The sequence below is a fragment of the Papilio machaon genome, chromosome W, assembly GCF_912999745.1.
Source record: "Papilio machaon chromosome W, ilPapMach1.1, whole genome shotgun sequence".
Lineage (NCBI taxonomy): Eukaryota > Metazoa > Arthropoda > Insecta > Lepidoptera > Papilionidae > Papilio > Papilio machaon.
This window is the reverse complement of record NC_060015.1, coordinates 2296202-2368290: the sequence shown is the minus strand read 5'-3', so window position 1 is coordinate 2368290 and position 72089 is coordinate 2296202. Positions and strand designations below refer to the sequence as shown.

Genomic DNA, 72089 nt, shown 5'->3' with positions numbered 1-72089 from the left:
AGACCGCGGTCAATCTCGAAACCTAAAAATGACGTACAGTTTATTTGTTTGATACTAGTACTACCGATTGAGACCGAAAGTTCCTGGCATGTACTTCCTGATGATGTATTCCAAAGTGTACGAAGATGTTTTTTTAAGATTCAATACGAGGCCGTTCCACTCGACCCACTGCGCGACCTCACGCGCCGTCGCGTTAAGCCGCTGCTCGAGCTCGGCCGGCGTTGACGCGCACACGACGACGGCCACGTCATCCGCATACATAAATGTTTCGCCCGAAGTTACATTTTCCGGCAAATCGTTTAGTAGCAAAGAGAAGAGTATGTTAGAAACCGACGAACCCTGCGCTACTCCCGTGCTCGTGCAGAGAGGGTCCGATCTAACTTTTTTTTATTTTTTATTTATTTATTTATTTATGCAGTACATCAAATTTGATTACAATACAATAATTTCGCCAAACTGCAAGAGCAGTTTATTGGCGAAAAACTGCACCCAAAATCCTTACAATACACTAATACTTATTACTAAAAATGAGACACTAAAATTTAAAATAAAAATATAAATTAAGCTACAAATGAAACAATTACTTACTCGGTAGCGTAGGTATCTAGTAACAGCGCTTTGAATTTTTTTCTTATCGCTGCCTTCTTCTTGAAGTTTATATGCATTAAATATTCGCGGCACCAGATATCTACGCGTCCGTTCTCCATAATAGTTTTGCGCACATGGTTCATCAAACACATTACGGGCTGACTTTCTTAGACTACCATACACATACTTTTTATCGAGAAAGTAATTTTTACTACATTGCTCAGTTGCCAACAAATATTTGATTTTTTCTATAACTGGTAGAATACCACTGAGCTTAAACAATACCTTGTAATCACCTCTTTGTTTACATTTCTTTTTAGTTTCTTTATCAACTAATAGTTTAATAAATCTTAGTTGTAGATGTTCTATTCTATCTATGTAGGTTCGGAATGTGCGTCCATAAGCAGATAGACCGTAGCTAATTACTGCGTCGGCAAGAGCATGGTACAACATACGTAAAAAGCATTTATCAACTAGATTTTTAAGATATATGAATTTATATAAAATACATCTTAATTTATTACACACTAATTCTGTATGCAACTTCCAATTAAATGTAGTATCGATAGTTAACCCTAAATATTTATATTTATCAACAAATTCAATTGGTTTGCAGTTATAGTTACATATTATGTTTTTTGTTTTGTGCAAACACTCGTACGAATGACCTATAATATTTATGGACGCCCTCGGCTTATTTAAATATGGCGATTGGAGCAACATACATTTTGTTTTTTGTATATTTATTATAATTCCGTTATCGTGAGACCATTTAATGACATTAACCAAGTCCGATTGCATTTTACTCTCAATAACTGTAATATCCCGTTCTGCGTACATCATGCACGTATCATCAGCATACATATAGGTCTTGCAGTGTTTAATTACATTCACCATGCTGTTTACGTGCATAATGTAGCCTATGGGGGCAAACACCGATCCAGTAGGAACTCCAGAGCTTATAATTTCCTCCTCCCCGATAGTATCTTTTATCTTTGTACATAATGTTCTATTGCTCAGATACTGTTTGAACCATTGACTAACTGGCCCTCGAATTCCGCACTCGTCCATAGCAGTGAGCAGCTGCTCATGATCCAGAGTGTCGAAAGCTTTCTTAAAATCCTTACTAATCCTTACTAATATTATAAATGCGAAAGTAACTCTGTCTGTCTGTCTGTCTGTCTGTCTCGCTTTCACGCAAAAACTACTGAAGCGATTTAAATGAAATTTTGTACACAGATAGTCTAGAGCCTGAGGATGGACATAGGCTACATTTTAACGCGAAAAAGGGGTTGTAAGGGGTTGAAAGTGGGGGTGAAAGTTTGTATGGAATTATCGTCATTTTTACAGGTAGAAGGTTGAAACTTATTTTCAAGGCTGCTAATTTGATAAAAATAAATATGAAATAAATAACAATAGGGGATGAAATTTTGATTGGCAATATGTTCGGTTTTGGTGAATGTTTTGTTTAATATGCTGTGCTGTAACGCTTACCAATATTTAGTCTAGAGCCTGTGGAATGACGTAGGCTACATTTTAACGCGAAAAAGGGTTTGAAAGTGGGGGTGAAATTTTGTATGGAATTATCGTTATTTTTACAGATAGAACCTTGAAACTTTTTTCAAGGCTGCTAATTTGATATAGATAAATACGAAATTAAATTTTTGTAATAATTTTACCCCTAAGGGTGCAAAATATTAATAGGGGATGAAATTTTGTTTGGCAATATATTCGGTTTTGGTGAATGTTTTGTTTTGATATGCTTTGCTGTAACTCTTACCAATATTTAGTCTAGAGCCTGAGTAAGGACATAGGCTACATTTTAATACGAAAAAAGGGATGTAAGGGGTTGAAAGTGGGGGTGAAAGTTTGTATGGAATTATCGTCATTTTTACAGTTAGAAGCTTGAAACTTATGTTTAAGGCTGCTAATTTGATATAAAAATATTAAATTAATTTTTGTAAAAATTTTACCCCCAAGGGTGCTAAATAACAATAGGGGATGAAATTTTGTTTATCAATATGTGAGGTTTTGGTGAATGTCAAAACACATTTAATATGTTTTGCTGTTACCTTTACCAATATTTAGTCTAGAGCCTGAGAAAGGACAAAGGCTACTTTTTAACGCGAAAAGGGGGTTGTAAGGGGTTGAAAGTGGGGGTGAAATTTTGTATGGAATTATCGTTATTCTTACAGATATAACCTTGAAACTTTTTTTCAAGGCTGCTAATTTGATATAAATAAATTGACATTTGAAGTTTGTAAAAGTTTTACCCTCAAGGATGCAATATTACAAAAGGGAATAGGGGATGAAAGTTTGTATGGGAATATACGATTTTATGTGAATATTTTGTAAGTTGAATATGTTTTGTTGTAATTTTTTATAAGTTTAAGTAAAATACCACAACAACAACAAAATTCATGCCAGTAACCTAGAAGGGTAGGTAGAGACCCAGGGCCAGACATTTGGCGTGGTCCTGGCACACCTCTCACTATGATCTTCTACATCCATACATCAAATCATAGCACGTCGGTTAAGTAAAATAATTAGCCTAAAAAAAATCTATCCGAAGACAGAATTTCACGCGGACGAAGTCGCGGGCACAGCTAGTTTACATATAAATATGGTCGAATATCACTAGAATGTGGTTCAAACAAAACCGGGGCGACGTTATTAGTTTTAAAATATTTAACCACTAATTTCTGCCAATGTCTCCAATCCTCAGAATCGACCTTTTCTGGGGTGGTTTCGCCCTGGTTTAAGTAAATTAGTTTTTTGGCTGTGTCGATTTACAATTGGGGCACGACCTAACAGTGTACCCTAGCTCACCGCAGTTAAAACATTTAATACGCTTGTCTTGTGCAGAACACTGATTTCTGTTATGAGTATTTACCTTACATCTATTACAAAAGGTGTCCACCTTTGACCTGAACTGCCTACTGTGGTCATTTGGGTGGCTGTTCGCAAATTTCCTACCCTGAGGCCTATATTGTTCCACAGCATCAACTGATGCTTTGCACTTTCCCTTATAAACTAAATCTGGGTTCAAGTCAGAAGTAGAAGGTGGTTCGGTGAACAAACTTTTCTTAAACCGTGCTGATTCTAACTTACGACACACTTCCTTTAATTCGCTAACTGTTTGGAAACTATGTAACGCTAATTTTTCAGCAAAAAATGGTCTGATATTGTGCAATAGAATTTCCAACTTCTCTTCTTCGGACAATTGTTTTTTCAAACGAGAAAAAAGACAACTCATTACCGCAAAGTATATATGAATAGGTTCATCACGACCCTGTGTGCGAGCCCTAATTTCATCAATCAATCGGTAGTCGTAGTCAACTATATTGAATTCGTCGAGTAAAAGATCACAAAGCTCTTTCCATGACGATAGTTGACTTTGCACGCCACGATACCATGTTAAAGCTTGACCTGTAAAGAGACTGAAAGCAGACGTAAAAAGTCGTGCTTCAGTAATATTATAAGCTAGTGCGTGTTCTTTGATAGATTCTAGAAAGGACCGAGGACTACCACTACCATCAAATTTAACGTTCCACTTATCCACGTTTGTATTTGCTGCACAAGCGATAGTAGGCGACTCCAATAACGTTGGCGACTTCGCCTTGTCAAGATGTTCAACGCAATCTATAGAGCCTGACAAGTGTACCAACAGGCGCTGACGCAACGAGTCAACTGAGTCTTTCAAACTTGCTTTCAACGTTACATCAGCGTCCGTTTTAGTGTTAGCTCGTTCGATTCTAAACCAGGTATGGTTGAACAATGCTTTACAACGAACTAAAACACTGCGGTCGCTATTTCGTTCAAATTCCTCTAAACGCTTACGAAGGTCCCTAATTTTTTCCGAAATGGACGGCAACTCCTTTGAGGGGATCATGTCCTCATCGTTCAAAATCTCTTCTGGAGTGAAATCCTGAATCAGATATTTCAACTGCTTTCGCAGTTTACAAACCGTATCTTCCGGTGTTTCGCCCCGTATGTGCACTTCATAGATAAGCTCGTCTCGCAAAAGTGAATAAATGAAAACCTTATTTAATTCCATTATGAAACAAGAAATTAATAAAATTGTCAAAAAAAAATCTATGTTATAAAAAATTTGTAAGCCGTTGAACTGTTAATAATTTAAACAAAAAAATCTCCAACAAGAATTGTACACTTCAAGAAAAAAAATACATGGCCTCAGACTTGTGCAATGCAACCTCCAAACCCAGACGGCGGATTCTGGTCACCATAATGGCCAAGCCAGCCGTAGGCCATGTATTTCCACGGGCCTCGACGAGCACCTCCAACCCAGTCCGCGGTCATGGTGGGCGGAATTTCCATCGGCGTCGGGGGTACTATGAAATACCTCGGACTCGTCCTCGATAGCCGATGGAAATTCGAAGAGCACTTCCGGCGCCTCGTCCCGAAGCTCATGGGGGCGGCTGGGGCCCTTAGCCGGCTCCTGCCGAACTTGGGCGGCCCGGGCTCGCGATGTCGCCGCCTGTACACAGGCGTGGTGCGATCGATGGCGCTTTACGGCGCACCTATCTGGGCGGATACTCTGACCGCCCGGACTCAAGCCCTGCTGCGAAAGCCGCAGAGGGTCATGGCGGTCAGAGTAACCCGTGGCTATCGCACCGTGTCGTGCGACGCGGCCTGTGTGCTGGCGGGGACGCCGCCATGGGACCTAGACGCGGAGGTGCTCTCTGGCGCATACTGGTGGAGGGTGGAAGCCCGATCCCGGGGGGAAATCCCCCCAGCGCGTGCGGTGCGGCCCAGCGCGCCGCACTCGTGGCAGAAATTGGGACGGACCTCTCGCTGTCCGCTGTCGTCAACGCGAGGGTGGGTAGCGAGAGCTCTTGGAACGCTATCGCCTCCTTCTGCGAAGAGGTGATGGCGCTGAAGGAGGCAGCGGAACGACGGCGGGAGGAGGACGCAGCCGCGGATCCTCTTCGCCGTCGTCGCGATAGGCGCAGGCGGCAGGCGCATACCCGCCGACTGCCTCCCTAATGGAAGAGCTCCGGGCGATGGACGGCCTATTGCCCTATCGCCCGCCAAACCTTCAGGTGCAAGGCGCTCCCTGGTATTGGGTGCGCCTTAAGACGTGTGTTGTGGGGACTCCCTTTCCCTGTCCCCACAAGAGGAGAGTCCGAGCGGACAACGCCGGCTGGGTCGCGGAAGATTGCTCAAGTGTTCCCGGCGACCCAGCCACAAGGCGTCATGGAGGGCCCGAGGGGTTTTAGTGGGTATGGCCGAACGACTTTAGGCGAGTCCCACACTCCCTGCGCCACTGCACATACAGGCCCGGCGCAGGGGTGCGTAACTGCATTTCCCCTCGTACAAAAAAAAAAAAAAAGGTGGCACCCTGCTCCGCAGCGCCCGGCTGCAGCGTAATAACAACTGCCGACGACCGAGACACATACAGCTTTGCAGCACCACTCTTCACCTGAGGCCGCCTTTTAGGGCCCACCTTTGTCCACTCGCCAACCGCGGGCTGCGACGGCTGCTGCCCGGTGGTGGGTCTTTCTTCTTCTTCTTCTTCCTTTTTCTCCTCCTCTTTCTTTTCTCTTTTTCCCCGCTAGCGGATAAGGAGGTCTGGGCAGGACCCGACGGGCGCTGGTGTGGTGCCGATGGGGCTTTCCTTTGAGTGCCGCTGGGGCCGGGTTGAGCCGCCACTTTGGGTGCCTTCTGTTGCCGCGCAAGTTCATGAAGTGTCATGAAGCTGAGCGGCGCATCTCTCTCCCGTTCCTTCCGCAGGTCGAGAAAACAGCGCAGACCTTGTCTCGCGCCGGAAACGAGCGATCTTAGCTTCCTTCTCGAGGTCTTCCTCCTTATTCTTGGCCCGAGCTTTGGCCGCAGCCCTCTTTTCTTGCTGGCGCCACCTTGCCATCGCTAGGGACACCGCCCGGTGTCCTTCGTCCTCGGATCCCTCGCTGAGGCGGGGCCGCTTCGCGCCGAACATCGCTGCGGCCGCCTCCGAAATCGAGGAATCGATCCCACGACCGAAGTCCTCTGCAGTTAAATGTGCTGCCGCACACCGACGTATTTGCCTGACAGGGTGGCCGAGTTGACCATACCTGCCGCGCCGAGGGCCTTGAAGGCCCCCCATCCTACGACCCCTAAGGGTCCACTGATGTTATCCGCGGGCCTGTCCGGTATGGGAGGCCCTGTCCGGCATAGCCCCGCGGAAAAACACCCCAACACGCCGCACGGCAGCACCTCGGTGCTCGCCGTACCCAGCACCGCCCAATGAGAGTGCTTGAGCCCCATCCTTCATCCTGTGATGATCACAGGAGGTGGAGAGGCTCCTCCTCCTTAAGGATTTTTTTATAGAGGTTCCCTTCCTCGCGGCCCCACGCTCAGTGCGCAGGGCCCCCGGTCCGCTCAGTGCGGATTACGGTTTGCTTGGCGTCCACCGATCATAAAGACCAGCGGACGGCAAAGTGTGGTGTTGCCACCGGGTAATTTTTTAGAGAGGTTTTCTTCCTCGCAGCCCCACGCTCAGTGCACAGGGCCCCCGGTTCCGCTCAGTGCGGATTACGGGTTGTCCGACGGTGGCCGAAGCCATCGCCCACCGGCCAAAGACCGGCAGGCCCGCCGCACGGTGGGTCGCCACCCGAACTGTCCCAGAACCAGAACAGTCCGAGCAACAACCCATCGGGATAACGCATCGCTGCGCTCCACCCGTCTAGTGTTTGGTTCACGGGGCTTTCACCCTACCCCGACAAAAATGCCGGGGCGTTCCCCTATCCATCACCCGGGGACGCGCCACGTCGGAGTTCACCTCTTTTGCTACTATTTCTGAGATGTTTAACACCCGAGTGTCAGAATTTCAACTTGAACTGCAGAAGTCTAGTCCTGTCCCAGTTACAGCCTCATCACTTGCTGAAGAATTTTCTTCTTTCAAGAAATTCATTGCATCGGTGCTGGAAACAATGCAAAAACAAATAGAATTTTTGAGCAGAGACATTGACCGAATGGAATTACAGCGAAGGCGTAAGATAATATTACTTCATGGCATCTCTGAAGACAAGACGGAGGATACTGCTGAAGTTGTGTCAAAATTGATATCCAACAAATTGAAAGTTCCTGGTTTCTCAACTTCTTGCATCAGTCGTTGTCATAGGCTAGGACGTACTGCAGGTAAAAAACCAAGGCCAATCATAGTAAAATTCCGTGAGGTCTCCATGCGTGATAAAACTTGGTTTTCCAAAACCAAACTAAAGGGCTCAGGTATAACGCAATCAGAGTTTCTGACTAGAAATCGCCATAATATATTCTTGGAGGCTCGGAAGCGACATGGCATTACGAACTGTTGGACAAAAGACGGCATAATTCATGAGCTGGCATCGGATGGCTCAATCCACCAAGTTGAGAGCTTGTCAGAACTTGATGCTGTCCCGATTGAAGCCAGCCCTGCTTCATCTGCGCAGTCAACTGCCACAGATGGCAAGCCCTCTGTGAAATCGTTTGCTAATCAGTTTCGCACAAAGCGAACCACAAGAAAATAGTGCATCTCTTTTTTTTTTTCTCTTTCTATTTTATTATTTCCTGTATTCTAGTACATAGTTTCTTAAATGTTTAGCCACACACTTGGATAAGGGATTTTAGAATTGTGTACTGTGGTTTACTTATGTAACTGTAATTTTACACCTTTCTGTCGTCCTAATTTATAGATATTGTTTGTACAAATCCGTGTTGGTAAACAAACACTTCTAGGAATGACAGCTGTCACGCTGCATTTTATGATTGTACTCATTGACGCATACTTGTCAATCATGTCAAACTTCAAATTCACTGTGACGTGCAACGCCATAGATTATAATTAAACTACCATAGATGTCATTTAGAAATAATTTGTTTCTATAGAGGTTCTTGTTTGAACTTTATGGTTTTTAGGTACATTTAGTAATTATAATAGTATACGAGTACACTTTATATTTTTCTTTTTTTCTTTTTTCATTTAGTTTTTTTCATGTGAATAGTTTGTGTGACATATCGACAAGAGTGTCAGTAAATATTACAGTACTGTACGATTTACTTTACAACAGTCGACACCTGTGCTATGTTATAATAATGTTTTAATTAATGTTTCCTTTTTATTATTATCTTTATTTTTAATTTTCTGTTATAAATTGTTCGAACTTGACAGAAGCTGGCGGGTAGCAACAGCACCACATCGAAGCACTTTTGCAATTAGGTTTACATTTTATATTTTTTGTTTATATTATTATTTAATTATCCCTTTATTTATTGTTTTTTTATATATATTTTATATTATATTTCAAAATTAAATGAACGATAGTGATAGTGACAATGTTACTGATTCTTCATTGTATAAATCAGCGTCTAGTGGATTGAATAGTAGTTATGAAAGTATTCCTCCAAATGATGTGGCCCTAAACTCTCATTTTACAGATGTCTCGAAAAACTTTAATATTGTCCATATAAATGCGCAGAGTATACCGGCACATTACCCCGACTTTTTAGCCACCTTTGATAGCAAAAACATACATGCCATTCTTGTATCAGAATCCTGGCTTAAACCCTGCCTGGCCTCGACTTCTTACTCTCTACCAGGGTTTACTCTCATTCGCAACGACCGCACACAACGGGGAGGTGGCGGCGTTGCTATATGTCTTCGTTCTCACATTCCGTTTTCAATTATTAATAATTCAGATCAAAATCAAGACGTGAACGCAGCAGAATACTTATTTATCGAAATACTCTTTTGCCATACAAAACTACTTCTAGGAGTCCTATACAGTCCTTCTTCAACAGTTGACTACTTTTCGGCATTTGAACACCTCTGAACGCCTGCGTCTATCGCGCACACAGTGGTGACCAGGAGACGAATCGGCTATTTCAACAACTCAGTGAGGCCGCTGATAAAGTCCAACACCGGTATCCTACAGCGCAACTTGTCTTTTTGGGGGACTTCAACGCTTGTCACCAAGACTGGCTGTTCCCATACCAGAAAACCGACCACGCTGGGAAAGAAGCGCGAAATTTTGCGTCGTCGTTCAACCTGACCCAGCTCGTAAAAGAAGCGACTAGGGTACCTGACGTAGTTGGTCACACAGCTAATTGCCTTGACCTTCTGCTGACTACCGATCCAGACAGATACGTTGTAGCGGTAACTTCACCCTTAGGAACCTCTGACCACTGTCTGGTGAAATCTGTGTCGTCTTATTCTCCCCCAGACCGTGATATACGCGGAGTTCGGCGAATATGGCAATACAAGGCAGCAGATTGGGACGAGATGCGTCATTTCTTTGCATCTTATCCTTGGCGGCAGGTTTGCTTCTCTTCTGAAGATCCGTCGGAATGCGCAGATGTCATAACCGATGTGGTGCGTCAAGCTATGGAATATTTCATACCCTATAAAGACGTCCCCATTGGTGGCAAAGCTCGGCCATGGTTCAACGCCGAATGCGCGGCAGCTGAAAAGCGCAAACATTCGGCGTATCTTGCATGGTCTGAGGCTCGACAGCGTAAATTACCGGATTTAGCTGATAGGAAGAGAGCCTTAAACCAAGCCGCCAAGTCTTACAAAAGGATTTTGCAGAAGGCTCGCCTGAGTCACATCAATCGCATTGGCGCAAAGCTCTCCAGGCAACCCTGCGGTAGTAGAGCTTTTTGGTCCCTAGCTAAAGCGGTAGAGGCGAACTTCTGTAGGCCCTCACTACCACCGCTGGTAAAACCCGATGGTACACTAGCTCACACGGCAAAAGAGAAAGCGGACCTATTTGCAACCCTCTTTGCCAATAATTCGCGGCTTGACATCGGCAATGCTCAAACACCCTCAATCCCCTGCTGCGAGACGATTATGTCGGAAATCCGCATTAGGCAGAAAGAGGTCTTAAAAGTATTGCGTAGTCTAGACGTGAACAAAGCCAGTGGACCGGATGGAATACCAGCTATTGTTCTTAAGACGTGCGCGGCCGAGTTGTCTCCAATTCTGACACGTTTGTATCGCCTCTCGTTCAAAGCTGGAAAAGTGCCTAAATCCTGGAAGCTGGCTAATGTGCAGCCCGTGCCTAAAAAAGGCAGTCGTGCCGACCCTGCAAATTATCGACCCATCTCAATCACTTCTATACTCTGTAAGGTTATAGAACGTGTATTGAACTCCCGCCTCATCGCGTACCTAGAACAGAATGATCTCCTCAGCGACCGACAATACGGATTTCGCCGAAATCGGTCGACAGGAGACCTTCTAGTGTATGCAACTCACCTAATTGGCGAGGCCCTAGAAAAGAACGGGGAGGCCATTGCTGTCTCTCTCGACATCTCAAAGGCTTTTGACAGGGTTTGGCATGCCAGCCTTATAAGCAAGCTTCCAGCCTACGGTATATCCCCTGGTCTGATAGAGTGGGTCAAGGACTTCCTGAGTGAGCGATCGCTCCGCGTCGTTGTCGACGGTTCTTCGTCTGACACTATGGCGACTAATGCTGGTGTTCCTCAGGGTTCCGTTCTCTCTGCAACTCTTTTTCTGCTGCATATTAACGACCTGCTCATTACCGGTATCTTTGGGTATGCAGATGACAGCACAGTTATAGAGAGATATCTACCGGTAGGTCGGACCAGTCGAGATCAAGTACAGTCTGAACGTGAGGCCATGGTAGAGCGTACTAATCGCACACTCGAGGCAGTCTCATCTTGGGGACAGGCCAATCTTGTGCGATTCAACGCCGCCAAAACACAAGCGTGTGTATTCACCACCAAAAAGAGCGAGTTCACCCTAGCTCCCACTTTCCAGAATGTGTCCCTTGAATTCACCAACTGTCTGCAGTTACTGGGCGTCGAAATTTCGTCGAATCTTAACTTCGGACAGTTCATAGAGTCTAAGGCGAAGGTAGCTGCAAGGAAACTTGGAGTCCTTTCAAAGGTACGGCGGTACTTTACACCGGGACAGCTTTTGACCCTGTACAAAGCACAGATCCGGCCATGTGTGGAGTACTGCTGTCATATCTGGGCAGGCGCAGCAAAGTACCAACTCGCGGTACTAGATTCGGTGGAGAGGCGAGCCAAAAAGTTGTTCGGTGACCAAGACCTAAATTTAATCAGTCTTGAGCACAGGCGTAGAGTGGCTAGTCTCTCGGTATTTTACAGGCTGCATTTTGGGGAGTGTGCGCAGGAATTACACGACATAATTCCACCAGCACCTTTCTACCATCGGACGTTCAGACATACGGCTGGAATCCATCCTTATGTAGTAGACGTGCCACGCGTTCGAACGAAAAAGTTTGAATCATCGTTCCTTGTGCGTACTGCTAAGGATTGGAATAAGTTGCCGGCGTCAGTTTTTCCGTCCAAGTACGATGTGGGGGCCTTCAAGAGTAGAGTGAATAGGCATCTACAAAGCTAGCGCGTACCATCTTTAGACCACATCTTCACCTCATCGGGTGAGATCGTGGTCAAGCGCTAACTTTTTAAATATAAAAAAAAAAAAAAAAAAACCTCCTGGAAGAATTCGTATCCATATACGATCATATCATTATTATGGGAGACTTTAATACGTGTCTTTTAAAACAAGACGTAAGATCTGCAAGATTAAATAATATTATTGAGGCAGCCAATATGCACATTCTTCCTCTTTCAGCCACACATTTCTTTCCGAATTGCGTCCCATCACTTCTAGACCTAATAATTGTCTCTTCTCCTGATCATGTTGCTAAGCATGGTCAATATGCTGCCGATGCTTTTTCATATCATGACCTTATTTATATGTCATATAAAATTCGACCTCCTAAGGCAAAGTCAAAATTTCTACTTCAGCGCAACTTTGCGAATATGAATCTTGATAAATTGAGAAAGGATGCCCTGAACACCGACTGGAACGTAATTTTCAGTGCCAAGACAGTTGATGAACAGGTGGACACATTTAATTCAATATTAGTCAAATTATTCGATATCCATGCTCCTATTCGTCCCGTGAGAATTCGCCACGCACCTGCACCTTGGCTAACTGAAGATATTAGAAATCTAATAAACAAAAAAAACAAAGCCAAGGCTAAATACAAGGCCAATCCCAGCGATGAAAATCGTGAAAAGCTTCGACAAGCTCGAAATCGCTGCAATATGGCGTGTAGAGATTCACAACGACGCCATATCCATAAATCTGTTCAAGATGAAGATCCTGCCAAGGTCTGGAAATTTCTTAGAAAACTTGGAGTTGGTAAGCAACAGAACTCTCCAACAGATAATACTGACTTAAATGGTCTCAATCTCCATTTTTCCTCTTCATCGTTCATAAGTAACATAGATAAATCGAACACCTTAAAATATCTTTCTAGTATACCCAACTCCAGTAACTGCTCTTTCAATTTTAGTCAATTCACGGATCGTGATGTCGAGAAGAGTATTCTATCCATTTCCTCTGACTCTGTTGGCGGTGACTGCATTAGCCGTAAGATGGTCATTCCTTTACTTGATATTCTTATTCCCATCATCAAACGCATCCTAAATTATTCAATTACCACCAGGTCATTTCCCAATCAATGGAAAGAGGCACAAATAATTCCTCTACCCAAAAAGTCCAAACCATCCTCTCCGTCGGACTATCGACCAATATCCATACTTCCGTTTTTGTCCAAAGTCCTAGAGCGCCTTGTCCATCAACAACTTAACTCCTTCCTCTCCTGCAACAATCTTTTAAATCCATATCAATCTGGCTTCCGTCCTGGCCATAGTACGGCTACTGCACTCTTGAAAATCACTGACGACATAAGGTTAGGAATGGATGATCAAAAGCTCACGGTGCTGACATTGTTGGATTTCAGCAATGCTTTCTGCACTGTGGATTTTGATATTTTACTTGCAATTATGCGCTCTCTTAACATATCTCCGGCTGTGATTGACTGGTTTCATAGTTACTTGTATGGGCGTCGGCAACGTGTGCGAGTTCAAGATAATTATTCCTCTTGGTGTAGCATAAATGCCGGCGTACCGCAAGGTGGCGTGTTGTTCCCACTTCTATTTGCAATTTTCATTAATTCTATAAGCTCTCAAATATCTTCTCTCTACCACCTATATGCAGACGATCTCCAAATATATAACCAGTCGACTTTAGCTGAGTTACCAAGTGCTATAAATATAGCTAACATGGATTTGGCCAGTATTTCGCGTTGGGCTAAATCTTATGGTTTGCAAGTCAATCTTGCTAAGACGCAAGCTATCATTGTTGGCAGCTCGCGTCTTATTAGTAAAATTGACTGGCATCAACTACCACCTATTATATTTGATGGCATAATAGTCCCGTACAGTGACACTGTGAAAAATCTTGGCGTGCTGATTGACCGTAATTTATCTTGGGTACCGCAGATACGGGAATTGAGTCGAAAATTGTTTGGAGCCCTTGGTTCTTTTCGACGCTTGTGTAATTTTCTTCCGATTCCTACCAAAGTTGCGCTTGTTCAGTCCTTACTTCTGCCTATACTTGACTATGCCGACATTTGCTATCCTGATCTCACAGAGGAGCAATTAAATAAACTTGACCGCCTTCAAAATGTTGGTATACGGTTTATATTTGGGGTACGCAAATATGACCACATATCCGAATATCGTGTAAAGCTCAAGTGGCTCCCAATCCGTCTTCGCCGGAATGCTCACATTCTTTCTACTTTATATAATATACTGTTCAATCCACTTGCTCCACATTATTTGAAAGAACGTTTTAAGTTTACATATCTCACTCATGACCACACCTTGCGTTCTAGTACAAACTTTTCTCTTCTTACTCCTTCACACACCTCTTCTTTCTACTCAAAATCGTTCACGGTTTACGCTGTGAAACTATGGAACTCCTTACCTCTCTCTATTAGATGCAGTAAAAGTATTGAATCGTTTAAAAAACATGTCAAAGATCACTATCTGCAGCTCTAATTTGGCTATATATATATTGCTGAAATATTGTATTATTTTATTTTCTCTTATTAATATTTCTATTGTTTTTATTTTTATTTCTTATCACTGTTCGTGTGCACCCTACCGATTTGGTTTACTTAGCTTAATTTCTACCCAAAGGTTGTCTGGCAGAGATCGCTGCTTAGCGATAAGACCGCCTTTTGTGAAAATCCTGTTGTACTTTCTTTTTTTGTAACTCCATGATAGTGCACAATAAAGTTTATTTGTATTTGTATTTGTTCATCAACGGCAGAACTAATCAACGTAAGAGGCCGAGAGTTAACATAAGCCTCGACCTGTGTGATCAGAGTGCAAAACTCTTCGAATGTTAAGCGGGATTCGCCTACGACGCGTTTCAGATGTCCTTTTACGGACTTAACTCCTGCTTCCCACAGTCCTCCGAAGTGAGGGGCACCAGGAGGAATAAAATGCCATGTTGTGCTGTCGTTAGCTAACAGTTGGGAAATTTCGTCAACGACAGTTGATTTGCTGTTTTTGAACGCGAGGTCTAATTCTTTGGACGCGCCTATGAAATTAGTCCCACAATCACTCCAGATGTCTTTACAATGCCCACGTCGGGAAGTAAAACGTTTGAAAGCTGCTAAAAACGCATCACTGGATAGTGAACTAACCAGCTCAAGGTGAATGGTCTTTGTAACCATACACAAAAACACACCTATGTAAGCTTTACAAGTTTTGGTGCATCTACCAGAGTACAGTTTCAGAGTAAATGCACCACAAAAGTCTACGCCGCTGGTCAAAAACGGGCGTGACGGATTGACTCTGCACTGTGGTAAATAACCCATTAACGGAGTCATAGGTCGTGCAGTTTGGGTAAAACAAGGTTTACATAATCTTAAAATCTTTTTTACCAAGTTTTTTGCTCGGAGAATCCAATATTTTTGGTGAATAACATTTAATGTGAGCGAATTTCCGCCATGTAGAGTTCTTAAATGAGCATCAATTACAATTAACTTTGCTAAGTTACATTTGTGATGTAAGATTATAGGAGACTTCATATCAGGTGGTATTTGAGCATTTACAAGTCGTCCACCGACTCTAATAATTTTCTCATTGTCTAGGATCGGATTCAAAGGTAAAAGTTTACTATTTTTTGGGATAGGTTTGCTTTGTGATAACAATCCTATTTCACTTTCAAAGTAAACAGAGTGTGACATTCGAATGCAAGTTTTTAATGCATTTTTTATTTCGTCAGTAGTGAGGTATGTCAGTTTTATATTATCAATCCTTTTGAGAACCTTATCTTTACATAGCCGCAAAAATCGAAAGCAATAGGCTGTCACACGTATAAGTCTAAGTATATTTGAGTATCTATTGAGGTACATGGTACATGCATTGGGTTCAGAGGTGCATAAGTAACTGACTTTTGCTCTCGGTTTTGCTTCGACTGTGGTTTCAGGTATAGTGAAATTAGGGTAACAAATCTCAACAGACTCGCGAAGAATGGCTGGACCTTCCCACCATAGTTTTGACTGCATTAACTCGTCAAGACTGATACCGCGTGAGGCGCAGTCCGCGGGGTTATCCGCAGACTTAATATGATGCCATTGACTACTATTAGTAACATTCAAGATTTCGGTAGTGCGATTACCAACAAATGGCTTCCAAGTATTTGGAGTTTTACGCTACCAAGCCAAAACTATTGTGGAATCTGTCCAAGCAAATACACAATTATTATCAATATTTAGACTGGATTTAACATATAGTATCAATTTAGACAACAGGACTGCCCCACAAAGTTCAAGACGTGGCAAGGAGATCTGTTTAACGGGAACGACCTTTGTTTTGGCTGCGAACAGACTTACTTTTATCTTATTGTCCGTGATAACTCTGATGTAAATAACCGCAGCGTAAGCGGCGCAAGAGGCGTAACAATAGCCGTGCAATTCAATTTTTACATTATTTGCAATCCCTAACCAACGTGGAAGCTGAATGGCCTGCATGTGTTCAAAATTAGTCTGGTACTTCTGCCATTCAGTTTTCAGGTCTTCAGGAAGTTCAGAGTCCCAGTCCAGGCCGGCTAGCCACAACTTCTGCATAAATATTTTTAAAACAACCACGCAAGGTGCTAGCCAACCCAGAGGGTCAAACGTTTTAGCTATTGGAGATAGCACACTTCGTTTTGTAACAACGTCGTTGTCACGAGGTAAGTTAACTACCAGTTCTAATATATAACTTTGTGGTTTCCAGGCTATGCCCAGAGCTTTCACCGAATCATCCATTTTAATATTCACTGAACCTTTTAACGCTTTTTTCGAATCAGGAATCTCATTTAAAACCGTTTCACTATTAGACGACCACTTATGAAGAAGAAAACCACCACGTTTAAACAGTTCAGTTAAGCGACGTTGAAGCCGTTGAGTGTCTTCTTCTGTAGATGAGCCCGTCATCAAATCGTCCATATAGAGATCAGTTTTTCGAAGTTCAGCTTCAGGACACTCTCCACGTTCGTCCTCTGCAAGTTGATGAAGTGTCCTTATGGCAAGATATGGAGCACATGAACTGCCATATGTGACGGTAAGTAACCGATACTCTCTGATCGGGTCTTCCGATGACTCGCGCCACAAGATTCTCTGGTAATCAGTGTCTTGCTTTGAGATACGTATCTGTTGGTACATTTGTTATATATCAGCTACTAGGCAGTACTTATGTTGTCTCCACCGTGTTACTAAAGCTCGTATATCTTGTTGCAGCGGGGGGCCGATGAGTAACTCATCGTTAAGTGAGTTTCCGTCTACAGGTTTAGCGCTTCCGTCAAAAACTACGCGCAACTTTGTAGTGAGGCTCGAGGCACGAAGAATAGCATGATGTGGTAAGTAATAAGCTCTATTCTTCTTCTCTATTTCAGGGACAATCTCCATGTGACCGAGTGACTCATATTGCCTCATGAACTTGCAGTATTCTTCGTGAAATTCGGGTCTTCGCTTAAACTTATTCTCCATCTGATGTAAGCGCTTTAAAGCAAGTTGTCTGGAGTTGCCTAAATTTGGGGCGTCTTCGTCCTTGAAGGGTAGGCGAACCTCATATCGACCGTCAGTGTTTCGAGTGTGAGTTTTCTTAAAATGCTCTTCACACTGCCTTTTAGCTTTTGACAGAGGCTTCACGTTTGGTGAATTTTCATTGATCTCCCAAAACTGACGTAGTAACTGATCAACTTCGACTTGTGTGTGCATAACAACTACTTTGTGTGACTGATGGCCAGACTGCGCCACTTCGCCGCTTACCAGCCATCCCAATCTTGAGTTCAATGCGACCAGAGATTCATTGCGTTTAATTATTCCATCAAGAATAATGTGCGCATATACAACTGCACCTAAAAGCACATCGATAGATCCTGGCTTGTGAAAGTGTGGATCTGCAAGATCTGAAATCTCAGAAGAAGGCCAGCGGGGTTAGGCAGTAAAAAACTAAAAACGAAACGTTCGATCGTTTCGTCTAAGCGATAGCGTCTCTCGTTTTTCCGTGTAAGGCTAGGCAGTAACAGACGACAGTCGCTTTCGTGCAGACGAAGGTGAATCGTCAAAAAAACAAATTATATACATAATAATTAATGAACAATATTTTAAAGATCGGTTACCGTAGGAAACTGCATCTAGCTTGTCTTCTTTTTGATATAATTAATTTACAGTCACCTAGTTACCTATTTTGTAAGCTTGAGTGGTCTAAAGGTAACCGTCCCAAACAAAGACAGGGGTCTTTGCAACTATGCACAAAGCGACATAAGTCTGCCGCATTTCGAGGTAGTGTTCGATACGCTGCCACGAGATGTTGGAATAATATCCCGCCACCTATTAAGAATGCGCTAACTAAATTAACTTTTAAAAGAAAGCTAAAAGTATTTATATTAGAAGTCCAAAAACATTAAATTTATAATAAATCTTTTTTCTAATTTTTTTTTTCCTGCACTCTGGCTGCTTATCGAAATGTGGAAGGGAAGTACATACATATGTAAAAGGGAGACTAATATTGTTCCAGAATTTCTATTTGTTTTAAGTTACATTGAAGTAATGATAGTGAATAAGTTTTTTTTCTTTAATATTGTTTTAAATACCTTGCATATTGAACTTAGGACCCGTTAATTATACATAACTTTAACTTCTTTTTATACCATAGTTCTTATATTATTTATTAGTCCTTATCTTATTTTATCTTTTGTAATATTGAAATTTTTATTTATCTTTATATTTAAATATTTATGTTTGGTTATCCACCGCTGCAACTGGCGTGCGGATAGTCGTGAGGGTTTTCGCGGAAGATCAGCGCTGAGTGTTCCAGAGAGGAACACCCAGCATACAAAGCTGAGGGAGGACCCTATCCGGTCAGCATTGCAACGTTAATTATAAATGTTTCTTTATTCTAGTGTAATTTTAATTTTATTCTGTTTCATGTATTTATAATTATTTTGTAATATGTTAGTTTTTTATTGCGTTGTAATGGTGCGAAGGATTAAATGTTATTTTATTTTATTTTTTATTTTAAATTATTGTCTATACTTGACGATGAACATTGTGTCATTTGAATTTGACGTATAAAGTTGAAATATTCTCGCGGTAAAAATACAAAAGTTTAGTGAAGTATTTGTGTTTCAATGTACGTTTTGTAAAATTAAAATTCTAAAAACGCAAGCAGTGAGCAAATCGCCATAATGGTGGAATTTATGGAAAGGTACGTCAATAACGTATTAAACACCCCGCAGGGAAGAGTGTGGAGCCAGGAACTTTGTCAACCATTAAAGATGTTGCTGGGTCAGGTAGGTAGTGATCCTGACAAGTCTATGGAGCAATGGATCAAGGTTGGTTCTAATGTAATAATGATTGTAAACATAAAACAAGACATTCATTCTGAAGCATGTTTGTTATGGCAGACACATCCTTTTTTATTTTACTTATCCTTTGCAAGTGCCCTTGCTATTGAATAATGTATTTTATACAACAATAGTTTTGTAGTTGCCATTTTCCTAGCTACAAATATCACATTTCATCACCCAAACTTTATATTTTAGGACTACCAGTAGAGGAACAGTCAAATGAGGAGCCTCCAGTTGAGGAACCATCTATCCAAATACAAATTTTGGAGCTCACTGACAGTAATTTATTACAATCCTGTTATTTCATTTAGAAAACAGATATGCAAATCTATTCTTCAGTTGGTAACTATATTAATAGAAAAATATTTAATTAGTACCTCAATTTATTTGCCCATGTTTCTGTTTAATCATTTGGTTAAAATAAATAAATTAAAATCAATTGATACAATTTAATGTTTAGTTTTACCTTATTATATACAGTTTAAACATTAATATTTACTAACTTTATAATGATATTTCAGATGATGAACAAAATGATATATATAGTTTTTGTTACAACGCTGCAAAATGTTGGAACAACATACCACCTCCTCTGAGGTGTTTTAAATCTAAATTTACCTTTAAAAAAACATATAAAAACCTTCTAACTGATAATCAAAAAACCTAGATATTGCTGTGTCAAATTGCATGCGGATTGTTTCGACATCTCGGAGTTGCCTATATATTAGTAGTTTTTATACCTTTGTTTGATTTGTGTTGTTTTTTCTTTTATTATATTACTATATTTTTTTATTTTTTTTAATATAACGATCTTAATTGTTGATTTCTTTTTGTTCTCTTTTAGGTCTGTACGTTACATTTTTTAATCGTAATTTTTGTCATAAGTTTAAGTCTCACGGTTGACTGAGCATTTATTCTAAATATTTATTTATAGTTTTTCTTTTATGTTGTTTACTGTACTCATTTTTTAGGGTTCATTGAAAATCGGCGCTGCGGTACCCGCCGCAGCACATTTCGAATGAACACCTTTTCTTTTGAATAAATGTATTTCTTTCTTTCTTTCTTATATGTTGCCTCCTCTTCAAGAGCTGCCCCATCATCAGTTCAAAGGAGAGGGAAATGGCATCCAGGACCCTCACTCACTGGCTTATTAATTTAATGCTAATTCCGATAGACTTTGTGTAGATTTTAGGGAGTTAAACTCAAATACCATACCTGAACATTATCCCTTACCTCGAATCGACGAACAAATAGACCAGCTTACGGGTGCTAATTTCTTCTCCTCATTGGACATGGCTTCTGGTTTCCACCAGATCCCTATCCACCCTGAGTCAGTGGAGAAGACAGCTTTCGTGACAAACGAAGGACAATACGAGTATCTCGCCATGCCATTTGGTTTGCGGAATGCTCCCTCAGTCTTTCAGAGATGTATCACAGGGGCTCTTAGTCATTTACAAGATAAACCACTTATCTATATGGATGACGTGTTATGTCATTCTGCTAACATCTCGGATGGACTGAAGCGCCTTGACCTTGTTTTAGGCGCGTTAACAGAAGCCGGGTTTACACTCAATATAAAGAAATGTAAATTTATGAAACAACGAATTGACTACCTAGGGTATTCTGTACAATCCGGCGAGATTAGGCCCAATCCGCGGAAGATTCAAGCATTGGCAGATGCCCCTGAGCCTAAATCGGCTACTAATGTTCGCCAATTTCTCGGTCTAGCCTCCTACTTTCGGAAATTTATTCCCGAGTTCACACGTATTGTCGGCCCCCTATACCCTCTTACAAAGCTTAAAGGACGAATTACTTGGACTACTGAACATGAAAAGATACGGCGCAAAATTATACGCATTCTCACGTCCGAACCGGTGCTAACTATATTCGACCCACAACTTCCGGTGGAGCTACATACCGACGCTAGCTCGGAAGGGTATGGAGCAATCCTTTTACAAAAGAAAAATAATCTTCCGCACGTTGTTGAGTATTATAGCCGCCGTACAGCGGACGCGGAAACTCGTTATCATTCATACGAGTTAGAAACTTTAGCAGTCGTCAGAGCTATAGAGCATTTTCGCCATTATTTATATGGTAAGCGATTTGTTGTAGTTACCGACTGCAATTCGCTCAAGGCGTCGAAATCGAAGAAAGACCTAACACCCCGCGTTTACCGATGGTGGGCTTATTTACAAGCTTATGATTTCGACATTATGTATCGCGAAGGAAGTAAAATGGAGCATGTTGACTACCTGTCCCGAAATCCACTGTTAGATTCTGCTGTTCCTTTCACTTCAGTAAATCCTCAGCTTAAAACTGTCAATTACGTTGAACTACATCAGGGATGGCTATCAGTTGAACAGAAACGCGACGCAGAAATTCAGGATCTCATCGCAAAACATAATAATAATAGCTTTCCTGAAACAGTAGGTCAAACATATGACGTTAGAGATGGCGTACTCTATAGGAAGATTACTCGTAATAAAGCGGTTTCATGGTTACCCGTAGTTCCACGGTCTCTTATTTGGACACTAATTAATCATGTCCACAACGAAATGCAACATTTAGGCAGGGACAAAACTCTAGACAAGTTATATGAAAAGTATTGGTTTCCCGATATGTCTAAATCTGTGCGAAAATTTATAGATTCGTGTATCATTTGTAAGGCATCGAAAGGTCCATCGGGTGCTTTACCTGTTCAGCTTCATTCGATTCCAAAAGTATCCGTGCCTTGGCACATGATTCATATAGATTTTTCGGGGAAGCTGAGCGGGAAGAGTGACCGATAAAAGTATTGCTCGGTAATAATCGATGCCTTTACCAAATACATTTTACTCGAACATACTTTGTCAGTCGATTCCAAGAGTGCAATATATGCCATAAAAAAGCGGTGTGTCTTTTTGGAGCCCCGAAAAGAATCATCGCAGATCAGGGCCGTTGCTACGTTAGCTCAGATTTTAAGAGCTTTTGTCAAGAGTATAAAATAGACCAGTAGGTAGGAATTAGGGCAACCAGATACGCCATCATTCAGCGTATCTGGATTGCCCTAATTCTTAACTTTATTCAGCTGTTCATTTCTCCATCAAGTACATGCAGATCTATAACAGATGATCTTAAGCAGTTTTATAAACATAATCTAACACATCACATATTTGACAGCAGTCATCCATAACTTTATTTAGCTGTTCAGCTGGGCTGTTCATTCTATGCGGATCTATATCATAGACAACCCATGTATGAAGTTGGTGTACGGATAGCAGTTGTTTATTTAGAAATTAACTTCATTCAGCTACTAAGTCTACCAGATAATTATTAATTCTGAGTACACGGGCCCATAATATACATCCTTAATAACAAACTGCAAACCGCCTACTTAATTTATAGTAGCAAGGTATTAGAATGGCATCATATAGCTCATGATGAACAATTTTTACTACATGAAGACCACTTAACCTTTTTTTCACTATAATTACTTGCACTCGATCTTCAATATTCAACACCATATTTTTAAAAGGAATTCTTAAAAGTAATGTGCTGAAAGTGCTTTTCTTATTTACTGAACGAATGAAACAAAATATCTCAATTTATAACAATTTATTTCATAAAATTACATTTTGTTCTTGACACCACTTATACAAACTTAATGCATTTTTTAATGCACATATATTTTTATGATAAATACAAGTTTGAATATTTGAAGAATATTGATTGTACAATGTTTCAAAATTTGGACAATTTATATCTTCTAAATTATAAACATCATTATTGTCTAGTATTTCTTTCAACCGTTTTACCTTTTCAACACCCTTAGTATAAACATGCTTATTCCTAAAAAAATCTGTAATACTACGCTTATACATATCATATGATATAAATCCTTCATTCCATAATATTCCTCGATTTCTTTCTATCCATGAAACTTGTAAACGTTCTTTTGAAGATAGATTATAAAATGGATAAGGTGGTTTTATTAACAATACAGTATTACACGTTTTGCTTAAAATTGCTATATCTTTAAATATAAATTTGTTTTGCTCGTTCTTGAAACCTTGGACATCAACAATAACATTCATGATATCTTCCGTACAATGTTACTTAAAGGCTTGTATTCAAAAAGACGATCGTTGATAATTAAACAGAAGCCAGTTGTATAGTCCGGTATGTCTTCTGAAGATTCTATTTCTAAACGTACATCTACTGGTCCAGTTTTCACGAGGTCATTCTGTCTGGAGCAGTCAATAATAAAAAGTGGAGCCTTTTCTTTGAATGTTTGCAGATTGAGCAACGGGTCGAGACCAGAACCATAATACGACTGACGAAAGTTAGCGTACATCTCATATAATATACAATGTTTACCTTCATCAAATTTCAGATTGAGTGACTCGTACGGATAATATTGAGAATTTAAAAATAATTTTATATTAGTAACTTTACAATGATCAAATGTGGAAGAGCTTTTAGTAGTATCATTTTTTCTACCACATTGTAACCCGAATATAACAAATCTCGGTTTTTCTAATTGAGATGCAGTTTTAACAGACCATGAATGTTTTGTTGTTTTAGGTAATAACGGATATTCATACAAATCCCAGTTTCTGAATGCTAACTAAATTGCTCGATCTCTTTCTAAGTGTTTAAGTAAAGTGAGTCTGTGAGGATCAGTGACTTTAATATGTGGTACTCTCCACTGAATCTTTTGAATATCTATAGAGATATTGTTATTTTTTTCCGTAATTACACAATTTTTCACAGAACTGCTTCTATGAAGTATTAGTTCATGTCTACAATTAATAATGATTTTACGATAATCTTCAGCAAATCCAAGGATTTTATTTAACGGGATAATAAAACTGAAATTTCCATCAGATTCTTTTGTTCCATTAATATTCCATCCCCAAATCTCAGCAACTTTATTTTCACCTTCATTCATTGAAATATAAGATTTTAATGTGGTAGTAATTCCAGCATTTTTAATACGGTCTATTTCAACCCCATTCTTTCGTATTTAATATCTTGGAATAAAAACAACATTGGATTGTTTATAAAATTTACCGCCTTTCTGCTCACTTTCCCTGCTGCATCTTTGCTGCTTACAATTATATTACCTTCTATATAAATGGAGCTCGCTGATGGTAGTACATATACATCTTGCTGATGGATAGGTATTCTTATTTCATCATTATCCTTAAAACTGTTATTATATGGATTATAACTATGAATTTCAAAGCTTTCAATAGAATTTTCATGATGTGGTTATTGAATTACATCAAGCATTTTTTTAATAATTTAAATCCAAGGGCTTGTAGAAACTTTTTATTATTTAAAGTAATTTTTCTGACGCGTAACCGCTGAGACCGTCTTCTTTTCCTGGCTACGAATGTAGAAATGTTCTTTTTCTTGTTATCAACAAGGCTTTTATTGAAAACGAGCATAGTATTCTTTTTTAATCACTGCTTTTTATAATAAAACAACTTTATTATTTGTTCAAATGTTTTACAGATAAATGTTTAAGTCATCACGAGTTCTTGACATATACTGACTCAATATGTACAATGGCAGTTACTTTTATTTTTTTATTTTTCTAGACGACCAAAATGACTTTAAAAAGTTCAAACATAAATGTCCACAATTAAATAAATGACTTCCTTGAAGGTTATCATAGTTATATCGAATATTCGATCCAACATATTCAATAAATTCTTTCGGAGGTTTTAAATTTCCATAGCTATCGAAGTATTCGATGTTTTCATCAAGTTTGGCATAGGCTACCCAGTGAGTTCCAGAGTTCTTAGAGCAATCTAAATTTATAACCCCACATTCCATTTGAAGTGGTTTTTCTGGTAATTCACCTCTCATATAGACACCACGGAAAAATGGTATATTTTAAAATATCAACATTTGTTAACGCTCTTCTAGGTAGCCGATCAGTTAGTTTTTTTGTTCAATGACATAAATTCCTAGTCCATCTTTGTAAGGCTTAAGATGTAATCCTTCTCCGACCTTGAATGATTTCTTCTGAATATCACCCATTTTTAAGGTTGAAAAGTGTTTTCGCGCAGTTCTATATTCATTTATAGCTCTAGTGATTCCTGCGACACCTCCAGCTATGCTACCAGCAGCAGACAATCCCGCAAAAATAGGAATTAAAGAAAGTAAACCACCAGTCTTAGGTACTGGTATCACTCTTGGTAATTGAACAGGAAGGTCGGATGCAAATTCTTGAGCTGTAGCGAGTGCTAATTCAGTCAACATTTTTTTACATTTCGGTTTTAGATTTTTAATGTGCTGTTTTGCATGTGAAACTACATTTTTAAATGTGTTTCTAAAACCCTTTCCAGAAGCCACTTTCTTTGTTACATCCAGTTGTTTTACTTTATTAATTTTATTATTTAGTTTGATATTTCGTTTACTCGTCATCGTAGTAATTAAGTAGTCTTTCCTATTCAACTATTGAAATACTAATGACATAAAAATCATAATCAATCAATATTTATTCCGATTATATATTTAGGTACTTCAATTCTAAACTGATGTAGAGGTGATTTTTTTTTGTTTTCACAAAATATTTGTCTTATCTATCCAGCTATTTTCACTGGCTGGAAGTCCTAACCATTTAACATAAACTTTATCCCCCTTTTTTTTCAAAACCTTTTCAACTAGATATAAATCAGGATATTTAGTTTTCGAGATTTCTTGAGCGTAAAATGCACCTAAAATAGGTCTACCCCGAGAATCTTCCAATAAATAAGTAGTTGGATTAGTATGATTCACTTTGATAATCTTAAATATTTCAGTAGACCAGTTAGGGGTATAGCCTTTCTCAAAAATTCCTTTGTACTTACTTATTCTTATAAAATCACCAACTTTGTATTTATCACACTCTTTTATTTTTTTACATTGTGAAATGCTATTAATAATGGATAATATAGAATCTTTATTATCATGTGTAATCGATGCAGGCTCCCGCCCAATAGTTCTATGAAAAGTATGATTATATTCATGTATTTTTTTAGCAAGTGTACCATCCATCCATTTATAATTTCCTTTTAAATGAAATTCTTTATAAAGCTTACTTTTCAACGTTCTTATCAATCGTTCCACAATAGAAGCTTTTTTAGAAGAATATGTAGAATAATGATTTATGTTATATTTCTTTACAATATATCTAAATTTATCATTATAAAATTCTTTACCTAAATCTGTCTGTAAATTTTTTGGTACTCGTCCTCCTTTCAATATTTCTAAAAATGATTTAGATACTAGTTCCTTATTCTTTTGTTTAATCGGTACTGTCCAAGCATATTTGGAGAAGCAATCGATTACCACTAATATATATTTATAACCACTGTTTACCTTCGAAATCGCTTGCATATCCATCAAATCGGCTTGCCAGAGGTCATCTATATCTCTCAATAATACTTTCCGTCTAGGAAAGTTAACTCTAGCATTTTTATGAATTTCATTTATGACATCTGCTTTGCTCATGATAATAATTTAATTTTGAACCACATTCAATAATATCAACTTCCTTTAATTTATAATGATGCGATCTTGCAAAGAGTTTATTAAATTTAAGCTCACGATTTTGAACAATCGAATTTATCTTCAAAAATATTATTTTTTAGTTTGAAATTTCTTTGTGACGTTTATGTCTATATTATTCATATCCACTGGAAATGTAAAATGTCAAATAAAATATATAATTACTATTAAATTTATTGTTAATATTACTTATTCAACTACCAATTGAACACTGATGTTGTTTATTATATCATACATCTTTTTATTTATTTATTTTATTTATTTATTTATTACATGGAAAACTTACAGCTATATTAATCTAAATAACTCTAAAATGGATGACTGAAAGCCAATAACAAGTTTTCACTTATAGCAATTTTATATCTGAGATGAGCAAACAAATACCGCAACTATTAAGCTAAAATAATATAAAACAATGCAAGCTATTTTATAATATATACTATATTTTATTACTATATACTATATTTTACAATATAATATATTAACAGCAACAGTTCACATGTACATTTTATTTAAAGAAATCAAGAGCCAAGCACTTTCGTGCCGAGGATACACTCGTCATGAATGGATCGAAATCGTGTTGCTTACAAATTTTGTTAAAGTTTGCAATTGCACGCACAATATAACTATTTTGTCTGTAATTTGATGACGCTTTAGGCAATAGCAAAGGCGGTATTGAACGAATTGATTTGCATGGGACGTTTATATATAATTTGGACAATAAATCTGGGCAATCTATATCGTTATTAAAGATTTTTAGGACGAAGATAAAATCGGCAGTCTCGCGTCGAATGAAAAGCGGCAACAGATGATATTTACGACAGAGTTCAAGGTAGTTCCCGGAGTGGTAAGAGATTTTCTGATGGAAGCAAAGGTACTTTATGAAACGTTTTTGGATGTTTTCAATACGATCTATGTAACAGTGGTAACGCGGATTCCAAACTTGAGAAACGTATTCTAAAAGGCTACGCACAAATGTACAATACAGAATTTTAAGGGTTTTGGCTTCATTAAAACAATTGGAAGTACGCATTATAAACCCAAGTGATTTAGACGCTTTTTTAACAATAGTGTCAATGTGAACATCAAAAAGCAACTTACTATCGTGAAGAACACCTAAGTCGCGCATCGCATGACATCTAGGTAAAGGTTGGCCAAGTAGATAATAGTTTGTGGCCAGAGCAGTACGCTTTCGAGTGAATGTGACTACTGAGCACTTAGAGACATTGAGGTCTAATTTATTGACGCAGCAGTACTCTTCAAGCCGCGAAAGGTCCGCCTGAAGTACCGCCATATCGTCCAACGACGATATTGTGTTGAAAATTTTCATATCATCTGCGAAGCAGAGTAGTTTAGACGATTTTAGACACAAGGAAATGTCATTAACATATATTATAAATAACAACGGGCCTATCAGAGAACCTTGCGGAACACCGCTAGGAACATGGACCCAGCTGGACATGTAATTATTCAGAACAACGGCCTGCGTTCTATTTTCAATATAAGACGAAAACCATCTAAGTAGATCTCCATGTATACCTATGCAGTTCAACTTATGCAATAGGATTTTATGGTCTATTCGGTCAAATGCCTTGCTATAGTCAGTGTAGATGACGTCAACCTGTTGGCCATTATCTAATGCAGATGTAATGAAGTCGTTGAATAGAATTAAATTAGTTGTAGTTGATCGACCTTTTAGGAAACCATGTTGAAAGGTATTAAGCGACCTAGCAAGAGTGGGATATAACTGACTATACACTATTCTTTCAAACACTTTGGCTATTATACATAGTTTTGATATCGGTCTATAATTTGTGATTTCCGTTTTTGGTCCTTTTTTGTGCACTGGTGTAATAAAGGCTGACTTCCAAATCTTAGGGACTACACCTAAGGACAAAGATTTCTCAAATAACATGGTGATAGGTATAGAAATAGATGATGCACATCTTATTAGTAGTTGTGCTGATATGTTGTCCGGACCGGCGGATTTAGAAGTATCAAGATTACGGAGTTGATTCGACACCTCCTCAAGTTTGATTTCAACAGACCAGATGTCTGCTGTAGAGTTAGATGAATGTAATATAGAAAGAGGGGCGCGATTCGAGTTACTGTTACTAGCAGCAGTAGGATCGAGAAAGTTAGAATAAAAGTATGAGGAAAATGCTTCACAGATAGTTTCACCTGAATGAAGCTGTACGTCGTTGTAAGCAAGCGTACTAGGGATAGCGTTAGAATTATGGCGGTTTTTAATAAAGGTCCAAAAGTGTTTCGGATTAGCTTTTATAGAATTCTCTGTTCGGCTTAGGTAAAGATTGTAACACTCCCTTTCCATGAGCTTCACTCTGTCACGTAACAATTTGTAAGTCTGTTCGTCTGATTTATTGCCATATTTCTTGAATTTCTTAAAATATTTATATTTCTCCCTAATAGATTTAATAAGTGATGCATTGTACCACGCCGGATATGAACTTTTTCTTATGTATTTGTGCGGAATGAATTTATTTTGAAGTTCAATAATTTTCTGATTAAAATATTCGACAGACGCATCCATGGATCGTAACGAGAATTCATGTTTCCAATCAACCGCCAAAATTTCAGCATTAAGTGATTGAAAATCACCTTTGTGATAGAAATAACGAACTCGCGGTGCACTGTCTAACTTGGGTATAGCAAAAAGGTCAAAATTAATTATCAATGCCGGATGGTAGGCGTCAATCGGTACTAAAGCGTCGGTACACTCCGATACAGTTATTTTATTATTAGATAGGGCCAAATCGAGAATCTTCCCGTAACTATTAACTACACCATTATATTGTCCAAGGCCTAGCACGCACAGCTCATCAGCCAGTAAGTATTCGTCATTAGTGGTTAGGTGGTCCGGGGTGAATGATTGACCTTCACATGAAACCCAGGAGATGCCACTCATGTTGAAGTCACCAATGACTAAAAACGGATCGTCAGGATTACTTAACATGGTGTTATTGAGTTGAGAGAGAAAGTTATTTAATTGTGAAGAAAATGATAGGCCGTCATTTTGTTTACAAAGATAAATAACACAGACATAAAGATTTACATAATTACGAGAGTCCGACTTTTTAATCCGAATTTTGAGCCAAAGATCCTCCGCTGTTGATTGGAGAAGCGGCTGCGAGGTAGCCTGTAATTCTCTGCGCACTGCGATTAGTACACCACCACCTCGCGATTGACCAGTGCAATCGTAATTCCGATCGCGACGCCAGACTATGTACCGGTCATCAAACAACTCTGAATCGAAAATACCATCCATTAGCCAACTTTCAGTCAATAGAACAATATCGTAGGAGTTCATTAAAACTTGACGGTAAAAAACGTCGGTTTTAGTACGTAACCCCCGAACGTTCTGGTAATAGATGGACAGCCGACGATCGCCTTTAACAGTCATTGCAGATAACTACAACATTTGTATATGCAACAGATATGATTAAATTAAACCAATTCAATTCAAAATAAACGTGCGCTAATTTATTGTATTCAATAGACATCATAGAATGAAGGTAGAGGGTCTGGTTGAGTGCAATTAAAAACAAATAGTTAAAAACAATTGTGCGAAGAGGTAAGCAATAGAACGCTGTGTGCGCAAGTGCAAGTGAAAAAACTATATTTTTGTTAGTTAATATTGTTGCGTTAACAGCGCGATATCGAATACAAAAGTGTATTATGCGAGAACAAAAGAGAGGTGTCCTATTAGTTAACGAGGCAGGCGTGCAAAACCTTTTACAAAAACAAGAACAAATGACTGATTTTGATAAGTACAAAAATAGATTGATTATGACGAGTTCAAAATAGTGAACTGAAAAATCTCCTAATACATTTTGGCAATATTTTATACAATTTTGTTTAAATTACTCGAGTTAACAATGACAAATGCTTTGCAAGTGCTATTTTTGCGAACATGAATCTTACCATGCTTAACCCACACATATTCGTATTGCTTTTCTTTAGCAATGTTTTTAACATTGGATAACAGTTTTTTCATATCCGTGCTTAAATGATCGTTAACATAGACACGTTGTGGTACTCCCTGAAGTCCTAAATCGATGGTAGATAGGTTCCTGACACACCGCGCAGCAGCAATAAAATCTTCCTTAAAATATCTGTTGAGGAAACTAACGATGATTAGTTTCTCATTAGAGTTGTACATGGGGACTCTAGAGATGTAATTGATTTGCGACTTCGGACATGCGTAACCGATCTTGCGTCCAATTGCATCCATTACTGAGAAAAGGTTCTCACCCTTTTTAAGCGGGATGCCCTTGATCTCAACATTGTTTAACCGTGATCGCTGCTCTTGCGCAGAAAGATCTTGCTTTGCCTTTGCCAATTCGGCATGAAGTGTGCTTAAGTCAGTATTGCCAATCTGTGTGACTTTAGATTCAACGTCCATTAGCCTGGCATTGAATTCTTCTACCTTCGCGTGGGAGAAATCGCAGGCTATCTTTAGCTCCGACAGTTCATCTTTGATAAGTCTTATGTCGTCGACCAGAGCTGGTAGACTAGAAAGCTGACGCTTCATATCTCTAATTTCGCGGAGGATGGTTTCTAAAGAGGCTGCATCAGGGGCCTCAATATGTGCCGGAAACACACTGGCAGCGGGAGAGGAAAGTTTACACGAGGCACATCTCCACTGGGCTCTTCTTTCCGCTCCTAACTTACGCCACCCGGTTTCAGAGATACTCGCGCATCCAAAGTCAAGGAACTTCTTACAGGAACCACACTGAACCCCATCAATGAATTTGGTGTTACACATTGCACACAACTTCATTTTATTTTATTTGACTTCAAGTAAATTGAAAAACCAAGAGCGAACTGTTACTATAAAGGTTGACGATCTATGCAATTCTAAGGGACAAGCGGCAAGCGTGCAGTACGAATGAATGCTCAATGAACACTGAACTGAACTTATTATTCAATGATGTCTGCTTCCTTTAATTCTTCAATAATTGATACAATTTCATTATCATGATTACTATTGCCAGCACTTTTTGATGCGATTAGTAATTTTAACCTTTCAATTAATTCATTAGGATCATCCCAATAAACGTAGTCAGTATCGTTTTTATATTTTTTAAATTTACACAATGAACCCCCAGTTTTGGTTTGTATATTATTTTTTTCTATTTTATCAATTTGGTCAGAATACAGTGGTTTTATTATTTGACAGTATTTTATTCCTTTGTCACCTTTCATTTGCCCGTTAGGATTATAGTCTCGTTTATGCACATGTGTACTGTCAAGCATTTGTTTGTACATTACTTTATCTTTATCTGTTACTATTTTAAGATTGGGTTTATTACGTAGTAAAAGTTCTTTTAATCCTGAAGTAAAATCATATTTGTTACCATCTATTGTAATAATATACGATTTATCATCATTTGGTTCATTTTTTTAAGCGACATATAGACTATAGAGTTACCCATCATTAATTTAGATTACGTCACGTACGTCAGTGGCAGCGGTTTACTGCGAACTATATTGCGTAAAAAAAATAGTAAACAAGTAATCTGCTTTCTAAAATATATCGCGAAGTGAAGTAAAGTGTGTTAACAACATCTGTGATTATTATCTAATCATAATTCGCTCAATTTCACTAAATAGTTTGTGATATGTGTGAAACTGTTTCTTAGTCTTACCTTACAATATCGGTATAATTTTAATCTCGGCAGCAGTAAATTTAAACTTTAGCGGCTATATATATTATTTTTCTAAAACCGTTACTAGTGAATTAAAGGTAAAAAGTGGTCGCCTAAACTTTAAGTTAAAATATTTATTAAACTTTTTTGTAAAATATAAAGTGGCGCCATCTGTTGACTGCAATGCCGAAGTGTCGTGCGTGTGGCAAATATACGGCGAATGCTGACTGTGTGCGTTGCACCAAGTGTACAAATGTTTACCACCGCGGCTGCAGCGGCCTGCCTACTGGTCCTATCCCTCTAGGGTTCGCTTGTCATAGCTGCAAGGCCAAGAACGACGTCTCGTCAGAAAGCTCGAGCCCCGGTGATGACATAATGGCCCCCGGAAAAGGCGAGGCCGAATGTACCCGAATGCTCGGCGAGCTCATCCGGGAGGTCCAGGGACTTCGTAGCGACCTCAAAGAAACACGAGATGAGATAAAACAGTTTAAGGCCGATCTGCAAGCTTGCTGTAGACGCATAACTTCGGTCGAAGAAAAGGTTCTAGAAGTAGAAAAAAAAATTGCCTCAAAAACTATCAATAACGTTGATCACCTCGAGAATACGATAGCGGACCTGAGGATACAGTTGAATGATCGTGATCAAGAGCTGCTGCTGAATGATGTTGAAATAGCAGGGCTACCTGAGGAGAGAAACGAGAACGTCCTCCATCTCGTCAGCGTTGTAGCTGTGAAGCTGGGGCTGACCCTAGAGGATCGCGACATTGTGCACGCGGAGCGGCAGGGCGCCGTGAGACGCAACCGCGGCGACGGTGAAGGCGCGCCGCAGCAACCGCGACCGCTGGTCGTGCGGCTGGCGCGCAGGGCTCAACGCGACGCCTTGCTCCGCGCCGCGCGCGTCCGTCGCGGCCTCACCACGGCCGATATGAACATTGCTGGGACGCCGAGGAAATTCTACGTCAACGAGCGACTCACGCGGAATAATCGACAGCTGTTCGGTAAGACGCGCGAAGCGGCTTCCCGCTTGCAATGGAAGTACGTGTGGACAAAAGGTGGCCGAATATTCACAAGGAAGGAAGAAGGTAAGGCTATTGAACGAATCAGTAGTGAAGAAGACATCAAAAAAATTTTTGGGTCTTAAATAGTTGGTCAGTAATATGTAGTGATAAACGCTTCTACATCGCAGGGTGTACTTGTCTTGCACTGTTTCGGGTCCAGTACGCTTGCATTTACCCTTTTTGTTTCCACTGTTGTTTTGTGTTATTTTATTTAATAAGTTGTTATTGTAATTTAAAAAAAAATTGCTTGTTAACTTATATTAATTTTGCGCAATATTTAACACATTACTTTTGTATAATCGGTGCGCCAACAACTTATGTACAGTTACTTAATTTCTCGTTGTTTACATGTTTTTATATTTGGAATAAAATTGTACTTTTGTATGTCTTTTTCCTTTCTTCTTGTATATCATATGTCTGTTGCAATGCTGTTTGGTTGGGTCTTTGCTATTTTGTTTTTAACTATTTAAAATCTTATTTATTTAGGTGTATATGGAATCTCATAATGTTATTATATTTTACTGTGTTATGTGGGAAGGTTATTGTGTTAATTAATCTTATATCGGAAAATATAAATAATGTTTTCATAAATAGACCATTCAGAACCTTTTTACATATTATAATTAAATCATCGATAAATCTATTTTATTTAAAGCAAAATTTGAGTACGTTCATTAACCGGCCTTAAGTCATATTTAAAGCTAGGTTATCTTAACGTCGGCTCACTAAACACATATTGTGATGATTTCGTGGCACTTGTCGAGCGCCATGCGTTAGATGTGTTGGCGGTGGGCGAGACGTGGCTACGCGCGGGCGAGGAGCAGAGCGCCCCGCGTCCCGCCGGCTACCGGCTACAGCACGCGCCGCGTCCACGTTCCGTGCGTAATGGCAGAGGCGGCGGGGTCGGATTCTACATAAAACGCGGTATAAATGCGCGCATATACGCACATCCCGTCGACCCATCGCTTACTTATGTCGAGCAAATGTGGTTAACGCTAAAGATTGATAACAAGATGCTCGCTATAGGCACCGCGTACCGTCCACCGTGGCTCGACGCCGACTCATTTTTTGACGCACTAACTGTATCGATTAACTCGTTAGCGGTCTGTGATGACATTATACTTCTCGGCGATTTTAACATTGATATGCTCCGCCCTAATGATGTGAAGGTTGGTAAGTTTAACACATTCTTATATAGCTTGGACTTAGTACAACTGGTCACGTCCCCTACCCACTTTACCGACCACAGCCAAACCCTGATTGATGTTATTTGTACCAATACGAGAACGCGTAGGATTGAGATTGAACCTGTCGCACCTCTGAGTAATCATTCCTTATTAATTTGTGAATTACTCAGTGAAAGAAGTAAGATACACGCGAAAAAAATTAGATACAGGCCACTCAAAGATATACCAATAGAAGATTTTGATTTAACATTAAATTCCATTGATTGGAACGAAGTAACTCGTATACAGGATATAGATCGTAAGGTATCATCATTCAATTTCTTTGTTAGTTATTTATTTGACGTATTTGCACCAATAAAAACCAGTGTAATCAAGGCACAAAACCAACCTTGGATAACAGACATAATTAAATTAATGATGAAGCTTCGGAATGCAGCCCATAAACGGTATTTAAAAACAAAACTAGTTTCCCATAAAATGTATTACAAAAATCTGAAAACTTTAGTTATCAATTCTATTCACAATGAAAAGAGGGCATATTTTGATCATAATATAAATAATAATTTACATAAACCTAAAATTTTATGGCATAATTTAAAGTCAACAATATTGCCGTCGAACAAATATACTCCCTTACCTCCCTATCTGGCTGACCCTGACAATATTGTGGTTTGTGGTTTAAGATCTTTATTTCTCTAAGAATTTACAAAATTCACTGTACGAGAAAACAAAATTATAACTTACAAATCAAATTACACCAGTAGTCTAATTTGGCATATTAAGTTTTATACACATTTTATATTAAATTTACATTTTACTAACAAATTTTTTTAGTTTGTTTTTAAATGATGACATTGTTTTTATATCACGGATATTTCTAGGCAAATTATTATATAACTGCACTCCCTCAAATGTTACACTTTTGTGACCAAAATTTGTTCTAGGTTTTGGTAATTTTAATTTGTCTTTGCTTCTGGTTTGATATCTATGAGTCCTCTTTTTAAATATTATTTGCGAATTTGTCTCATGTGTTAAGATTTTCCTAATGAGAATACACGTATTATATATGTAAAGTTGTTTTATATTAAATTTATTTGTTTTTATATAAATTTCAGAAGTCGGTGAAAGGTAATGGAATCTAAACAATGTTTTAATAAGTTTATTTTGTGTCCTTTGTAAAGCATCTAGGGTCGTCTTTGAAGCAGAACCCCATACCTCTACTAAATATTCTAGATGTGGTTTAACTAATGAATTATAGACAATGTGTTGGATTCGCGGTGGAATACAGTTATTTACTCTTCGTAAGACTCCAATCAGGCTACAAAGTTTTGTGCGTAAATGGTTAATATGTGTTTTCCAAGTTAATTTGCTATCTAAATGAAGGCCGAGATATTTTTCAGTACTAGATTGATTTATAGTTTTATTATTTATTACTAGAGGTGCATGGTTTGGTATTTTTTTATTTTTTGCTGCAAATATCATGTAAGAAGTTTTAGAAACATTTATTGTTAGTAAATTATACTTTAGCCAGTCTTGTAATATATTTAAATCGCTTTGGGCCTGCGCAACAATATCATGAATAGAATGTGCAAAGTAAAAAAGACAAGTATCATCTGCATAAAGTGTGATTTGACCTTTTAGTCCCAACTTGCTTATGTCATTTATGTAGATTAAAAATAAGAGGGGACCAATTATTGAGCCCTGCGGAATTCCACAGGTAATTTCACATGGTTTACTTTGATATTCATTTATTTTAACTATTTGTTTGCGGTTTGTAAGATAAGATTGTAAAGTTTGATATGCTGTGTCAGTGATTCCTAAAGCATTAAGCTTTTGTAAGAGGACACTATGACTCACAGTATCAAAAGCCTTTTTTAGGTCAATAAATATTCCAAGTGAAATATGTTTCTTATCTATATTTGTTTTAATTTTAGTTATAAGATCGATCGTTGCAGTTAGTGTATTTGATTTGGGTCGGAAGCCGTACTGATCTTGAGTAAAGAAATTAAATGATGTTAAGTATTCGTTAAGTCGTGAATATATCACCTTTTCAAAGATTTTAGAAACTATTGGTAGCACTGAAATGGGTCGGTAATTACTTGGATCAGTTTTAGATCCTGATTTATATATTGGCGACACCTTAGCTACCTTTAAACTATCGGGGAAGCTGCCTTTAGAGAATGATTCATTTATACATTGTGTTAAACATTGAATTATACAATCCTTAATGCATTTTATACTTTTTGTATTTATGTTGTCGATTCCAGAACTTGAATTTATATGTAAATTATCAATTATTTTACTAACTTCTTGAAGTGTGCATGGTCTAAATTGTGAGAGTGTTTGTTTTCCTGATTGTAAATAATAGGTTGTATATGTATTTATTGGATAATGATGGTACTTTTTACATATTTCATTAGCTAAACAAGTACCAATACTAGAGAAAAAATTATTAAACGACTCACAGATAGCTGTACCATCAACAATATCAACTGAATCTATAATTAACTTATGGGGAATGCAGTTATCTTCGCTTTTGTTTATGGCTAACTTGTTAATAACTTTCCACATTTTTTTAGGATTCTTCTTGTTTTCTTTAAATAGATTTGTATAGTAATTACACTTTGAATTTTTAATAGTATTATGCACATAATTCTTTTGTTTTTGGTAAAGATTTTTCAAATAGCTATTTGAAGGATTAGCTTTTAACTTTTTCCACAGCTTGTTGCGTAGGTTTATGCCTTCGATAATAGTACGATTTATCCAGTCCTTTTGTGGTAAATTTAGTATTTTAACTTTTTTCATGGTATTTTTACTTATATTAAGTTTAATTATATCTTCGAGACTTGAATAATCCAGGTTAGATAGTTTTTTTGACATCATTCATACTATTATACAGTCCAGTATAATTAATTGCGCTGTACGATTTTTTTCTTTTCTTAGGTGATTTTTGATTGAACATTTCAAGGCATATCTGCTTATGATCCGACATAGGTGAATCGATAATAGATATCTGAAAACTGTGATTATTGTAAATGTTGGTTAATACGTGATCGATTATTGTTTTTGTTGTTTCTGTCTCTCGTGTGCAGTAGACTTTAGTAACTTTATTCAAAATTTCGTAACCGGCTTCTTCTAGCATACTTGTGTAACAGTTCGTATTTCTTTCATTTTTTAATAAATCTAAGTTAAAATCTCCAAATACAATTGTTCTTTTTCTTTTTTCTAGTTGTACTGAAAATGTGTCAAGAAATGTTTTTAAATTGGTGTCACCAGGTTTATACACGAGGCCGACATTCAGTGAATAGTTTTCTATATATATCCACAAAAAATTGTTTCCATATACATATTGTTGTTCTGTAACATAGTGTTTTAAGTTATTATGGATGAATATCGACACTCCGCCTCCGGTTTTGTCCGTTCTGTAGTTGTAATAATGCGTGTAATTTGGTATTTGAAGAACTTTGGCATCGCTATCCGATTTTATCCAGGTTTCTGTTAGTAAAACTAAATGTATATGATGTTTAAAAGAAGACAGTATACATTTTAGCTCGTCGAATTTACCAGGTTTAAGTATGCTTCTAGTATTTATGTATAAATAATTTATTGAAGAGGAGGTGTTGGGTAAGCATTGATAGTTGTTCGCTAAGTTGTGCAAAACATTACTAGGGTGTCCATAATTTTTAGAAGTTTCGTATATTCTGTTTTCAAAATTTAGTTTTTTGTTAACTTTATAATTTTCGGAATTCCATTCAAGTATTTAATAGCAAGGCTAGTTTCACAATTTTGCTGACGGCTTTGTATTTCTTCGCGTAGTTTATTCATATAGTCTCTTTGCATTGGCGTTTGATCGGAGTATACACGAATGTTATTACTTATTTTAGATTTATTGCGCAGGATGTGCATAACTACATCTCGCGATGAAAAACATACTTTTATCGGCCGATGTTTGTCTGGATTGTACTTTCCTAATCTGAAGAGTTTTATCGGCTTAGGGCAATCGGAATATATTTCTTTTATATGTTTTAATACTACCTGCAGGTCATGCTCTTGTCTGGCAGCAGTAACGGTGTTCGTACTTTCCGGTATACCAAAGATTATAATGTTTGTTTCCCGAGATGAGCGTTCTTTGAGTTCTATAATAAGTTTTTCATGACGTAAACATAGTGTTTCATCTGGTTGAGTATTTTTAGCGTATTCTAGTTCTTTTACGTTTTTCTCCAAAATTATTAGTCTGTTTTCTGTGTTCAAATTTTCTTTAATGACATTCTGTATTTGAATTTTCATTGAGTATTGTTCCGCCAATATATTTTCCATGGAAGTATTTATGTTTTTTAGATCTGTTTTCAAATGGTTAATTTCTTGAAATATTCTGTCTGTACATTCACCTTGACTATTTTTAAAATCATTGAGAAATTGTAAAATATCTTTTCTGAAGTTTTGAAATTCTTCTTTGAAATTAAACTCTTCTTCAGGTTGTTTTCTCTTCCGTAGTGTTGGACGCTGTTCCATAGTGGGTAGGTTGCGTAAATCAGGGAAAGACTCGCTGCCGCCTGTTTTATTATCCTTATTCGGCGAACGCATCAAACTCATGGTCACCCTATATTACAGCGCACCTTGTGTCGGTATATGCGGGTAGTTGAAATTTTTTGATATTGTTGTTACTGATTCAATCGCGCCACAGTATTGTACAATTCACAGCTCACTGATAAACACAATATTTAAAACTAGACCTTAATCAAATCACATAAAGCTTAAATTGGGAAGCAGTCACTTTAAATAATAATGCATATTTCACATTACGCACGTCTATGCATGTCGACTACTGGCACGCTACTCTACTACGCTACTACGCTAATATTAATTGTCATTTTCTAAATATACCGGGAATTCCCCATGCTGACCCGTCTACTTTGAGTTATTTCGACACACATCTACATCCGAATAATGCCAATTTCTCCCTTCATCCTGTTAGCGAGCTGTTTATTTCCAAAATTATTAATAATCTTAAATCAAATGCAGAGGGCATTGATGGTATTACTCTGAAAATGCTGCTTATGACGCTGCCACAGTCTCTCAGTGCGATAACTTCTATTGTAAATTGTTCAATAACATCATCCACATTTCCGAAAATATGGAAGACCGCTATAATTCGACCTTTGCCAAAAAAACCCTAACCCTCAGGAATTGAAAGATCTTCGCCCAATCAGTGTACTCCCATTTCTATCGAAAATCGTTGAGAAAGTCGTCTGGATTCAGCTAACAGACTATCTAGAAAATAACAGCATACTTCCCGAATTCCAATCTGGTTTTAGGAAAAGTCACAGTACCACCACAGCACTGTTAGATGTAACAGACAACATTATCTCCGCTCAGGACGAAGGCCTGTGCATATTGCTGGTACTTCTAGATTTTTCAAGGGCTTTTGATTGTATAGACATATCCCTGCTTCTTTCTAAAATGTCATATTACGGTTTCAAGTCGGATACAGTGCAGTGGTTTCAGAGCTTCCTCACAAACCGTGGTCAGTGTGTGGAAATAACTCGGGACAGCGGTCAGACACAACGCTCGGCTTACAGATCTCTTGAAAGAGGCACCCCACAAGGAACCATCCTCTCTCCTCTCCTGTTTATTTTATACACAGCGGATATCATAAAATGTATAGAAAATTGTAAATATCACCTTTATGCCGATGACTTACAAATATACATTTCATTTAGGAGTGGCGAATGGGCCTCCGCCGTACGGTCCCTTAACGAGGATCTCGACAGAATACAACGTTGGTCCGAGAATAACTGTCTCGTTCTCAACCCTTCTAAGACGAAATATATGATCTTTGGATCACAATATCAGATCAACAATATTCCGCCAGACTGTCAGGTTACGTTGGGGCCCGAAGTCGTTGAGCGCGTTTACGAAGCCAAAAACTTGGGATTACTACTCGAACCAAGCTTGCGCTACGAAAAGCATATTTCGGGAGTCGTACGCAGCTGCTTCTACAGGTTAAAAGTGTTGTACAAAGTTCGGAGGTATTTAAGTGAACGGCTTCGTATCCAACTAGTGGAGGCGCTGGTATTATCGAAATTAAATTATTCAGACACAGTGTACGGACCTCGTTTATATGCTAGGACTGAAAAACTAATCCAACGGGTACAAAATGCATGTGCTAGATTTTGCTTCTCGATACCACCGCGAAATCACGTTACGTCATTCCTAAATGAGCATAACATGTTAAAAATCACGTATCGCAGAAAACTTCACTTAGCGTGCTTGCTCTTTGAGATTATAAAAACAGAAGCTCCAAAATACCTGAGCAATAAACTGATTTTTACAAGGAGCAAGGGCTCTGAACAGGGGCGACGTTTTCCGCAATTGTGCACCCAACGTCACAAGTCTGCCGCGTTCCGAGGTAGCTTTCGGTATGCGGCAACAAAGTGTTGGAACAACATCCCGCCGCCTATTAAGAGCGCACGCACCAAAATCACATTTAAAAGCAAATTGAGATCGTTTTTGATGCAAATTCAAAAAGAGTTGTGAATGCTTAATCAGACCTACAGACCCCTCTTTTGTTTTTTTCCCAATTATTACTATTTTTTTCCCCTTTCCAAATTATACTTTTTACTCTCAACCTAATCAAAATTCGTAATTATATATATTTTTTTTTAGAATCACCTTATTTCACTTATACATTTATGAGAATTAAGAATTATTTACTGCTGTAACTGACGCACTGACGTACAGGCTTTTACAGAATATCAGCGCTTATTTCTGAAAAGAAATAAGCACAATGCTGAGTAAAGGCCTTGTCCATTCAGCATTGCAAACCTAGTAGGAACTTTGATTTTTTTATACTTGTTAATATGTGCATGCTTGTTGCTTTTTTATTATTTTTTTTTTTTAAATAGTTTTTGTGTTTTTTCCCTCCTTTCAGCATGTTTGTTATTTTTTTTTTGTTTTTACTTTTTTATTGTTTACTTTCTAATTAATGTTATGCTTTCTGAATGGATTAAATGAGTTTATTATTATTATTATTATTATTATTAATTTATTATTTTCACTACGTATTCCAAACGGCACGTTTATATCACCATAGATATCCATAATGTCTTCTTTTTTGAGGGAAATGTTTGTATTATCATTTTCCTCCGACTCAGAGTTTTCATCATTTTGTGAATCAGAACATTCTAATGCATCATTGGAGCTCGCTGTAACCAAATCCTTAAAATCTTCATATTCTATGGAAGAATCTTTTTCATTTAAGATTTTGTTATAATTTTCAAGTTTAGTCTCTATGATAGTCATTGTTTTCAAGGTTAGAATTATTATTATCATGATAATTTTGTTTTTTTTATACGAATCTCCAAAGGCTGTATTATAGGTTTATATACTTTTTTAAACTTTAGGTTAGCTTCGTCTTCCTCGTTGTTGAGCTTTTTTATTTTATTGTTTATATTATTTACTGATTTTATAAGTTCTTTTTTATTTGCATATCCATCTGTTGGGGATGCAATGTAGTTCTTGAACTTTTGAATAAAATGCTTCTATAATGTGTAAGATGTATAATTTTCAATCACGTTTTTACAATGGTTGCAATAAGAAGGGAAAAAAAGTTGCGATTGCGTTACTTTAAAAATGTGCTAATGTCATCTGTCAGTTGTCGTATTATGTCATCTGTCAGTCACAAGTTTCGTTCAACATACCGCCCACCAAAAGGACAGATGGTCCTTTTCTAGATGTCTAAGTTATACAAAACAAAATATGCAATCAACTAATAAAATGAAAGAACGTTAATACAATTAAAAGATGTTAAAGAAAAAATAAACTAATAATTGATAGGCAATGGGCATAAATTGACTGCTGGTCTCTAGACGGTCGAACCATGAGATCCGCTGCTACTCCAAACACTGTAGACTCTGATCAATCCGCCTTCTCCTGGATGTTTGGCTGTAATTCTACCAAGAGACCACTTTCCTGGCGGTAGAGTGAAATCTTTAATTAGTACAATGTATCCAATCTTGAATTCTTTCTCTAGCTTCAGCCATTTGGGGCGTTGTTGTAGTCTTGACAGATATTCATTTTGCCAGCGCCGCCAAATATCTTGTACTAACTTCTGTGTGTGTTGCCAACAAGCTAAGGGTGAAATTTTGATGTCCTTGAGGTCTGGTGAAGGCACCACGATTGGAGCTTCACCTATTAAAAAGTGTCCAGGGGTAAGAGGAGTGAGATTATCTGGATCATTGTCATCTATTGGACTTAACGGGCGTGAATTTAAGCAAGCTTCTACTTGGCATAAAACTGTTGTCATTTCTTCGTACGTAAGGTGAGTTGAAATTATTCTTTTTAAATGGTATTTTATAGACTTGACGCCAGCCTCCCACAATCCGCCAAAGTGAGGGCTGTGAGCTGGAATAAAATGCCATTGAGTGCCTTCTGTGGCTAGTTGTTGTGCGATATGACCAGAAAATTGTAGTTTAGCCTCATTCCAGGCATCGGCCAGTTGCTTATCTGCACCAACGAAGTTTCTTCCTTGGTCGCTCCATAAATGACTGCATTTGCCTCTTCGTGAGACGAAACGTCGAAAAGCACCTATGAAGGCTTCGGAAGTGAGATCGCCCACTAATTCGATCTGGATAGCTTTGGTAGCTGTGCATATGAAAATTGCTATGTAAGTTTTCGTCGTTCTGTTTCCTCGACCCTTGCACATCAACATTTGAAAAGGACCGGCAAAATCGACTCCTGTGTTCAGAAAAGGTCTGGATGGCAGCACTCTTTGCTTAGGTAAGTCTCCCATTAATTGCGTTCTTGATATTGCTTTTATTCTTGCACATATTAGACAACGGTGTACGTGTTGTTTAACTTGTGATTTTACTCTTAATATCCAGTATTTTGAACGTAAATAGCACAACATTAATTGTGCGCTGCCATGCAGCGTTTTGGCATGTGCATCTTCTATTAAATATTGAACAAGAAAGTTTGTGTTTCCAATAACTATAGGATGCTTTCTGTTTTGATCTAGGTCTGCGTGTCTGAGACGACCGCCCACCCTGAGAATATTTTCTTCGTCTAAGAAAGGGCTAAGTGACTTCAATTTACTTTTCTTGCTTACTTGCTTTTTATTCTTTAGCTTACTAATATCTGCGTGAAATTCTTCTTCTTGTGCTTTTCTAATACAAAATTTTAATGCTTCTTCTATCTCTTTCACTGTGATTTCTTTTGCGTTTGCTTTTATATGTTTTTTAAAATTTAAAAATCTTTTGCAATATACAATTGTATTGAGTAATTCACTTAAGTTATCAAAATTTTCTAATTGTGACATTAATGTTGTTTCTTCTTTTACAGGTTCATCAGTAATCAGGTAAGTAATTTCAGGTTTGTTTTTATCCATTAATTTATTTTTCATTTCTAATTGTGTTGGTTCTATATCTTGTTTAATAATTTTAATATCTTTTTCAGATAACCAATTTGCACCATTCCACCACAAATCGCATGTCTTCAGAGCTGACAGCAGCATTCCTCGAGAAGCTGGATCTGCGGGATTGTCTTGTGATTGTACATGGTTCCAGTGGTTGTGGTTGATATTCTCTATGATTTCTATTACACGATTTGCTACAAAAAGTTTCCAGCGGTTGGGATCTCCAGAAAGCCAAGAAATGACAATTGACGAGTCTGACCATGCATACATCTGTGAGGTAGGTATTCTTAGTGCTTCACCAATTTGCTTCATAAGTTTGGATAGTAGCAAGGCTCCACAAAGTTCTAAGCGAGGTAAGAAAATTGTTTTGAGTGGTGCTACTCGTGTCCTTGCAGCAATTAAGTTTGTTTCTATTCTGCCATTTGTTTCAGTTCTAATGTAAACTACTGCAGCATATGCATGTGTTGAAGCATCGCTGAATCCGTGTAATTGTATTTTATCTTTGTTAGTAGTGGTTGTTCCAATCCATCTTTTCACTTTAATATTTTGGACTGTGTCAAAATCAAATCTTAATTGTCGCCATTCTTGTTCTAGTTCTTCACTGACTGTTTCATCCCATGTTAGTTACTGTAGCCATAGTTTTTGCATTAACATTTTTGCCAAAACAATACTTGGTGCAATCCAGCCAAGTGGATCGAAAAATTTTGTATGTCTGATAAGATGCTTCGTTTTGTAATAGACTTTCCGATTTGTGATAGGCTTAGTGAATATTCAAAGCTGTCTGTGTTTAGATTCCATGTTATACCTAATGCTTTTATTGTGCCGTCTAAATTCATATCAACTTTAACATTTGCAGATCTTTTGTTTTCTTCAATGGACTGTAAGAATTGAATGTTGTTGGATGACCATTTTCTTAGTTGGAAGCCTCCCTTTTCTAGAATAGTTGTAATTTCATGAGCTAAAGTTATTGCTTCTTCTGGTGTATCAGCACCTGAGAGAAGATCATCCATGTAGAAATCCTTACTAATATTATAAATGCGAAAGTAACTCTGTCTGTCTGTCTGTCTGTCTGTCTGTCTGTCTCGCTTTCACGCAAAAATTACTGAACCGATTTAAATGAAATTTTGTACACAAATAGCCTAGAGCCTGAGGATGGACATAGGCTACATTTTAACGCGAAAAAGGGTTTGCAAGGGGTTGAACGTGGGGGTGAAAGTTTGTATGGAATTATCGTCATTTTTACAGTTGGAAGCTTGAAACTTATTTTTGAGGTTGCTAATTCTATATAAATAAATATGAAATTAAATTTTTGTAAAAAATTTACCCTCGAGGGTGTTAAATAACAATAGGGGATGAAATTTTGTTTTGCAATATATTCGGTTTTGGTGAATGTTTTGTTTAATATGCTTTGCTGTAACCCTTACCAATATTTAGTCTAGAGCCTGAGAAAAGACGTAGTCTACATTTTAACGCGAAAAAGGGGTTTGAAGGGGTTGAAAGTGGGGGTGAAAGTTTGTATGGAATTATCGTCATTTTTACAGGTAGAAGGTTGAAACTTATTTTCAAGGCTGCTACTTTGATAAAGATAAATATGAAATTAAATTTTTGTAAAATTTCACCCCCATGGGTGCTAAATAACAATAGGGGATGAAATTTTGTTTGGCAATATGTGAGGTTTTGTTGAATGTTTTCTTTAATATGTTTTGCTATTACCCTTACCAATATTTAGTCTAGAGCCTGAGGAAGGACATAGGGCACATTTTAACGCGAAAAAGGGTTTGCAAGGGGTTGAACGTGGGGGTGAAAGTTTGTATGGAATTATCGTCATTTTTACAGTTGGAAGCTTGAAACTTATTTTTGAGGTTGCTAATTCTATATAAATAAATATGAAATTAAATTTTTGTAAAAAATTTACCCCCAAGGGTGCTAAATAACAATAGGGGATGAAATTTAGATTGGCAATATGCTCGGTTTTGGTGAATGTTTTGTTTAATATGTTTTGCTGTTATCCTTGCCAATATTTAGTCTAGAGCCTGAGGAAAAACGTAGGCTACATTTTAACGCGAAAAGGGGGTTGTAAGGGGTTGAAAGAGGGGGTGGAAAATTGTATGGAAGTATCGTCTTCTTTTACAGTTAGAAGCTTGAAACTTATTTTTGAGGCTGCTAATTTGATATAAAGAAATTAATATTCAATATTTGAAAAAAAGTTTACTTTTAAGGGTGCTAAATAACAATTAGGGATGAAATTTTGTTTGGGAATATTTTAGATTTTGTTGAATGTTTTGTTCAATATGTTTTGCTGTTACCGTTACAAATATTTAGTTTAGAGCCCTAGAAAGGATAAAGACTACTTTACAACGCGAAAAAGGGTTTGTAAGGGGTTGAAAGTTAGGGTGGAAATTTGTATGAAAGTATCGTCATTTTTACAGTTAGAAGCTTGAAACTTATTTTTGAGGTTGCTAATTCTATATAAATAAATAGTAAATTAAATTTTTGTAAAAATTTTGCCCCCAAGAGTGCTAAATAACAATAGGGGATGAAATTTTGTTAGGCAATATGTAAGGTTTTGGTGAATGTTTTGTTTAATATGTTTTGATGTTACCCTTACCAATATTTAGTCTAGAGCCTGAGGAAGTACAAAGCCTACTTTTTAACGCGAAAAAAGGGTTATAAGAGGCTGAAAGTGAGGGTCCAACGGTTCCCGCCTTGTCGTGGCGGTGGGGCTCTAGTAACCGTGGCTGCCTCCCACGGTGAAGCTAAGAGGAACCAGGGTCGGCCTAGCGTGCAGGACCGGCTGTCTTGGGCCGGACTGGGCTGGTCTAGCGTGCAGGGCCGACCCACCCGGAGGAGGCTGCCAGAGGCGGACTCTGGGGTCCGCCTCGGAGCAGGCCTGGAGGTGGGGCCGCGGGGGGTGTGGGTGGGTACTGGTTTATCCTGCCCATCTTACAGCCCTCGTGGCCGGACGTGTGGTGGGGCCGCGGAGGGGTACTGACATACCCAGCCCCTCTGCGGCCCGTAGGGTCAACGGCGGGGCCCGACATCGGACCCGCCGATGGTGGCTGGGGAGGCGGGGGTAAAACCTCGTCTCTCCGGCTTCCATAGCCCCGTGGTGGCAGGTTCGGGGGGACCTGTCACCCGCTTCGAAGGGCAAGGAGGATGGCGCGTATCGTTCCGGCGCGCCTCCCCTAAAGGATGGATGGTGGGTTCACCCACCCCAGTGGTGGAGCTGCTTCGGCGGCTAGCGCAAACGGGGCCGCGGAGGAGTGCGAAAGCGTGCCCGTAGCCCCGTCACCAATGCGCAGGAGGAACAGAGGTGGTTTAGCGGGTATGCTCCCACTAGGGGAGAGAATCTCGCATAACTTCGTGTCCCCCCCGGGGCATGTCGTATGCATAAAGCATTCCCCTCTTTAAAAAAAAAAAAAAAAAAAAGGCTGAAAGTGAGGGTGGAAATTTGTATGGAAGTATCGTCATTTTTACAGTTAGTAGCTTTAAACTTATTTTTTAGGCTGCTGATTTGATATAAATAAATATGACATTTGAAATTTGTAAAAGTTTTACCCTCAAGGTTGCAATGTAACAAAACGGAATAGGGGATGAAAGTTTGTATGGGAAGATGTTTATGTGAATATTTTGTAAGTTTAATATTTTTTCGCATTTTTTATAAGTTTAAGTAAAAAAAACAAAAACAACATAATTCTCGACCCGTAACCCAGAGGGGTAGGCAGAGACCCAGGACCTACATTTGGCGCGGTCCGGGCACACCTCTTTCTATGTTCTTCTACATACATCAAAGCACAGCACGTTGGTTAAATAAAATAATTAGCTCAAAAAAAATGCTACCCAAAATAGTATTTCACGCGGACGAAGTCGCGGGCACAGCTAGTCTTCTATAATTGTTTGTGAAGCTAGTGGATTATGTTTTCCTTCATCATGAGCAACTTGTTGTAAAGTTTTGACAGCCAGATATGGTGCAGAGGCTGTTCCGAACGTTACTCTAAGAAGGCGATATTCTTGCAGGTCTTCGGCTTCATCTGATCTCCAAACAATGCGTTGGTAATCTGTATGCTCTTTGGTGACTAATATTTGTAAGTACATTTTTTGAATATCAGCCATAAAACAAACTTGCTTGGTACGCCATCTTATTAGAAGATATCTTAAGTCTTCTTGTAACTGAGGACCTATAAGCAGATCGTCATTTAATGATATGCCCAAACGGCCAAGTCTTCAGTAGATTATTTTTATTGATATGAAATAAAAATTAAATTTAATGAGATGAAATAAAATGAAACCTAACCTAATTCATTGCATAAAATCATTAAATCTGATATTGTAACAAATTAGGAGCTTCTTTTTAGAAATATTTGCATGAAGCATAAAAACTTCAATGATTTTTTTTTGTAAAAACTTCGTGGTTGGTTTTTTCTTAGACATTATTTTGACAGTTGGGAAAGAACGCACGAGTTTGGAAAAGCTAAAGAAAAAGCACGAGTAAAAAAGTGTTTTACAGTTGTTCAAAAAGTGGCGTATTGCAGGGACGAAGGGCGTTCGGGATGTGGGCTATTACATACTATTGCTTTTATATACTCGTAATGAAATACACTATTTACAATGTTCTTTTGATTTTGTCCTGTTGGTCACGTCTTTCCTGGACGCTCTGATGCATACACTTGCACGCGAACTTCACATATATCAATTATCAACTCGTTCGTTCACCATTCGAGTCGCCGACAGTCGCCCAACATAGCTGAACTTACGAGCGTGGCGTGGCGCGTAATTTAAACAAAATGACAGCACGTCTACAAGTTTCTAATTTAACGATTAACGGTCTTTTATTAACGGAAGTTGAGTTTAACGGAAGTTAACAAAAGCGTTAACACTTTTTGAAGTTAACTTAAAAGCTAATCCGTTAAGCAAAATGTTAACTTCGTTAATTAACGATTAACGGATTAACGAGTTAATGCCCAGCTCTGCACTGAGGTGATCTGATCACTGATTGACTCCCATGGACATCCGCAACACTAGAAGAGCTACTTATTTTGCAGTATTGATAATTTTTTATCAAATCTTTAATTTCATTTCACTGTCAAATAACACAAATCGGCACCAGACCTTTGATCGAAATAATATTTTACATTCATCCTAAATATGTTTCCACCGCCGAAACATTTGTAAAACATATTTTTTTATCTCCCACTCACTTGAAAAAAAAATCAGAAATTACAAAATAAAAAAATAGAAAGTTGACATGTTTTAGCAAGTGCTTTGGCAATGAAAACTCACAGTTATACATATACTAAATCTAGGTAGTATTTCCCGTTGGGCCTACCGTCTAATCAATAAAATCGTTGTTGTTCGATCAATAAAAGTGTTTGACCGGTAGGCCGATCGGCCCAACGGGAAAGTTAATATCTAATATATAAAATTCTCGTGTCACAGTTTTCGTTCCCTTACTCCTCCGAAACGGCTTGACCGATTCTCATGAAATTTTGTGAGCATATTCAGTAGGTCTGAGAATCGGCCAACATCTATTTTTCATTTTTTTTTTAACTGCTCGCGGACGGAGTCGCGGGCGACAGCTAGTTATTTGTATATATTTACATGTTATATATAACTTAATATACATACATTAGTTTGAATACACTAAAATTAATCACAGCACTATTTTGTCGCCTTTTTTACATTAACTTTATTCGCTAAAGCCTTCGCTACAGACCTTCAGTTTTAACTGTTCAGTTAAATTGTACGTATGTAGGCAAAATTACAACTGTCACTTAAACTTTACAGTTCTCCTACAAATGTACATTTTCGACTGTTCATTTAAACCGAAGGTGTGTAGCCGGCATAAGTATGAAGGGGCAGGAAGGCCTTCATCAGAACTCATTTTGGCGTGTAGAAAAGCGGGAATGTCGGCAGGTGGGCGTGAGCAGAAATATCACAAGTCCTTGTTGTAATCACTGTTGTTTAATAAGGTTAATCAAAAATACACAGTTAAATGAACACTGTAGTGTCTAATCAATGCGACATCAACTTAATTAAGCACTAGATTTAATTGTTAATTCGATGCTAAGCGATTCGTCGCAAGCGTGGTGCGCGGGCGCCGTCTCGAACAACACTGCTCAAAGATGGCCGCCCTCACAACCATCGACAGTGACGCTTCGCTTGGCTGACTTTTGACAGCTAAAAGTCAACCAGACATTTGACTTTGGCGGATACGCCGTCACGGCCGGACTGACATTCGACCGTCCTCGGGCGATTCTCTGAAACAATGAACTGTAGTTGTACCTATTCCGTTCGGCATCCTGACGGACTACTCATTACAATCATCATATGATACTTGAGACTTAAGGCGAGCGTCTCATAACAATTAAGTCAGATGACACCGCCTTGTCACTAAACAGCATGTAGGTTAACTGTTCACAATCGGTACTATTGGACAGGTCAATCCTTTGGTGGATGTGACCCGGACGACAACATTCGTCTAACCACAATCTGCAGGGCATCCTGAACAAGTCGACCAAACTTAAAGGGCTCTAACTCGGACGACAATAATCGTCTTACCACAATCTGCAAGGCATCCAGAACAAGTCGACCAACTTAAAGGGCTCTAACTCGGACGACAATAATCGTCTCATAAACAAAAGCACAGAGACAAGTCAATCTGATACTGACTCGGATAACATTTTTTTTTTGTCTGACTATTTAGCAGGAAAGAGATTCTTACAGATCGTTTTCACTTACTTACGACTACTATTCATCCCGTTCTGTATGAATTTCAGTTTCGTGCAATATTTCCCAAGTCTCAGGATCTGAGCATACACTGAGAGTGTCTGAGCCTGCTGTGAGCGTTCCCGAATCAACGGAAACAGTGTTTGAGCATATGGTCAAGGTATCAGAGTTATCATTGTCATGATTTGAATTAGTTATACTTTCTTCATCTTCCGACGCCGTCACGGCCTCTTCACGATTTAAAAGACCAGTAGCTATTTCGATTAAACCGATATGTCCCTGGGGTACCGCGCGCAAATTCTCGTGAGCGTATTTATAAGTTCTCTGAGAACCACCTAGGCTTTTAAGTTCGTAGCGATCATTCTCAAGTACTTCTTTTATAACATATGGACCTCGAAACTTACTATCCAATTTTGTTTTATTCCGTTCACAATCCTTACTTCCTTACTAATATTATAAATGCGAAAGTAACTCTGTCTGTCTGTCTGTCTGTCTCGCTTTCACGCAAAAACTACTGAACCGATTTAAATGAAATGTTGTACACAAATAGCCTAGAGCCTGAGGATGGACATAGGCTACATTTTAACGCGAAAAAGGGGTTGTAAGGGGTTGAAAGTGGGGGTGAAAGTTTGTATGGAAGTGTCGCCTACTATTGTTTACTGAACCGATTTAAATGAAATTTGGTACACAGATATTCTAGAGCCTCAGAAAGAACATAGGCTACTTTTTAACGCGAAAACAGGGTTGTAAGGGGTTGAAAGTGGGGGTGGTAATTTGTATGGAAGTATCGTCATTTTTACAGTTAGAAGCATGAAACTTCTGTCTAAGGCTGCTAATTTGATATAAATAAATATGAAATTCAATTTCTGTAAAGGGTGCTAAATAACAATAGGGGATGAAAATTTGTTTGGGAATATGTGAGGCTTAGGTGAATGTTTTATTTAATATGTTTTGCTGTTACCCTTACTGATATTTAGTTTAGGGCCCGAGAAAGAACAAAGACTACTTTTTAACGCGAAAAAAGGGTTGTAAGGGGTTGAATGTGGGGGTGGTAATTTGTATGGAAGTATCGTAATTTTTACAGTAAGAAGCTTGAAATTTCTTTCTAATGCTGCTAATCCTTACTAATATTATAAATGCGAAAGTAACTCTGTCTGTCTGTCTGTCTGTCTCGCTTTCACGCCAAAACTACTGAACCGATTTAAATGAAATTTGGTATACAGATAGTCTAGAGCCTGAGGATGGACATAGGCTATATTTTAACGCGAAAAAGGGGATGTAAGGGGTTGAAAATGGGGGTGAAAATTTGTATGGAAGTGTCGCCTACTATTGTTTACTGAACCGATTTAAATGAAATTTGGTACACAGATATTCTAGAGCCTCAGAAAGAACATAGGCTACTTTTTAACGCGAAAACAGGGTTGTAAGGGGTTGAAAGTGGGGGTGGTAATTTGTATGGAAGTATTGTCATTTTAACAGTTAGAAGCTTGAAATTTCTTTCTAAGGCTGCTAATTTGATAGAAATAAATATGAAATTAAATTTTTGTATCAATGTTACCCTCAAGGGTGCTAAATAACTATAGGGGATGAAATTTTGTTTGGGAATATTTTAGACTTCGGTGAATGTTTTGTTTAGTATGTTTTGCTGTTACACTTACCAATATTTAGTCTAGGGCCTCAGAAAGAACATAGTCTGTTTTTAAACGCGAAAAAAGGGTTGTAAGGGGTTGAAAGTAGGGGTGGTGATTTGTATGGAAGTTTCGTCATTTTTACAGTTAGAAGCATGAAACTTCTGTCTAAGGCTGCTAATTTGATATAAATAAATATGAAATTCAATTTCTGTAAAAATTTTACTCTGAAGGGTGCTAAATAACAATAGGGGATGAAAATTTGTTTGGGAATATGTGAGGTTTAGGTGAATGTTTTATTTAATATGTTTTGCTGTTACCCTTACTGATATTTAGTCTAGAGCTCGAGAAAGAACAAAGACTACTTTTTAACGCGAAAAAAGGGTTGTAAGGGGTTGAATGTGGGGGTGGTAATTTGTATGGAAGTATCGTCATTTTTACAGTAAGAAGCTTGAAACTTCTTTCTAATGCTGCTAATTTGATATAAATAAGTAAGAATTTCGATTTTTGTAAAAATTTTACCCGTAAGGGTGCTAAATAACAATAGGGGATGAAAATTTGTTTCGCAATATGTGAGGTTTTAATGAATGTTTTGTTTAATATGTTTTACTATTATACTTACTGATATTTAGCTTAGAGCCTGAGAAAGGACAAAGATTAATTTTTATCGTGAAAGAGGGTGTATAAGGGGGTAAAAGTAGGGGTGGAAATTTGTATGGACGTATCGTCATTTTTACAGTTAGAAGCTTATAACTTTTTTTAGGCTACTAATTTGATATTAATAAATAGGTCATTTAAAGTTTGTAAAAGTTTTACCCTTAATGTTGCAATATAATAAGGGAATAGGGGATGAAAATTTGCATAAGAGTAAATGAATATTTTGTAAGTTCCATTTGTTTTGTTGTAATTTTTTATAAGTTTAAATAAAATACCTCAACAACAACAACTAAATTCGTGCCCATAACCCAGAGGGATAGGTAGAGACCAAACACCTACATTTGGTGTGGTCGTGGCACACCTATCTCTATGTCTACATCCATACATCAACGCATAGCACGTCGGTCAAGTAAAATAATAATCCTTAAAAAAAATGCTTAACGAAAACAGTATTTCACGCGGACGAAGTCGCGGGCACAGCTAGTTTTTAATAAATACGAAGTCTCCTTTAGAGAAGGGTCTTATTGTGGCTCGACCACGATTAAACCGAAGAGTATCAGATTCAGCAGCTTTGCAAATGTTAGCTGATGCATCAGTTCTTATCGAATCTAAATCTAAGCGAACCTCATGATCTATATTATCGTCGTATAACTTAGACATTCCTAGAGTATTAGAACGAATTCCAAACATTAGCTCTGACGGTGAATATTTGGTAACGGAAGATTTAGAACTATTGAGAGCTAGTTGGATGTTACCTAATTCGTCACGCCACGCTTTGTTAGGGTCGTTTTCAATTATAGTAAGGAGGCTCTTAAGAGTACGCATCACTCGTTCAACTTGGCCGTTTGCTCTACTCGTACCAGTTGCAATGAAATGAAGGTCTAAGTAGGTAGGAATTAGGGCAACCAGATACGCCATCATTCAGCGTATCTGGATTGCCCTAATTCTTTTCATTATTCAGCTGTTCATTCATCATTTTGTCGTGTTTAATTATTACTTATCTTTACCGACACGCGAAGCGGTAACGTTTATAATGAGATATGATCCGACATCATCCATCGTTATAAACTATGCAGATCAATGTCAGCTGAATCAACCCATTATTGTTTTAATATTGAAATGAATGAACAACTTATGTAGATAGGTACTTATTATGAAAGTAAAAGATCAAGAAAATATAAAGTATTTATTTTATTTATCCGCTACTTATATAACTAAATACATAATTATTTATTACATATAAATATTCATTCTAGCTTAACTCATCATACGGATAGTCATTTAAAATTATTGTTTATGTTCCTAAGAATTTCTTTAACTCGAATATAGACGTCGTCAGTGAAGACGTTCGACACAACGTGCTGTGCACAAATTTCCGCATTACATCGACATAAAGATTGTTCGAAGTTATCAAAATTATTGGCATCGAAAATCTCTATTCGAATCACTTTAGCTCCGGATGATGTCGTTCTGATGCTGGAAGCCAAATTTTTCTGTCTATTCACGAAATCAGTGGTAACATCTTGCCCACGACTATTATCATCTTCTATGTCGTGAGTTATTCGCTGTACAGTCAGTGAATATTTGGATACTGTAACAAACAACATAGTGTTCATTTTAATATATGAAGCTAGTATATCTTTTTAAGGGTTTTTCATTAATCAAGCAAGCAAGTGTAAGTAGACTAAGAATAATTATCTCAGATGTTATTATCCTTACTAATATCCTTACTAATAGTATAAATGCGAAAGTAACTCTGTCTGTCTGTCTGTCTGTCTGTCTGTCTCGCTTTCACGCAAAAACTACTGAACCGATTTAAATGAAATTTTGTACACAGATAGTCTAGAGCCTGAGGATGGACATAGGCTACATTTTAACGCGAAAAAGGGGTTGTAAGGGGTTGAAAGTGGGGGTGAAAGTTTGTATGGAATTATCGTCATTTTTACAGGTAGAAGGTTGAAACTTATTTTCAAGGCTAATTTGATAAAGATAAATTTGAAATTAAATTTTTGGAAAAATTTTACCCCCAAGGGTGCTAAATAACAATAGGGGATGAAATTTTGTTTGGCAATATATTCGGTTTTGGTGAATGTTTTGTTTAATATGCTTTGCTGTAACCCTTACCAATATTTAGTCTAGAGCCTGAGGATGGACATAGGCTACATTTTAACGCGAAAAAGGGGTTGTAAGGGGTTGAAAGTGGGGGTGAAAGTTTGTATGGAATTATCGTCATTTTTACAGGTAGAAGGTTGTAACTTATTTTCAAGGCTGCTAATTTGATAAAGATAAATATGAAATTAAATTTTTGTAAAATTTTACCCCCAAGGGTGCTAAATAACAATAGGGGATGAAATTTTGTTTGGCAATATGTGAAGTTTTGTTGAATGTTTTCTTTAATATGTTTTGCTATTACCCTTACCAATATTTAGTCTAGAGCCTGAGGAAGGACATAGGGCACATTTTAACGCGAAAAAGGGTTTGGAAGGGGTTGAACGTGGGGGTGAAAGTTTGTATGGAATTATCGTCATTTTAACTGTTGGAAGCTTGAAACTTATTTTGAGGTTGCTAATTCTATATAAATAAATATGAAATTAATTTTTTGTAAAAAACTTACCCCCAAGGGTGCTAAATAACAATAGGGGATGAAATTTTGATTGGCAATATGCTCGGTTTTGGTGAATGTTTTGTTGTTATCCTTGCCAATATTTAGTCTAGAGCCTCAGGAAATACGTAGGCTACATTTTAACGCGAAAAGGGGGTTGTAAGGGGTTGAAAGAGGGGGTGGAAAATTGTATGGAAGTATCGTCTTTTTTTACGGTTAGAAGCTTGAAACTTATTTTTGTGGCTGCTAATTTGATATAAAGAAATTAACATTCAATATTTGAAAAAAGTTTACTCTTAAGGGTGCTAAATAACAATTAGGGATGAAATTTTGTTTGGGAATATTTTAGATTTTGTTGAATGTTTTGTTCAATATGTTTTGCTGTTACCTTTACAAATATTTAGTTTAGAGCCCGAGAAAGGATAAAGACTACTTTACAACGCGAAAAAGGGTTTGTAAGGGGTTGAAAGTTAGGGTGGAAATTTGTATGAAAGTATCGTCATTTTTACAGTTAGAAGCTTGAAACTTATTTTTGAGGTTGCTAATTCTATATAAATAAATAGGAAATTAAATTTTTGTTAAAATTTTGCCCCCAAGAGTGCTAAATAACAATAACGGATGAAATTTTGTTAGGTAATATGTAAGGTTTTGGTGAATGTTTTGTTTGTTATGTTTTGATGTTACCCTTACCAATATTTAGTCTAGAGCCTGAGGAAGGACAAAGCCTACTTTTTAACGCGAAAAAAGAGTTATAAGAGGCTGAAAGTAAGGGTGGAAATTTACATGGAAGTATCGTCATTTTTACAGTTAGAAGCTTTAAACTTATTTTTTAGGCTGCTGATTTGATATAAATAAATATGACATTTGAAATTTGTAAAAGTTTTACCCTCAAGGTTGCAATGTAACAAAACGGAATAGGGGATTAAAGTTGGTATGGGAAGATGTTTATGTGAATATTTTGTAAGTTTAATATTTTTTGGCATTTTTTATAAGTTTAAGTAAAAACCACAACAACAACATAATTCACGACCCGTAACCCAGAGGGGTAGGCAGAGACCCAGGACCTACATTTGGCGCGGTCCGGGCACACCTCTTTCTATGTTCTTCTACATACATCAAAGCATAGCACGTTGGTTAAATAAAATAATTAGCCCAAAAAAAATGCTACCCAAAATAGTATTTCACGCGGACGAAGTCGCGGGCACAGCTAGTTATAAATATAAAATATTATTAGAGTTACAAATTTTATTTTACAAAAACTTACCGCCATGGTGACTGCTTCGAAGAAGACTAAGACAACGATTTACATCCAACCGTCTTTTATAATAATTTGATTATAAACAATAAGGTTCAAAATATATCTTAATTTAAATATATATTCCGACACTGCTTCTTAACCAAAAATGGATGTGGCGCCTGTTGTCAGATGATCTGTCTATATTGACATTCATAACTCATGCACTGTATGTATCTAAATAAAACAATTATCTAACATGGGCATGTGTACTCTAGACCTTTATCTACGTTATGTCTTCTTAGATAAAGATTATTGTTTACACACACATAATGATTCAACGTGTGAGTAATACAATATGCAAGCTTAGCTTTTTGAACATATTTAGAAAAGAATCTACATGAATAGAAACCTTTACACACACTTTAAAAGGAGATTCAATGTGTGATCATACTATTTAACTCGTGCATTGGGAGACAGATCCACATTACGCTTTTTTCCCGAGGAAAGTCACTACTTGGAAAGGAACACCTCACTTCAAACAATGTAAGTATCCTTATTTTCTCATATGTTATTAAGTTAGTAAATTCCTTATATCTGACTAGACTTATCATTTAATTGTTCTTATCGTGGTAGCAGTAAGGTCTAATGACTTGAACTCAAACTACTATCATCCAATTTGACTTATTTTATTAAGCTTACTGAATGATAATATTCAACCAAAGTCATCATTTTGTTGATTGTTTGAAATAAGATCGAACCAACATTGTTATCATAGGAATGTTTATCAAATTATTCTTTTAGATCTATTAATCTTAAATAATACTTTTACAATACTATTCTCATAGTCTGATGCTTAATAATTTTTATTTATTTTTTATTTTATTTTATTAAGGTACTGAACAGCCATAATACAGAGAAGAAATAAAATAACATGTTAATGAAAGCCGGTATATGCTGGTCAATATAATATCAAAATGATTTTACAAAAGTTTACAAAAATTATAACGTGTAAAAAATATATACGACGATATGCAACTAATTCTGCCGGCTCAATGCGCGGGCGTCGCGGCGGCCAGCTCGATCTTCCGGTGCATTTCCCCCGCTCGCCGCGCCTCCCGCCACCGCTGTTCACGCGCTCGATGCGTGAACATCCTCCGGCACGTTGAAAGCCTTAGCTTTCAAGAAGTAGAAGAGGTCGACGACACGGCTCTCTCTGGTTCGTTGTCATCTTTAGATTCTGAAGTGGGGAGAAGACATAGTTTATTTATAGCCCTTCGTATAATGCCCCTCGAAGTAGTGACGTCAGCCACCCTACTGACGCCATCAGCCCCTGGGTAGAGGCGGCACACGCGCCCCATCCGCCATTGTAATGGCGGTAAGTTCTCTTCCTTTAGTACCACCACGTCCCCGCAGGAGAGTCCTTGTTGCCCGATGCGCCATTTAGTGCGCTGCTGCAACTCGGAGATGTACTCCCGGCGCCATCGCTCCCAGAAGTGCTGCCTTATTTTCTCAATGAGCTCGTATCTGTTTGGTCTAGTAGCAGTGATGGGCTTCGTTGGAATAGACGTAAGTGGTCTCCCAATTAAGAAGTGGCCTGGGGTTAGAGGAGAAGGATCAGTACAATTGGACGAGAGAGGAGTCAGCGGACGTGAATTAAGGATAGCTTCAATTTGCGTAAACAACGTTGCTAGCTCCTCAAACGTCAAAGCAGCATTTCCAGCTACACGTTTTAGGTGAAATTTTGCTGATTTAATTCCGGCTTCAAATATACCACCGAAGTGGGGGGAATATGCGGGACTAAATACAAAATTAATTCCTTCAGAAGTAGCATAATCACTAACAGACTGACGGATGGATCTAAGCAACCTACCTAGTTCATTTTTTGCACCCACAAAATTCCTGCCGTTGTCGCAAAAAATCTCATGACATTTACCTCTACGTGATATGAAACGCCTTAGGCATAAAATAAAATCTTGAGTACTTAGTTCCCTCACAAGTTCTAAATGTATTGCCTTTGTACTGAGGCAAACAAATAGACATAAATAACATTTAGTGATCCGGTTACCACGACCTTTCCGGTTACTAATCATGAAAGGTCCAGCAAAGTCAACTCCACACGAGTAGAACGGAAAACAAGCATTCGTACGCGCTTCAGGTAAATGACCCATTATTGGCTGCATTGTATTCGCTCGTAGGCGAACGCAAACAATACATTGTCTAACTACTTGCCGCGCTAAACATCTTCCGCCAATAGGCCAGTACTTATCACGCACTGACGCTAACAGCAGCTGCTGACCTGCGTGGAACAAACGTATATGTTCATTAATCATTAATAACTTGGTAAAATGATGTTTTGAATCTAATATTATAGGATGTTTCTTATCGAAATTATAATTTGAGTTTCCTAAACGACCACCCACACGAACTATATCGTTTGAATCTATAAATGGAGTCAACTGCAGCAATTTATTTTTTGGTGGTAATTGCTTTTCTTGCTTGAGTAACCCAATTTCAAATGAAAACGATTGTAATTGGCATTTTTTTATAAGTAGCATCACTGAATCATTTATTTCATCTGAGCTTATAGGACCTGAATATTTATGTTTATTTTTATTACAATTGTTAACAAAACGTAACACATACGCAAATGTTCTGCTTAATTTATTGAAACTGGAGTACCTTTTGAAATCTATAAATAAACTACTGTTATCCGAATTGTCTACTGCAGTTATCAACGAATGTACCTTTAACTCAGGTAAGTTTTGAACCACAAAAGAATTCTGTGGCCATTCAAAACGTTCCTTCTTTAGGAAAGAAGGACCCTCCCACCACAAAGAAGAAGGCAAAAGGTCTTGGGGTTCGATCCCTCTTGAGGCCATGTCAGCTGGGTTCATATTCGTAGGTACATGTCTGTGTTCAAAACCACTTGTTAGCTCGTTAATTTCATTAACCCTATTGCAAACAAACATTTTTAGATTTCTTACATCAGTTCTTAACCATCCTAAGACAACTGTCGAATCTGTCCAAATAGTTTTATAAGTTATGTTAAATCGTAATGACTGTATAATTTTATCACATAATCTAGCTCCCAGCAAAGTACCGAGTAATTCCAATTTTGGTATAGTAATAGGTTTTAGGGGTGCAACTCGTGCCTTTACGCATAAAAGTCTAACCGTAACCTTATTTTCGTCGTTTATTGACCGTAAGTATACACATGCGGCATATGCTTTCTGTGACGCATCCACGAAACAATGCAATTCTATTGACATGGGGTTATCGCAAAGAACATTTCTGCTAATTTTAATATTAGAAATGTAGTGCAAATTAGAAATAAATTTTAACCACGTATCTAAAAGGTTTTGTGGTATGGGGTCGTCCCAATTTAATTTAATGACCCATAATTGCTGTAAAAAGATTTTAGTTTTAATAATACATGCACAAATTAATCCCAATGGATCAAATATTTTACAAATAGTAGCTATTACAATTTTCTTTGTGACAATTTGCGGTGGCGATTCCACCTTCGAGGGAAATTGAATAATGTCTAGTTTTGGAGAATAATTTAAACCTAGCACGCTGGATTCTTTAGTCAAATCTACCGGGTCGAATACGCTATCATCACAATCAAGCGCCTGCAAACAGTTAGTACGAATCTTTCTTAAAGGGAAACATGCTGAATCCAAAATTCTTTTGACATTTATGTAAATGTGTCGTAATTCACTTTCACTATTCGCACCTGTATTCAGGTCGTCAATATAAAAATCATTTTTTATTATGTTCGCGATAGTGGCGTCATTACACTCCTTAGCTAATTGCAATAAACATCTGGTGCTCAAAAACGGAGCGCTGGCCAACCCGTACGTTACTGTATTTAATTGTAGAATCTTTAAATTATCGCTATTTGGTTCCGTACTAACCGATGCAACCCTCCACAAAATTAACTGTAGGTGACGTTGAGATTCATGCAAGGCCGTTTGTCGGTACATTTTCTCAATATCTCCTAAGAGAACAAATTTGTGACCGCGAAAACGCAACAAAATTGAGAATAGATCAGACTGCACTACTGGACCTACAGCCTGTATGTCATTTAATGACTTCCCCGAAGAAGTTTTGGCTGAGGCGTCAAACACTACTCTTAATTTCGTCGTTTCAGAGTTCTCGCGAAGTACACAGTGATGCGGTAGGTAATTGCCAAACCGTGGGCGATCTACTTCATTTAAATGACCTAATTCCCTATATTCATCTATAAATCTAGTGTATGATAATAATAATAAGACATTTAATCCGTTCAAAGACATTACAACACTTATAATACAATTAAAACATTAAAAGAAAATAAAACCTAAAGATCACTAATATAATTAAAACTAAGGACACGAAAAGTAATGTACATAAAAAAAAAAAATAATAATAATAACAAACAAATTATAACTAAGCGTTGCAATGCAGAACAGATAGGGCCTTTGCTCAGCTGTATGTTTCTTTGCCATGGGGGCAGAAACACTGATATTCTGCAAAAGCCTTGAACTCCGCAGCACGTCAGTTACAGCAGGTGATAAAATAAGTGAAGTATAAATATTCCTTTACAATTTAAAGAGCAGGCTAATGTTTTTAGGATAAATTCCGAGACCAACCTATAATCATGATAGTATGTACATCTGCTAATACTGCTAAATAAAATAATAATAATAAAAAAATAAAAAAAATAATGATATAGTAACGTAAATAAAAAAAATGTATTTCCATTTATCATAATAAAAATTGGAAGCAAAAAAAAATAAAAAAAAGAGATTCGATGGAGGTTCTACAATAAGTACTCGTAATTTATCCGCATTTTAATTAATAAGTTATTGTTATTTACTTTTTTGTATCTCCATGAGAAAGCATTTAAATTTATTTTTAAAAGTTAATTTTGTTTGCGCGCTCTTGATTGGCGGCGGAATGTTATTCCAGCACCGGGTAGCAGCGTAGCGGAAACTACCTCGGAACGCCGTAGATTTGTGTCGCTGCGTGCTGAGCTGCAGGAACCGCTGCTTTCGCTCAGCGCATCTACCTTTTGACCACTTTAGTTTAGAGAACAGATATTTAGGGGCCTGCGACTTTATAACCTGAAAAAGCAGACACGCCAAGTGTAGTTTTCCGCGATATTCGATTTTTATCGATTATTCGAATATTGTGCTCATTTAAAAAGGGCGTAACGTGACTTCTAGGCGGTATAGAAAAACAAAACCGGGCGCATGCATTTTGTACCCTCTGAATTAACTTTCCGGTCTTAGCGTATAAACAAGGGCCGTACACTGTATCAGCATAATTCAGTTTAGACAGTACCAGCGATTCAACCAGTTGTATGCGAAGTTGTTCATTGAGGTATTTCCGAACTTTGTACAGCACTTTTAACCTATAGAAGCAGCTCCTAATGACTCCGGAAATATACTTTTCATAGCGCAGGTTTGGATCAAGGTACAATCCTAAGCTTCTGGCTTCGTAAACACGCTCGATGCTCTCGGACCCTAACTTAACCTGACAGTCTGTAGGTACACTATTTAACTGATACTTAGATCCAAAAACGATATATTTAGTCTTAGCGGGATTGAGGACGAGGCAGTTGTTTTGGGACCAGTTCTGTATTCTCTCAAGGTCTTCGTTAAGTGATCGTATGGTGGAGGCCCATTCGCTGGCTTTAAATGAAATATAAATTTGTAGATCGTCAGCGTACAGGTGATATTTACAATTTCGTATGCACTTAACTATATCTGTTGTATATAAAGTAAAAAGAAGAGGAGAGAGTATTTTTCCCTGAGGTGCACCTCTTTCTAGGGTACTATAAGCAGAACGCTGCGTCCGACCCTCTTCCTGCACTATTTCGACGCACTGACTACGGCCAGTGAGGAAGCTTTGGAACCAACTGACCGTATCTGGTTCGAATCCATAATAGGCCATTTTAGATAGAAGCAGGGATAAGTCTATACAATCAAAGGCCCTTGAAAAATCTAGAAGCACCAAGATTGTACACATTCCGTTATCCTGAGCAGTGATAATGTTGTCACTAACATCCAAGAGAGCCGTGGTTGTACTATGGCCTTTCCTAAACCCAGATTGGAGTTCAGGTAGTATATTGTTATTTTCTAAATATTCTGTAAGTTGAAACCAAACTACTTTTTCTACAATTTTTGATATACACGGCAGTACACTAATTGGACGAAGATCTTTAAATTCTTGCGGGTTGAGTATTTTGGGTAAAGGTCGGATTAGGGCGGTTTTCCAGAGTTTTGGAAAGGTGGATGTTGTTATTGAACAATTAACGATGGAAACTATTGCTTTAAGGGAGTGTGGCAATGTCATAAGTAACATTTTAAGTGAAATACCGTCAATGCCAAGTGCATTCGACTTAAGGTTAGTGATAATTTTGGAAATCATCAGCTCATTGACAGTGTAACTATCCTTTTTAAAATATATGCAAACTCTCAATTTATACAAAATTTTGCCGTAGACTAAGGACACAAAATTTGTATATCTTTCCAAAGGTTGAGTTTGTTATTTGTGCCAGGGATATTTTATATATGTGATCGTCTAATTTAGGATTTTGTTCTACGTTGTGTTTTTATAGTAACTGATTCTTTTAGGTTATATTTGGAGTAATGACTATTCACTTCCATTCTCGAATCCGAGTTTAGTATCTCTTAATAATCAATTAAAATTAAAGGAAAATAAAATTATCTTTAATATACTTGTAAAAGGTTTACAAGCTATATTTACAATTCCCATTACAAGTATTAGTCGCTCCCCTCATTTCTAAAAAAAAAAATGTGGGGAGGCACACAGCTCCAAAAACATCTCCCGCTGTGTGCGGTGAGTGCCGACCCACTATTGCACTCCCCCCGAAGTAGGGACAATAGTTGGCCTTTGGATTCCAATAAATACTGGCGAACCAGCAAGTGAGTATCAACTCATTGTCAGTGCGTAAGCACAAATTCAATCGATATCGCATATCAATGCGTGTTGTACACCGACAGGTGTAAATAAAATAAGGCAAGACTCTCAGGTCATAGTCAGCACAGGTCTCAGCCTGTAGAGCGCATTGTGAGTCTACTGCTCGCCTCAAGGGGTGGGGTCCAACGTTGAGCGAATGCTTTCGCAGCCTTGAGAACTTTGTTCCCTCCAGCTACCACCACGCATGAGACAAATGCATATGCTCCACCAACTATGATCAAGAAAGCTATTTGCCAATTTCATTTATCAGTATATTCAATTATTCAGTTGGTGAGATTTTGTGTCTTATTGCAAAGCATAGACATCGATCAAATTTGCATCACTCAATGACAACTCGTCATTAATATTTCAAAATGTGGACAATTTACTGGCCATATTAATTCTGTTAAACATGGGAGGTCAGACAGTCTGCAATCTCGAAGCAAGAGATCCGACTTGGGCAAATCTAATTAAGATAAGCGTCATACTACAATAACAGGCGCTATCACTGAATTTGCACAAGGTCATCATAAGATCTCCAATGTACATCATTCAAGACGCATACCAGATATCGCAGCAAACAACAATATCTTAGCAAATACCTCCATCAACTCAGACCAATATAATGTATTCATACTACTATGAAGTACTCAGTAATCCACTCCATGGAAAATATCAATCCGGTGATAGTCGCATCAGAGATGTACCATCGGTAGACAATAAACAACAAGTTCCGGTTTAGAGTGCTATCACTAACTCATGGAAAACCAATTCCAATATGTCGTAGACAACATCTCTCGTAACCTTCACAAGTCGTCATATCGTCTCGCAATAAGCATCAATGTACAGCACTAAAATTGTATACAATCTCAGCACTTATACACAACGCATTACTGCTGCAAGTATGTATTCACATATTTGCTAGATCGATATAATCCACTTCCAGACACCAAGTTTCACAGCCTCTTAGTCCATATATTTAGTCTAAGTCAACTTCGGAAAGTTTTGTAATTCAATGTATCATAGAAGCAAGCCTCTAAGACATTGAATTCCCTTATCTTAAAGCCGTAGCTCTAAGATATGGTTCTGAGTATATTCCAACACCGAAGCGCTAGCACATACTCCTCCCATACTGATATATATAGCGAATGATTAGATCACCACTATATTCAGTTGGTATCAGATATATATATAAATATGAAAAAAATAATACGAGACCTTCAACTTATGTGAAATCATTATCATTCATGTAATTATGTATACGTCTCTATCAGAGCACTTTCTTTGAGACCTTTCACTCATATAATTATTTTAATATTGATGCGTCTAGTGTTATAATAATAATAAATTATTATTATTATTATGTAAATATTTCTTTATTAACTCTGTATACCCCCTCTTAAAATATACAAAGTTATATCAATTTATATCTATTATTGATATATTAACATATTTACATTCAATTTTGACCTTTTTGGAATTTCTCATTTTTCCACTTTGGTCACACCACACACCCACATGTATAGCTATGCACTCAAAATGTATAATAACACGTGTAATAACACGAGCCATTTACCTCCTAGGGCATTCATGCAATAAAATCCACTTTTATCCCCTAAATTTTTAATTATTAATTCATATTCCCCTTTCAATTCCAAGTCCAAACATGTACCTTTTATCAATGGAAAAAAATAAAAGTTCAATACGTGAACACTCAATAAATTTTCAACTTAGAAAAATTTTGAAAATTTTCATTACACGAACTCTCCATGGGACTTTAACTCTTTTTTCCAACTTTCATTACATGAACTCCCCATTATATTTTTATATTTTCTTTTAATATATTTCATCCATTAATTAAGTATCTAAATATTGAATAATATATTATATTAATATATTATAAAAGACTTTTAATTCTATTAAAAATTAAACTTTTAATTAAGTACCTTTATTATTAATTAATTCTTTAATTAATTAATAATGTTAGTTACAACAGGTTGAAGGGAAAAGGATGCACCAATAGCGTAGCGATTTGCGTCGAAATAGTTCAGGTACGATTGATCAATACATGGATGCCCAGGCAAGTTTAAAAAATGTTTATTAATTTTATCGGGGTCTGTCAAATGCGAAGGTAAATAAGTATCTTGCCTCGGTGGCAGCACAGTCGACTTTAAATTGTGCCATAATAATTTTGGTCTTTTAATATTATTATTAACGTTGTGATTGAAATATGCCGTTTTTTCATTGTGTATGGAGTGGGTAACTAAGGTTTTCAAGGTTTTATAATATGTTTTATGTGATTCTAACTTTGTTTTCAAATAACGTTTATGGGCCGCATTCCGAAGTCTCATCATTATTTTAATTGTATTGGTTATCCACGGCTGGTTTTGTTCTTTAAACACACAAGTCTTCGTTGGGGCGAATATATCAAAAACAGACGTGACGTAGGAATTGAAGAGACATACCTTATGATCTACGTCCGGAGTAAGGACTATTTTTTCCCAATTTACAGAATCTAAAAATAAATCAAGTTCTTGCAAGGGTATGTCTTTAAGAGGTCTGTAATTAATTTTTTTCGCATGTATTTTCGACTTTTCGCTTAGTAATTCGCAAGTTAAAAGGGCGTGATTGCTCAGGGGGGCGACCGGTTCTATCTCAATATGCCTTACTCTGATATTAGTACAGATAACATCTATAAGAGTTTGGCTATGATCCGTGAAGTGTGTCGGGGACGCTACCAATTGCACTAAGTCCAAACAGTTTAAAAATGTATTGAATTTGTTAACTTTCGCATCATTAGGACGGAGCATATCAATGTTAAAATCTCCAAGCAATATGATACTGTCACAAAACGCTAATGAGTTTATCGAAATGGTGACTGCGTCAAAAAATGAATCGACGTCAAGCCACGGTGGGCGGTATGCGGTACCGATAGCAAGCATCTTGTTGTTCATCTTAAGCGTTAGCCACATTTGTTCTACGAAAATGAGCGATGGTTCGACGGGGTGAGCAAAGACGTGAGCGTTGATACCGCGCTTTATGTAAAAACCAACCCCCCCACCCCGGCCTCCGCGCACAGCGCGCGGGCGCGACGCGTGCAGCAACCGGTAGCCGGCGGGGCGCGGGGCGCTGCCCTCCTCGCCCACACGCAGCCACGTCTCGCCCACTGCCATAACATCTATAGCATGGCGCTCTACGACCGCAACAAAATCTTCACAGTAGGTGTTCAGTGAGCCGACGTTGAGAAAACCGAGCTTTAAAGATGACTTAAGGCCGGCTAATACATTTGCTCAAATTTAATGTAAAATGGTAAAAGATAAACGAGAAAAACAATAAAACTATACCTAAAAATAATTTAAAAAAAAAATATCGTTCATAATTCCAATTATACTAGTATCATAAAATAATAAAGTTGTTCGCTCACTTACATATTTATTTAAGTACTTATATAGATAGTACTTCAAATGAACAATGAAAACACAACAAAGACCCCACCGGACTGCATTGCCACAATAACACAAACTATAACATAACAGCGAGACCAAAATAAAGACAACATTAGCAATATACACATTATATGAAAGAAACCAGTAAAATTTGATTTTGAATAAATCGTCTTCACATAGATTAGTTAGGTTAATTTTGTGGTGGTTAGTATAACATTTCTCCACAATGCAACAATAACAATCAATATAAGGCCTTTGCAAATTAAAACGTATAGATGCATGAATAATTACATATGGATCGTCGGCGCTTACGTTGTTTAATATTACTATTATAATATTGCACCGTAGTAAAGAGTTGTGAAACAAAAATAAAATAAAATATAACTTATTAGTAAAATGAAAGACCAATGTATACTTGGTGAAAAATTTAGCAAGGAATAGGCAAAAATTAATTATGATTAAATCGGCGGCACGCAAACTAATCAGTTTAAAAAAATGATAATTAAAAAGAAAATTGAAATAGTATATAAGAAAAAATAAATCTATTGTAAGCCTAATAATGTTAAGAGTGGACTGTATTTGATTTGAATAAAAGGCCTTAAGTTGAATAAAGGCTTATAATATTAAAATGATTACACAAGTAGATGATGGCGGTAGATAGACGCGAACAGTTAAGAGGAGCGAATGTTTAATGAATGGTCTGCGGTGAGGCGCGCGGGCGGCGAGGTCTGAAAGGGCCCCCGCCCGGTTCCCCCGCCGGCGGTGCAGTAATACTGAACATACTGCCCGGGCCAGGCTGAAGATGTAGATCGGAAGACTGTAGACTGCGGGCGCTCCATTAAGACTGTCCTCCCTCGGTTTGATGTAGATTCTTGGTTCGTCGATGATGTCTAGGCCTGCGAGCAAACTGAAGGCAAAGGACATATGTTATTAAAAGCCCTCCGAATAATTCCCCTTTTGGTCTTGATATCTGCCACTCGAGTGACGCATCACGTCCCGGATGAACGCCGACAACGCGGCCTAGGCACCAGAGCAGAGGCGGCTGGTTCTTCTCGCGAACTAAGACCAGAGTATCAAGAGGTAAGTCAGCCGAAGGTGAACGCCACTTGATGCGTTGTTGCAGGAGATGAACGTAATCAAGTGAAAATCGCGCCCAAAAATGTTCCTTTATCTTCTGCACTCTTTGGTAGCGATCGAGGCAGCTTATTTTTATATCGCCAATTGGAGGACGCGGTACGGTTAAGAGTGAGCGTCCAATAAGGAAATGGGCAGGTGTGAGGCAGGAGAGATCAGAGGGATCTGTAGACAAGGGGGTTAGTGGACGAGAATTTAGGACGGCCTCTATTTGGACAAGACAAGTCGACATTTCCTCGAAGGTTAAGTGTGTTAAACTTAAGACTCGTTTTAGATGGTACTTGATAGATTTAACCGCTGCCTCCCATAGTCCCCCAAAGTGAGGAGAATAGGGAGGAATTGTTTGAAACTCGATGCCCCGATTACCTAATTCAGACTGAATGTCCTTAGAATAGGTTTTAAAGAAAATGTCGATCTCATTAGCAGCTCCGACGAAGGTGGTCATGTTGTCTGACGTCACAGTTGCCGGAAGACCTCGACGGGAAGTAAAGCGAAAAAAGGCTGCCAAGAACGCCTCTGTTGTCAGGTCCGTGACGAGTTCGATGTGCAAGGCTTTGACTGCGAGGCAGACGAATATGCAAATGTACGACTTCATTAGCTTAGCACCCCTACCTTTACGATTTGCTATTAAGATCGGACCAGCGTAATCCATGCCTGTGTTTAAAAACGGAAACTCTAACTGAGTTCTATCACTGGGTAAGTCGCCCATGATAGGTTGTGCTGGCTTAGCCTTAAATCTAAAACAACGAACACAGGCATGCACCACGCGTCTAGCGAGGTTCTTCCCCCCCAACGGCCAGTATTTTTGTCTTACAGAAGATAAGAGCAACTGCGGCCCAGCATGCATCAACTTTATGTGTAGGTTGTGAAAAATAATTTGCGTCAAATGAAATTTGCTACATAATAATATAGGGTGTTTTACATCAAAGGTGTAACATGAATTGTTCAAACGGCCACCCACTCTAATAAGATTGTCAGAATGCATGAAAGGAACGAGCGAGTTTAATCTATTATTCTTTGGAAGAGGCTTGCCCCTTTTGAGCAATGTGTACTCCTCTGGAAACATTTTTTGTTGAACTAATTGCAAGATTTGATTTTCTGAATTTTGCAACTCCATTAATGATAACGATCCTGTTACTTTATTCTTAGGATTTTTACAATTGTTTATAAATCTTTTTATATAAGACATTGATCTTATTAAATGTGTGAAACTAGATTTTTTATTAATGAATTCTTGTATTGTGTTTGTGTCTATGTCTGTTTGTATACATGTAGTGTGAAAGATGATTTCTGATTGATAATTGGAATGCGTGTTAGGAATGTTAGGAATTTTAATGCTTGAAGATTTTAAAAAGTCTGGACCACTCCACCATGTGGAGCAAGAGGAAATGCTTTCTGCCATAATACCGCGAGAAACTAAATCGGCAGGGTTTTCTTTTGACGGAACGTAGCCCCATGTGTGATTAGCTGTGCTGTCTTGTATCTCACCCACTCGAGTACGCACAAACATTTTTAATTGATTTGTTTGCGTTTTGAGCCACGCTAACACGATGGTGGAATCAGTCCAAAAATATGAGTCGTCAACGTTAAACGATATCGACGACATCACTTTGGCGTGAAGTCGAGTGGCTAATAATGCACCACAAAGTTCTAGCCTGGGTATTGTAGTAGGTTTCAAAGGCGATACCTTGTTCTTTGATATTAAAAGACGAACTTGTGCTTTGCCACTCGCGTTAACCGCTCTCACGTAAATACATGCACCGTAAGCACGTTCCGAAGCATCCGAAAAGGTATGTAATTGTAAAGAAGTTATGAAATCGGTGCATACCCAACGTGGAATACGTAGCGTATTAAGAGCAATAAGGGAAGATGTAAAATCTAAGAAAGCCTTTTGGATGTCTTTTGAGACTTCCTCATCCCAACTGTACTTATTTACCCAAAGTTTTTGCATAAGAATTTTACCTTGAAGAGTACATGGGCCTAAAAGACCTAAAGGATCGAATATCTGACTAATAAGAGATAAAATTTTGCGCTTCGTTATTTTTTTTGTGGCAATTTCCAAATTGATTGTAAACAATAAGTGGTCATGCTTACAATCCCAATGAAGACCGAGTGTTTTACTAGGTAATGAATCATCATCTAAATTTAATGTTTTTTCTGTAGAACATTGTTCTGGTATGTTGTCAGCGCAAGTAGATTTTAAGATTTCTAAGTTATTAGACTGCCATTTACGTAGCTTAAATTGCGCTGACCGTAATGTTTTGTCGACATTTTTGCAGAGCTCAATGACCGATTCTATAGAATCTCCACCACTTAAAAAATCGTCTACGTAAAAGTCTTTAGTAATAGCCCTTTTTGTTTCGGGATCGGAACATTGTTCTGCCAGCGAAACTAAACATTTTGTCGCTAGGTACGGTGCAGATGAGGTACCGTAAGTTACCGTATTAAGTGTAAATGTTCTTATTTTCTCACTGGGATGATATCTGAATAGGATTTGTTGTAATGATCGTTGAGAAGGATTAACTAGAATGGCTCTGTACATCTTTTCAATATCCGCTGATACTACATACACACATCAAAAAAGTCTAAGCAACACATACTATTTCAAGTTATTAATCAATTATTTTATCATTTTTTACCAAGTAGGTAATACTTATGTAAACTTTTTTGATCTATAGGACATACTGGCTGGTTGTGAAAAAAAATCGAGTATCATTTGTTTTTTTTTTTCACAAATTCAAAAGCGAATGCATTTGTTCGAATTTTACAGCGTTTTCTTTGCTTATTAAAATTTAGTATTCGGTATCAATTTTAAGATTCAAACAATGATTAAAAAAAGTTTTGAACAAATTTGAATTTTGAGACATTTTTTACGTTATGGAGCGACGTCATTTGAACACAGATGAAGTGCAGAGAGCTGTAGGGATGTTGCAAGCGGGAAGAACTCAATCTCAGGTATCTCGGTATTTTGGTATCAACAGAAGCGTTATTTGCCGTCTTCATCAGCGTTAAACTAACACGGGAGATCCTGCTGAGCAGCACCCAGGTCGAGGAAGGTGTACAACAACACGGCAAGATCGATACATACAACTGACTGTAAACTCCAGCCGATGTTAACCGCCCGAGAGATAGGTTTGAGGCTACAAAATTCAAGTAGTGTTGTTGTTAGCTGCCAAATTGTGTGAAATCGATTGCATGAGTATGGCCTACGAGCACGACGGCCAATTAGGTGCCCACCGATACGTCACGGGAATCGCGCTCGTCGAAATGAATGGTTTAGGCAACACATTATATGGACCCGGAAACAATGGGATAAAATTTTATTTTGCGATGAGTCTCGATTTGGGTTCTAGCCTGATACTAGAAGGGTAAGAGTGTACCGTTGTCCTGGAAATACTGAAAGACTGAGGTGGCTTCAGGAAGTGCATCCATAGAACGACTTAACAGTTATGGTATGGGCGGGTAATATGAAGAACATACGAACAGAGCTCGTTTTTGTAAATGG

General features: G+C 38.0%; 3 protein-coding genes across 3 annotated transcripts; 1 reads left to right on the top strand and 2 right to left on the bottom strand.

Annotated features, from left to right (window-relative positions):
• Positions 1-16136: 16136 nt before the first annotated feature.
• On the bottom strand, positions 16137-17684 carry LOC123722878. Its single transcript, XM_045685445.1, has 3 exons — positions 17181-17684; positions 16433-17117; positions 16137-16162 (listed from the first exon to the last, which is right to left on the bottom strand). Exons 1-3 carry the CDS (start codon positions 17682-17684, stop codon positions 16137-16139), a joined length of 1215 nt encoding a protein of 404 aa, XP_045541401.1.
• A 7507-nt stretch (positions 17685-25191) lies between these two features.
• Positions 25192-33669, top strand: LOC123722877. Its single transcript, XM_045685444.1, has 4 exons — positions 25192-25234; positions 25378-25506; positions 25657-25736; positions 33130-33669. Exons 1-4 carry the CDS (start codon positions 25192-25194, stop codon positions 33667-33669), a joined length of 792 nt encoding a protein of 263 aa, XP_045541400.1.
• An 8968-nt stretch (positions 33670-42637) lies between these two features.
• On the bottom strand, positions 42638-44455 carry LOC123722876. The gene has a single exon (XM_045685443.1). The coding sequence runs from the start codon at positions 44453-44455 to the stop codon at positions 42638-42640; it is 1818 nt and encodes a 605-aa protein (XP_045541399.1).
• Positions 44456-72089: the final 27634 nt, after the last annotated feature.

Excerpts from the sequence above, each read along its gene's own strand:
- LOC123722877 (XM_045685444.1), top strand. The coding sequence starts at position 25,192 with ATGGTATATTTTAAAATATCAACATTTGTTAACGCTCTTCTAG. Across the intron at positions 25,235-25,377 it reads ATTTGTTAACGCTCTTCTAG|TTCTATATTCATTTATAGCT; the intron begins GTAGCCGATCAG and ends GTTTTCGCGCAG. Across the intron at positions 25,737-33,129 it reads TATTTCGTTTACTCGTCATC|AATACGATAGCGGACCTGAG; the intron begins GTAGTAATTAAG and ends GATCACCTCGAG.
- LOC123722878 (XM_045685445.1), bottom strand. The coding sequence starts at position 17,684 with ATGCACACACAAGTCGAAGTTGATCAGTTACTACGTCAGTTTTGGGAG. Across the intron at positions 17,118-17,180 it reads AACAAGATATACGAGCTTTA|ATACGTATCTCAAAGCAAGA; the intron begins GTAACACGGTGG and ends ATGTACCAACAG. Across the intron at positions 16,163-16,432 it reads GCAGGCCATTCAGCTTCCAC|ATTCCACAATAGTTTTGGCT; the intron begins GTTGGTTAGGGA and ends TTGCTTGGACAG.
- LOC123722876 (XM_045685443.1), bottom strand. The coding sequence starts at position 44,455 with ATGTATGCATGGTCAGACTCGTCAATTGTCATTTCTTGGCTTTCTGGA.